At 41.1% G+C, this 60948-nt stretch overlaps 1 protein-coding gene across 6 annotated transcripts; it reads right to left on the bottom strand.

Moving 5' to 3' along the window:
* Positions 1-529: 529 nt before the first annotated feature.
* ABHD2 (abhydrolase domain containing 2, acylglycerol lipase) lies at positions 530-38056 on the bottom strand. Of its 6 annotated transcripts, none has more exons than XM_070953415.1 (12): positions 38004-38056; positions 30268-30347; positions 28835-28997; positions 26995-27196; positions 15323-15498; positions 11552-11719; positions 10153-10336; positions 8804-8896; positions 6251-6361; positions 5148-5217; positions 2709-2793; positions 530-739 (listed from the first exon to the last, which is right to left on the bottom strand). In XM_070953415.1, the coding sequence occupies exons 3-12, from the start codon at positions 28920-28922 to the stop codon at positions 546-548; spliced, it is 1371 nt and encodes a 456-aa protein (XP_070809516.1). In that variant the 5' UTR covers positions 28923-28997; positions 30268-30347; positions 38004-38056; the 3' UTR covers positions 530-545. The 6 variants fall into 6 exon arrangements, with proteins under 6 accessions (XP_070809516.1, XP_070809515.1, XP_070809517.1 ...); XM_070953414.1 differs by lacking the exon at positions 38004-38056 and adding an exon at positions 37614-37720; XM_070953416.1 differs by lacking the exon at positions 38004-38056 and adding an exon at positions 37614-37720 and having other exon boundaries at positions 11552-11716.
* Between the last annotated feature and the right edge of the window lie 22892 nt (positions 38057-60948).

Below are 60948 nucleotides of genomic sequence, written 5' to 3'. Positions count from 1 at the left end.
GGAAATTCAAATTCCCCATCGTTCTCCCCTGCTTTGCAAACGGCTGCACCGATGGAGAGCCGGCCGAGATGATTCTATCGGTGCTCTTCTGCAGGTATATAAAGTTTCCCTTTTCTTAGGTGGCAACGAGGTGAAACATAACCACAGAGAAAAGTACATTTCTATCTCGCTAGGCAAAGTTTTTTTTTTTTTTGCAAAAAAAACAACCAGACGAGGTTACTCGTGTTTTCTTGGAAAAGTGTAAGCGTTGGGACATCTTGAGTCTTTCCAAGATGTTCGGATGTTGCAACTGGTTTTAAAACCCTTATAGTAAGCTACAGGCAGCAACCCCTCAGGAGACCGGACGAGTCCCTGCATTGCCTGCCAGCCTGCTCCCAAATCTGTTCCAAACAGCAACATCTTGTGTTTTAGCTCTATTTTGGCATGAAACACTGCGGTCAAATGCCTACATTGAAGATGACCAGGCTTGGCCTAGAAAAAAGCAGGAAGGAAGGAAGGAAGATGAGAACTAAGTCGGAAACAACCTGAAAAGTCTTTGGGATTGTTTATTCTTGGCCGGACGATTGTTCCGTATCTGAGCAATGAGATTTATTCTTCTCCCACTGACAGATGGCGTCTGCGTATTGCACCACAAGCTTATCCATCCAAGTGAGGGGCTCAGGAAAAAGGACGGAGCCCTCAAAGAATCCCAGGTGGCCTCCGTGCAAGGGTAAAACAAACATGACGTTCTCCTGTTTTTCTGGAAAGAGTAAAAAGAAATGAAGTTTAGAAAGCAATCTCGCTCGCTTTGGACTTTGCCGAAGTCTGTTTTCCAAGGTTTTGTTGTTTTCTTCGCTGGGTTGATGGGCAGCCACAAATGATATACCGTGTTTCCCCGAAAATAAGACCGTCTTATATTTTCTTTGAACCCCAAAATAAACACTTGGCCTTATTTTCAGGGAGGTCTTATTATTTTGGGGTGCATGGAGCAAGACGGAGCTCCTCTTGCCATCTTACCTGGTCTCCAGCTCTGTCTCCCTAACCCTAACCAGAGGAAATGGCGGGGACCAGCTGCGCATGCGTTTAAATATTTTTGGGGAGGGCTTATTTTCAGGGGAGGGCTTATTTTAGCCCGTGTGTTCACAAGTCCAATTGGGCTTATTATCCGGGGAGGTCTTATTTTCGGGGGAACAGGGTACCAACAGCAGGCATTATATCCTGATTAAAAAACCTGTTTCAGTCAAAATGAAAGCCAGGAAATTATAGAAATCAAATCCACTTTTGGTATCTCCAACTGATGTTTCTATTTCCCCAACTGACTATCACTAAGTGTTGTATCTTTTTATTCTTGATGAATGTATTTTATTCTCATGTACACTGAGAGCATATACACCAAAGACAAATTCCTTGTGCATCCAATCATACTTGGCCAATAAAGAATGCTATGCTATGCTATGCTATGCTATGCTATGCTATGCTATGCTATGCTATGCTATGCTATGCTATGCTATGCTATGCTATGCAGCGCTGCTCTGCTCTATTCTATTCACTCTTTTCTACACTGCAAAATGAATTTATTTATTGATTGATTAGCCCTTGGGCCATATCAAAGTGCAGAGTTCCAGAAACAAATCATTACAAAAGTTTGGTAAAACAATTTAAACGAAATTGGAATAACGCACGATTAAAAATGCAATTAGAATAAAATACGATCTAAAATGAAATCGGAATAAAATACAATCATTTGAGATACAATTTAAATATGATTAAAATTATATTATAATGTCACCCCTGCATCTACCCAATCAGTCTTAAAACTACTTAAAACTGCAAAGTGGGGTGGCATCCTACAAAGCAAACCGTCATGTGTGAAAAACTCGTGACATTTATTTGTCCCGTGTCATCTCCTGTTGGCCAAAGCTGTGAAAAGAAGACTCAGCCTGCTTCCATGTGACCCCAAGACCTACAGGAAGTCCTTGACTTACAACAATTGGTTTAGCGACCATTTTAAGTTGCAAACGGCACTGGGGGAAAAAAGTGACTTATGACACTTGTGACTGTTGCAGCATCCTGTGGCCACGTGGTCAAAATTCAGACGCTTGGTGCCTTGGTGTGTATTGATGATGGCTGCAGTGTCCTGTGGTCATGTGATCCCCTTTTGCGACCTTCGCAAAGGGTCCATGGGGAAGCCAGGTTCACTGTACAACATGTTACTAACTTAACAACTGCACTTAACAACAGTGGCAAGAAAGGCCGTAAAATGGGGTAAAGCTCCCTGAACAACTGTCTCGCTTAACAACAGAAATTCTAGGGCTCGATTGTGGTTGTAAATCAAGGACTGCCTTTATTCTGTAGGGCATTACTGTAAATCAAATGAGTGGTGCCGTGGCCTAGTGGTGGAGCTCTCGCCTCACAATCAGGAGGCTGTGAGTTCGATCCTAGGTAGAGGCAGGTATTTCTCTCTCTGGGCACGAGAGTTATATTCTGCTGAATATAACTCTGCATTGGAGACAGGAAGGGCATCCGGCCAGCAAAACACTTTGCTAGCTTCATTCAGTTGCCCAAAATCCACCTCGCAAGGGATTATGGAGTCATTCAAAGACGGTGATGATTACTGTAAATCGAATGCAAAGAGAAGTGAGAACACTGAGCTCACCTTGACACGTTGGGGTATATTCTACACTGTAGTAGGGTTGGAAAGAAAAGTTCAAGCAAAGGTTGGGCCTTACCTGAGAGGGCTCTTGGGATTGTTAAGAGGCTATCATGCACCAAAGGGTCATCGGCAGCATTAACCAGCAAGAGGGGAACAAAGATCTGAAGACAAAAAAGAGCAAGACGTGGGTTTTGACTCATTTATTTCATTTAAAAAAAAAAAAAACATGCATCCTGCTCATAATGTCCTAATGGAGGGCCACCGCTTAGGGCAGAGGTCTTCAAACTTGTGGACTTCAACTATGCTGGCTGGAGAATTCTGGGACCACTGGCTTAGGGAGACCTGAACATGCAGAAACTCACATCCTGTGAACAATGTTAACAGAGATATTTTGTTGAAAACTAAGTCATGGATGAAGAATACAATTCAGCCTGTATTTGTCCCAATGTTTTAGTTACTGCTTCAGTAAGAACGCTTAAATTAATTATTATTTATTTATTATTTATTAATTCAATTTGTATGCCGTCCCTCTCCGAAGACTCAATTGTTATACTACTGCTACTAATTATTATTAGTATAACAATGATCTAATTCTTTAGATAATCTTTAGAGAATCATCGTAAGGTGATTTCTACTGGATGTGCGACTGGTAGAATTTTCTGAAGAGGAAAGCATACAATTCTTCTTCGGGTCACTTCTGCGGTTCCTTTAAATGGCATTTATTTAGCATTGAATTTATTCGCTGCCCATCTCGTTTCAAACAGCTCTGGGTGGCTTACAGCATAATAAGCATTTTTAAAAAATATTAAAAACATTCCCTGAGCATTCCCTAGGAACAGACCCTAACGGTATTCAACCAAGGTGAGGGAAAGGGAGACTTATATCCAAAATTATATCTAAACTAATTCACAGATACTCCCTCATGGCGTTCATCTTCTTCCATGAGTTTCCCCCCCCCCTTGAGAAGGGATGGGGGAAGAACACATGAAAAAGCCAATTTATAGTCGTACTCAATGGTGGGTTGCCCCCGGTTCGGACCGGTTCTATAAAACCAGTAGTAAAACCGGAGGGGGCTCTGCCCACTGACCCTGACGTCATCAGAACACTTCTGAGCATGTTTTTTTTTTTTTTAATTTGATTTATATGCCACCCTTTTCCGGAGACTCAGGGCGGCTTACAATGCACTAAGCAATAGCCTTCATCCTTTTGTATATTTATACAAAGTCAGCTTATTGCCCCCACAAACTGGGTCCTCAATTTACCTACCTTAGAAAGGATGGAAGGCTAAGTCAATCTTGAGCCTTGGCGAGATTCGAACTTGCAGTAATTGCAGGCAGCTGGTCTTAATAACCAGCTTAATAACAGGGTGCCTTAGACCACTGTACTACCAAGGCTCCTGTACTATGTGTGGCCCCGCTGCGAACTGGTAGTAAAGGTAAGTAGAACCCACCCCTGGTCGTACTTGATGTGAATAAACTGCAACATTACTAATTATTACAGAGTTAAGGAGAAACTTCCCAAGAGTGTGGACAATTAACCGGTGGAACAGCTTGCCTTCAGAAATCATGGCTGCTCTTATCACTGGATGTTTTTAAGAGGAGAGTGGACGGTCACTTCTCTGAGGTGGTGTAGGTTCTCCTGCTTGAGCAGGGGGCTGGACTAGAAGACCTCCAAGGTCCCTTCCAGCTCATTTGCGAAGATTGACTTGAATGTTTTCCAGGGGCAAGTACTTCCTAATATACCAGCGTGAGGGTCACGGAAAATAGGCAGGAATTTATGCTGAGCAATTTCATATGAATTATTCAGAAGTTTGAATCAGGATATGAAAAGAATAAATCCAATCAAATTTATTTCCAGTTCCAAAATTTCCTTGTTGCTTTCTATTTTCATTACTTTAAAAAGGTAAAGGTTCCCCTCGCACATATGCGCTAGTCGTTCCTGACTCTAGGGGGCGGTGCTCATCTCCGTTTCAAAGCCAAAGAGCCAGTGCTGTCGTCTCCATGGTCATGTGGCCAGCATGACTCAACGCCAAAGGGGCACAGAACGCTGTTACCTTCCCACCAAAGGTGGTCCCTATTTTTCTACTTGCATTTTTTACGTGCTTTCGAATTGCTAGGTTGGCAGAAACTGGGACAAGTAACGGGAGCTCACTCTGTTATGCAACACTAGGGATTTGAACCGCCGAACTGCCAACCTTTTGATCTACAAGCTCAGTGTCTTAGCCACTGAGCCACCACACCCCCTTATTCATTACCTTACTCTACCATAAAATATGTCACTATATAATTCCCACGAAACATATAACTTTTTAAGGTGATCCTATAAAATCCTCCCTAGAATTATTCTAGCATAGGTGGATATTTGGCCTGCATCGTTTCTTACATGCACTGAAGCTGCACTCCATCTTCTACCCCAAGTCTAAATGACCTCTCCCCACTCCCTATTTTTTTTTTCCTTCATTTTAAACCGTGGAACCAAAACAATAAATATTCAATACATGTCATGGTACACTTACACTGTGCAAGTAATGCAGACAACTCTCTTGTTCATAATATTCTCTCAGGGAGCCGTAACCATGAAATTTTCTAAGACCAGGAAAAAAAAACAAACAGAAGCACGGGAAAGAGTTAGTGAATTATAATTGAATCATTGATGATGGGGGGGGGAGGGAGAGAGGGAGGGAGGGAGAGATTTAAAGCACTGGGAAATCATGAATTCTTAGGCAGAAATAGCTCAAGGAATATGAGCCATCACTCTCTAGAAAGTGCTCAGCAAGTTCTGGCAAGCCACTTCTGAAAACGTTGCCAAGAAAACTTGTCAGGACTTGTTCCAGGTAGTCTCCAGTAGTCAAGAACTGATACGAAGGGATGGATGGATAATTTTAGATAATGTCTCCTAATACATTAAATATTTTTTTCTGTTGAATCCGCTCTGCCTAGATAAATTAATCCTGATTAGAATGCCAGTTCCTACTAAGATGCTATATATGTTTCTGCCTCGTTGCTGAATAAATCTGATTCAGTGTTATAAAAGATAAGGCTCAAGTGAACCATCTTCTAACTGAAAAGGAAGAATTCCTAAAAGTCGGATCCTGAATTAACACATAGCGCTAGCACTTAAGACTTAGATACCGCTTCGCAGTGCTTTACAGCCCTTTCTAAGCGGTTTACAGAGTCAGCTTCTTGTCCCCAACAATCTGGGGCCTCATTTTACCCACCTGGGAAGGATGGAAGGCTGAGTCAACCTTGAGCCTGGTGAGATTTTAACTGCCAAACTGCAGGCAGCCGGTGATCAGCAGAAGTAGCCTGCAGTACTGCACTCTAACCACTGCGTCACCGTGGCTCACTGCAAACTTTTCTAGCAAAATCCTGAATTTACAGAAATTGCAGAAGAATCTTAACTTTACAGCGACTTCAGTTACACACAATATACTGCTATTTATAGCATACTGAGAGCTATAGTTAAAAAAAATCATCCTGCAGCAATTAACCCCAATAAAGGGGGGCTGAAATTAAGGCACAGTCATATGAACCAGAAGCTTCATTTCCAGAAATCATGATAATGCTAAAACATTTATGTAAAAAAAAAAAAAATCAACAATACTACTTTCTTGCGTACCTCATAATGCTGTCATCAATTTGCATGAGAGATGTTGCTGTGTGAAGTCTGCTTAGATCTGTTTCCACTAAACTATGTAGCTTTCTCGAAGTTTCAGGAAACAAAGCTTGTCTAAAATACAAAGGAAAAAAAAGTTGTTGTGATGCCCATCACAGGATAATGGTATTTGCTAACTCTCGATGTCATGATTATCTGAAAAATGGCCTTCTAGATAGCAACAGCACTTAGACTTATATATCAGTCCAGTCTCTGGGCTGGGTTTACAAGGTCAGCATATTGCCCCCAAAAATCTGGGTTCTCATTTTACCGACTTCAGAAGGATGGAAGTCTGAATCAATCTTGAGCCACTCGGGATCGAACTCCTGGCTGTGGGAAGAGTTAGCCTGCAATACTGCATTCTAACCACTGCGCCCCTAGCACTCCGAAATAGATACAAATCGTCACATTATTGTAGTGTGGAATGTCCATTTTATGTCAAATTCAAAACCTTTTCAATTTGTTCTTTGGAAAACGAACATGAAATTCGATATCAGTATGTTTGTGAATCTCACAAACAGAAGGATGTTATTCAACCAAAGCTAGAAGAATGGATCAGAAATCTAGACTTTATAAACCCAATCTTAGAAAAATGTCCGATAGACTCTAGCTGAAACTGCCATTCAACTGTTAAAAAGATTTCTGGCCAGACATTTTAAGATGGGTTGCTTCGCAGTATTCCTCTAAAGATAAAAACCCCCATATGTATCCCTTAACTTTATTGAGTAGCAGCAAGAATAAAAATGCAATTTCAAAACTGTAATAAAAAAAGAAAGAAAGAAAGAAACATAGTCACTGAGTTTTACATGCATTCAACAAAATCAAATCTATAAACGAAACCAACTGAACTTTGTCTGATAAGTTTTGGAATAGGGAAAAATGAATGTGGTTGAGGATGCCTTTTTTTAAAAAAAGGTAAGTTTCATTTTACTATGCAAAGCTTTATTGAAAACGTATTAATTTTTTTCAAAGGCAACAACGGGTTGTAGACATTTTATAGAGGACATCTTGTGATACAAATAATAAGGCATCAGATTGGACTTATAGATAGCCTCAGTGTGTTTCCCCGCGATCAATTACTACACAGTGACAGAGATATGACAGTGCTGATCAATCAAATAATTCACTTGGAATAGTTACTTCAACTTATGTTGTTCGCCAGAGAAATCTGGCATGATACATTAGAGCATAGAGACCATTAGCGATCCTGACTGTGAAGGAAATAAAGAGCTGAGAACAAAAGGAGGACTGTGGGCCATATGTGTGAGCTTTGTTCTCTGTACTTGTAGAGCACAAAACATTTGGGGAAATTTGGCTTCGGGGGTTGCACGACAGCACAAAAGATCTATTATGGAGACAAAATGTTTTTGGCAGATTAACAAGATATCCTTCAGATTGGCGAAGGATTGCTTGTGCTTAAGACTGGGAACTCTTTTAAAAAAGGGAAGATTAAAATATCTCGCAGTTGTCAAAATGTTTGGATATCTGGGACAAATTAAGTAGATTCAATACTCTGTAAACCATAAGAGACTCTTAATGCCCTAAAGATTTTCCTTCCCCTCGCCCCGCCACCCCCGCTCCCCGTTCCTTGCCATGAAAGCCTTTGAGGAAGAATCACTGCAGCAATTACAATTATTAGTATTCCATACAGGTTGCTGATCTAAAAATATGCCAAAAGTATTTTTTTTTTTAAAAAAAATATATTTTCCAGTCTCCGGTCATAACAGACCATTTCTTAAGCTAAATGCCCTAGTTTTCATCCAGATGAAGCTAGTGAATAATCTATCCAACCTGATTACTGTACTTTTTGGAGTATAAGACGCATTTTCCTCCCCCTAAAAGAGGGTGGAAATCAGTGATGGGTTGCTACCAGCTCGCCCCGGATCGAGTGAACAGGTAGCGGCGGCAACGGGAGGCTCCGCCCATACACCCGGACGTTTCTGCACATGCACAGAAGTGTTGCGCCCGTGGGGAAACTGGTAGCGACGGGTTTTGAAACCCACCCCTGGTGGAAATGTTGGTATGTCTTATACACCGAATACTGCCATTTTTGGCCTCCCGAAACTCTGCCTCGCGCGTCCCGTTTTTGCCCAAAACAGGCCTGGTTTTTTTTGCAAAAACAGGGCCTGCAGAGTGCTCCTGGGGGCTGGGGAGGACAAAACTATGATGTGTGGGGGGTTTGGGAGGCCAAAAACGGGCCTGTTTTCCCCGAAAACATTTTTGCCCTCCCCAGCCCCCAGGAGCAGTCTGCAGGCCTCCCAAACCTTCTGCAGGCCCTGTTTTTACGAAAATAGGGACGCACAGAGGGTTTGGGAGGCCTGCAGAGTGTTCCTGGGGGCTGGGGAGGGCAAAACCCTTTTTTTTCCTTGTTTACCTCTTCAAAATCTTGGTGCGTCTTATACTCCGATGCGTCTTATAGTCCGAAAAATCCGGTAACTTAGTTTGGGGCAGTAAAAACTGTAATCCACCCAACATGAGTATGTGGTACATTGAGACTCGTTGAGAGCAAAACTGTACCTGTGAGACAGGATGATTTTCTTCAGGTTGTCTGCCATGAGGAAATTGTAAAATCTCCGGCACTGATCCCACTGCATGAAGGTTTCCTGTGCCCTAACAAGGATAGAGGGGGAAATAAGTAAATAAAAGCAATTAATAAAAGTTATTGTCAGGTTATGGTGACAAGAGGCTAACTTGCAACATTGCTCTTTAATTTTTTTTTTCCTGGGGGCCACCAATACAAGTAGTCCTTGTCTTATGACTGGTCGCTTAGCGACCATTTGAAGTTATGATTTACCTGAAAAAGGGGAGGTACGACCTGATTCTGAAGTTATGACTGTCACCCTCCCCCCACGATCATGTGACTGCACCTCCGACACTCAGCAACATGCCTGCACTGATGGCCATTTGTAGCATCCTGCAATCACATGACCATGTTTCGGCACAGTTCTGCTGAAAATTGGCCCTTCTGGTTTGGGGCAAAACCAGGCCCTAGTGAACAATGCGGTGATCCTTTAACAACTAGGGAAGTGTTTCTCAACCTTGGCAACTTTAAGGTGAGTGGACTTCAACTCCCAGAATTCCTTGCTGGCTGGGAAATTCTGAGAGTTGAAATCCACCCATTGTAAAGATGCTAAGTTTGAGAAACACTGAACTAGAGCATTTGTTTTATGAATGTGTTCGCTTAACGATAGCTGCAAAAAAAAAAAAAAAGGTTTATGACTGAAACGACATGCAACCGTAATGGGCAATCTCCATTAGAGTCGTATGTTGAGGATTAACGGTAGCTCCAACAATTTAGGCAATGGCACACAGAAGTGCTATTAAAAAGTCAACCATTAGAGGGAACAAAACCCTCAAAAACAGGAATAGGAAGCTGCCAACAATTTGCAAAAGAAAAATTCACGAAAAGAGTGAATGGTCCTATATTGTCTCAATGGGGTCATTTCTAAAATCGATTGAATGATCAGACATTGCAAAAGCTGGCAATGTACATATAGATAAACCCAGAATTCTCACTAAATGCTAAAAATTCTGAAAGCTTTGGAAAGCCACTATTTTAAGAAGAAGAATAGCAAGCAGAGGTATAATATTTCAAATATTTTTCGCACTGCTTTTTTTCTTTCATAAACTTCTAACTGCAGGACCACCAGGGTTTCAGATCTGTCTATGTGAAGAACAAAGAGCTGAAATGTTGCCTTCTATTGTCATAATTTCCGAAAAAACAGTATCTTGAAAAAGGACCAGAAAGAGGTAGTAGGTTGAGTATAAGCTATGTAGAAATAGTTTACTTCCCCTACACTCAGCAAAAGCACAGCAACCATACTCACTTCTTGCTCTACCACAACAAAGTTCATAAGTCAACTTACCTCAATGCGCTATACCCCTGACACACACTGACACAACAGAGCACCCGATCCTGGTTAGTATGAGATTCCCCAAGGTATTTGCACACTATATTTCCACCCAGGCTAAAGCCAACAACAACAAGGTTGGACTGAGGATATGTCTTCTTGATGTAGGTCACCATAGCGGAAAATTCCCAGGTGCAACCTATGAAGACAAAGACATGATGGTTGAGGAATTCTGGGAATTGAAATCCATAAGTCTTAAAGTTGCCAAGTCCCAAACGGAACTATAATTTCCCATGTTTCCTCAAGACTTCTAAACATTAAAACAATAATCTAATCATAGTTAAGAAATGATGAACATTTTAAGAACCTTAAAACAAGAAACGGAGGATAATAACATGTAGTGAAAACCAGATACTATGAATAATGATAGTATTCTATTCTTAAGGACTTGTCATTGCAGTACAGAGTTTTCAAGCGTCAAATCTGAGTATAGTTAAATAAAGCATAGGAGAAATACAAGATAGAGCATTACAGTAACATTTTGATTGCTCAATAACACTCCAGAATAATCTCCTGAGGCTACAGACTATAATAATAATTATTTTTTAAAAGTGATGCCAAAGGCTTACACTAGAGATTTGAAATTCTCATCATAAACAACAGGAATACAAGGAATGGCAGGAGCCAACAGGATTTCAAGGAGGGTTTTAAGGAGTATCAGCCGGTGCTACTCTCCAAAAGTACTGTAGTTGAAAAAAACTGTCTTATTCCCTTTTCTGGCACTAAAATCTAAGTCAAGCTAAAGAAACGGATACTACAGCATTGCATGTATATTCCTAGGAGAAAACAGTGCTCTCTGTCTTTTCTCTTCATGCAGATAGAAATATGCACATCAGTGGTGGTATTTACCGGTTCTATCCGGTTCGGGCAAACCGGTAGCAGCAGCTGCGGGAGGCTCCGCCCACCTGCCTGGACATCATCACGTCTCGTTTTTTTACCCTCTGCACATGCATTGAAGGCCCAGTGCATGCACGGAGGTGGCGTGTGCGAGCAAAGTGAGCGCATGTGCATGCATGCACACATTTGCGAACCGGTAGCGAAGGTGAGTACCACCCCTGATGCACATGTTGAAAAAGGTCTTTTTTTCACTGAATTACCCATCTGTCATATTTTCTTCCCTTAGAATGATTTAACAACATGCTTATGTTTTCTAACAGACCACAATCCTGGTTTGGGTTCACATGATCAGGCATAACCAAGCAAAGCTCCTTAGGGCTTACTGTAAAAGTGTGAGCTGAGCCATTTGAAAGTTTACTGATCAAATCAGACCCACCCATGCCTTTGGCACTAGGAACACAGGCACGCTAGGAACTAACGCTAACAGGAGAAGATGGAAGAGTGAGCCAATATTTACCATAAGTGAACATGCGTGGCGAAGTCAGTTCAATACTTGGGAGGGCCCCAAGGTGATTTAACACAGCACATCGGTAGCCCTTCTTTTGAGCATAGTCGACAAAGGTTCTGATGTACTGCTTCTCACTGTGGTTAGCTATTCCAGGGCAGATGACCATTGTGATATCTTCTGGAGAATAAAAACATCAGAGAAGTTGGATAGGGAAGATGCAAAATGACATTTCGTTCGCTAATTTTTAGTCTATGGAGACTAATTTTGGAACAAAGCAATTTTTACATTCTCTCTCTCTCTCTCTCACACACACACACACACACACACTTTTGCTAAGAATGTGGTAATTTATTATGTTACAGAGAGGGGAAACATGACATCCATTATGCAACTTCAGTTTGTTTACCCACGCTCTTTATAAAATGACCGAGAATTTATTTGGACAAGTTACGATAAGCATCGCTGAAAAACAACTTCTCCAATTCGCAGTCACGGACTAAGACAACTTCTCTAAATGGGACTAGCTGTTAAAAAAAAAATAATAATTAAAAAAAAAAATTTCCGCAAGCAGCAGCAACCATGCGCACACGCTCCTATAAAGTTTGTCGTCCTCTTTTCTTCAGAAAGGCTTTCAAAACCAGTTTTCCTAACTGGATGCCTGTCAAATGTGAACTATAACTTTAAGCTGTCAGGCACTGGCTCTGTTAGCACAGAATTCTCCCATTATACCTGAGAAGCTTCAAATTTGAAGTGGTGGTCTTAAAACAGCTCAGGATAAGCTGCAGAGATAAGCTTCTTCCATCTGGACCTCTTATGAGCAATGGCGGTATTACTTACACCTCATGGCATTTCCCCCCTTCTCAAGACAATTCTTGAGGAGAAGGAAAAGGAAGATTGGATGAGAAGGGATTTGTTTTTTTGGTCTGTATTTTTCACTCCTGTGTGACAAATGGAAAGTGAGGTATCCTTTGGGGGAAGATCAAATAAATACTTTCTAAGCAATAATTAAGCTACGGTTAGGAGCGCAGTGCTACCTATTTAAAGCATCTTGCTGTTCCAAGGTTTTGCTGCAGTGGGGAAACAATAACTAGCCACGTGTTATTCTGGCAAAAGGAATACACCGGGGAGGAGAATATCTTTGACATTTGGTAGAAGTTTCCAATACACCTGGATGCTTCAAACCCAGTGGAGCGCTTTCCCTTCAAATGGACAACTTCTAGTATATGATTAGGGTGGATTCTCTCAAGCAAACAAAACAGGTTTCAAATTTAATTAAGCTCCTTAACACTGCATTCACTTTTGGTCGCCACGATGTAAAAAAGATGTGGAGACTCTAGAAAGAGTGCAGGGAAGAGCAATAAAGATGATTAGGGGACTGGAGGCTAAAACATATGAAGAACGGTTGCAGGAACAGGGCATGTCTAGTTTAATGAAAAGAAGGGCTAGGGGAGACATGATAGCAGTGTTCCAATATCTCAGGGGCTGCCACAAAGAAGAACGGATCAATCTATTCTCCAAAGCACCTGAGGGCAGGACAAGAAGCAATGGGTGGAAACTAATCAAGGAGAGAAGCAACTTAGAACTAAGGAGAAATTTCCTGACAGTGAGAACAATTTATCAGTGGAACAACTTGCCTCCAGAAGTTGTGAATGCTCCAACACTGGAAATTTTTAAGATATTGTCTGAAGTAGTGTAGGGTTTCCTGCCTAAGCAGGGGGTTGGACTAGAAGACCTCCAAGGTCCCTTCCAACTCTGTTATTCTATTCTATTCCTCTCACCCAGGGAGGGGAAAATCCCAGCCTTTACAGTTTATGTAACAGACCTTAATCTCAAGCATTATTGATTGATTGACTGATTGTGATTGATTGATACCGTGTTTTCCCAAAAATAAGATCCTGTCTTATATTTTTTTGAACCCTGAAATAAATGCTTGGCCTTATTTTCGGGGGAGGTCTTATTATTTTGGGCCCCATGGAGCAAGATGGGGCTCCTCTTGCCATCTTACCTGATTTCCACCTCTGTCTCCCTAACCCTAACCCGAGGAAATGGTGGGGATCAGCTGCGCATGCGCTTAAATATTTTCGGGGAGGGCTTATTTTCGGGGAGGGCTTATTTTAATGAATGTGCTCAAAAGCCCGATTGGGCTTATTATCCAGGGAGGTCTTATTTTTGGGGAAACAGGGTAGGTAGTCCTCAAGTTACAACCACCATTGAGCCCAAATTTTCTTTTGCTAAGCGAGACATTTGTTAAGTGAGTTTTGCCCTCATTTTATGACCTTTCTTGCCACATCTATTAAGGGAATCCCTGCAGCTGATAAGTTAGTAACCAGGTTGTTCAGTAAATCTGGCTTCCCCACTGACTACGCTTGTCAAAAAGTTGCAAAAGGTAATTTACATGACCCCGGGATACAGCAACGGTTGTAAATATGAACCAGTTGCCGAGCGTCTGGATTTTGATTACTTATACAAAGGTTATAAGTGTGAAAAACGGTCGTATGTCACTTATTCCAGTGCCGCTGTCACTTTGAATGGTCACTAAATGAACCATCCTAAGCCTAGTCCAGGGGTCTGCAACCTTAAACACTCAAAGACCTGTTTCCCACAGAAAGAAAACACTGGGAGCCACAAAACCCTTCCTGTGCCTGACTATTTCTTGAGCGGCCACAAAACTAGCATATGTAGTTGAATTAAACGTTCTGTTTTCTTCTGAAAATTTCTTTTCTTGGATTTATCCATGGTTGGCCTACCAGGGGTTGAAAAGCTCAATAAATTATGTGCTGGCAGGTGTCGCACATTGGCGGTTGTGATGCATATTTTGAGTGATAGGGACTCCAACTGGCGCAGAGTGCAGCCGCGCGGGTGGTAATGGGAGCGACATGGCGTTCCCATGTAACACCTCTCCTGTGCAAGCTGCACTGGCTCCCAGTGGTCTTCCAGGTGCACTTCAAGGTTTTGGTCACCACCTTTAGAGCGCTCCATGGCTTAGGACCTGGTTATCTATGGGACCGCCTACTACCACCAACAGCCTCCCACTGGCCGGTACGCTCTCATAGAGAGGGGCTCCTCCGGGTGCCGTCGGCCAAACAATGTCGACTGGCGGTCCCTAGGGGGAGAGCCTTCTCTGTGGGGGCACCTACTATCTGGAACGAGCTCCCCCCGGAGATAGGGAGGATCCCGGATTTACGCACCTTCCGCCGCGCTCTTAAGACCTTTTTATTCCACCAGGCAGGCCTGGCCTAATCTTTTCCCTCTTTTTAATTATGCAAATTTTAATCGGTTTTTAAATGATTGGGATGTTTTAATCTGTCTTGGCCAAATTGTTTAATTCGATTTTATTTTATTTTTAAATTTTGTATCTATGTATTTTTACTGTTTGGCTGTTCACCGCCCTGAGACCTTCGGGAGTAGGGTGGTATATAAATCAAATCAAATCAAGTAAGTAAGTAAGTAAGTAAGTAAGTAAGTAAGTAAGTAAGTAAGTAAGTTTGACATTCTACCCCTAAAGTAGAAAATTAAAGCCATGAAGCAATGCCTCTTATCTGACGGCTATAAAAATAATCTCTCTGTGTATACACCACATAGGCAGGTCTCTGGTCAGAGGTTCAAAAGTCAGCCCCTGCCCCTTCCCCCCCAAACTGAAAGCTGAAACTCAGACCAGAATTATGGCCCCAATAAATCTCCAGCCTCTCTATTGGGAGTAAATGTTGCCTAGCCAGATATTTTCTGCAAATATTTACTCAAACTTCCGGGTCAAGTAAGAATAGATAGAGGCAGGCTAACCTTTGCTGCTGTTTTCAGTTAGAGGCTCGAAGAGGTCAAAAGTTGCTGTGGCACCGTCTGCCATGGTGAGGTACTTGCGAAGCCCGTAAGGATGCGGTGAACTTACTCTCCCCATCTTCCCGTAAAGGGCAGTCTGGATGTGCCCGCTCTTTCCCCAGATCAAGGGTGGAATGTACCTAAAGAGAAAATGGAAATGCATGCATTGAAATACATGCAAACATGTGCTTTTGCTTTCAGACACATCTTTAATTTATAGTGCAAATACTTCAGTGGTGGGTTTTACTACCGGTTCTGTGGGTGTGGCTTGGTGGGCGTGGCAGGGGAAGGATACTGTAAAATCTCAATTCCCACCCCACTCCAGGGGAAGGATACTATAAAATCTCCATTCCCTCCCCACTCCAGGGGAAGGTTACTGCAAAATCCTCATTTCCTCTCAATCAGCTGGGACTCGAGAGACAGAGAATAGATGGGGGCGGGGCCAGCCAGAATTTTTACTACCGGTTCTCCAAACTACTCAAAATTTCCGCTCCCGGTTCTCCAAAACTGGTCAGAACCTGCTGAAACCCACCTCTGAAATACTTATATTAAAAAAAAAAAAAGGGGGGGGGAACCCCATACATAAAAAATGCTTAGAAAGTGAAAAAAAAAATATGAGGAAAAACCAAAGTACAATATATCATTGTAATAATAAAGGGTTACAATTCCATATAGGTTATCCATAAAAGCAATGTAAATCAATAAATAAATATAGATCTTTAATTTATTAGCAGGCTGTCTTGGACACAAATGTTTACCTTTACAAAAACAACATAAACAAATAAAGATAGATCTTTTATTAGCAGGCCAGCTTGGACACAAATGTTTACCTAAGTTAATGTACAATCTAGATAAGTCTAAATAAATAGCAGAGGTCACCGTTAAGAGCCAAAGGGACAACAGATGGCAAGTCTGATATATCGGGTATAATTTAGTGACCTCTGAAAAAACACTTCCCGAAGCAGCACCCTTTTAAGAGAGCAAACAACATATATATTAGACTCATCACGAAAGTGCCATAAAGGGTGCTAAAGCAGATGACCTTTTATCTTAATTTTATGGTTTTAGATATACTAAAGGGGAAACAGTAAGGAAGAGGAAATGAAGAGGTTAAAAGTGGACGGACATTGCTTTCAACACCACCATCATCTTGCCAGAAAACACCTGGCTAGTATTTCCAAACTATCGAACAGGACAAGCACATTCTTTTAAGAGGCTGATCATCCAGAAATATATATATAAGAATGGCCCTGCTGATCAAGCCAGGAGCCATTTGAGTCCAACATTTTGTGGTCGTAAGTCGAGGACTACCAGTAATGTTCTGTCAAATATTTAAACAGAGAAACAATTAGTCCAGCATTGCTCAGGAACCTGAGTACAGCTTGTAAAGTAATTATCATCCTCATTATGGGGAGTAAAAGCTGAAATACCTGTTACAGAAATGGCTTGAAACATTGTTATAGAAATAGGAAGCAAAGGGCTGAGGTTGTAACTTTTTGTTGTTGTTGTCGTCTATTGCCGGAAATCCCTTTTCTTCTTCCTTTCTTTCGGTACTGCACGAGTCAAAAAGAGGGCTGTGAAAATATTTACAGACCTCTCACATCCTGGACATAAACTGTTTCAACTCCTACCCTCAAAACGATGCTATAGAGCACTGCACACCAGAACAACTAGACACAAGGACAGTTTTTTCCCAAATGCCATCACTCTGCTAAACAAATAATTTCCTCAACACTGTCAAACGATTCACTAAGTCTGTATGGCTATTTTTATTAATCTTCTCATCGTTCCTATCACCCATCTCCTCCCACTTATGACTGTATGACTGTAACTTTGCTGCTAGTATCCTTACAATTTATATCCCTGGTATGATTTGATTGCTTATTTGTACCCTATGACTATCATTTAAGTATTGTACCTTATGATCCTGGATGAATGTATCTTCTCTTTTTATGTACACTGAGAGCATATGCACCAAAGACAAATTCCTTGTGTGTCCAATCACACTTGGCCAATAAAGAATTCTATTCTATTCTATTCTTCCTAGCAAATAGATGGGGAAGAAATGGAGGTAGTGACAGATTTTATTTTCCTGGGCTCCAAGAGCACCGCAGATGGGGACTACAGCCAAGAAATTAAAAGACGCTTGCTCCTGGGGAGGAAAGCTATGGCAAATCTAGACAGCATACTAAAAAGCAGAGACATCACCCTGCCAACAAAAGTGCGTATAGTCAAGGCTACGGTTTTCCCAGTTGCAATGGATGGCTGTGAAAGTTGGACCATACGAAAGGCTAAGCGCCAAAGAATTGTGGCCTTTGAACAAGGTGCTGGAGAAGACTCCTGCGAGTCCCTTGGACTGCAAGGCAATCAAACTGGTCAGTCCTAGAGGAGATCAACCCTGACTGCTCTTTAGAAGGCCAGATCCTAAGGATGAAACTCAAATACTTTGGCCACCTAATGAGAGGGAAGGACTCATTGGAGAAGAGCCTAATGCTGGGAACGATTGAGGGCAAAAGAGGATGAGAGAGAATGAGGATGGTAGAGGACAGGAAGGCCTGGAGGAACGTTGTCCATTGGGCCACGATGAGTCGGACATGACTTCGCAACTAACAACAACAACAATCTATTCTATCTTCTATCTTTCTTTTGTTTCTATTTGTGTTTTATATCACAATAAACTTTAGCAAGTTTAGCAAAACAGATGAAAGGGGAATAAAAGTGGAAACGGTTGGAATGGAGAAATGCTCAGATCTGAGGAGCGGGGATAACAGAGTGGCATATATACAAAAAGGAGTGAAAAGAGCCTGCAGAGGACACCCATGAACGAAAAGGAGGAAAAAAGGCAGACACTTATCCAAGGAATTTGTGATGTCATGGAATCTCTGACTGTAATAAAGTTAAGGCAGTGGGACCTCTAGGATTGTAATCCTATCCGGTTTGTTGGTAGAGACATTCACACATCTTTTACGTTCCATGCAGTGTTTTACTCTGACTAGCAGTACATGCATGAGGGGTTATCCACAGAGTTATTAAATGCTCGAACTGGAAATTAAAGGGTGGGGGTTTTTTTTTTTTAGCAGTTTGGCCGCCTCCCTTTCACCTCCCTAAGTTCTTTCAGAAATGAGATGTATTAAAAAGTGACAAACAGAACACGCTTGAAATCTTTGTGATTAATAACTCAGGAATGTGTGCGTTTAAAACGCTGATGAAAATATTCCAAAAGTCTTGTCTTATTTGTCAACGAAATACAAACCCATCAAGCTTCAGCGACACAATTCTTTTCCTCTCACCACAATCCACTGGAACATTTCTTTTGGACCCCCTATAGCTTTTGATATAAAAAGCAATAACTACTGGTATATAATATTACTGTTGACTTGGGTATTGTAAATGGTGGCATTGTTTTACATTAATTCTATTTTTAGAGGAGTGATGTTACTAGTAGTTCATCGCTCTGTTCCTCTGGACTCCGTTTTATCCATCAGTTTATTTAACACACACACACACACACACACACACACACACACACACACACAGAGTAGTGGCCAAAATTGTGGAAACATTTTGGGAAAAGTGTATTTTCTAAAACTAGCTAATAACACCACTTTATTTTTGGAGTAGTACCCTAAAATTATATATCAATGGAAAGATCATTTAATCAAGAATGTAATGCAATAACTTTTATGAAGGATTTGCTATTAGAATAGCAGGTACAGTATAAAGAAGAAAAGTGAAACACGTAGAAAAAACAAGATACACAAAAATGATCACCATAGAAAAAAAAAGAGATACAAAAATTCTCACCATGTCAGTTAATACTTGGGTAACCTTTAGCATGAATTACTGTCTTCCTTACAATGTCTTCCCATGGAGTGAACCAAGTCTTTTAGTTCTGCAGCTGTTATAATGTGAAGCCAAGATTGGATTATTGCTTCTATTAACTGGGTTTTATTGCTAGTCGCTTCTGACGAACAAGTTTCTTTAGTCGGCTCCCTAGATTTTCAATTGGGTTAAGGTCTGGGCTATTCCCAGGCCATTCCAGCAGTGGAATAGGATTATCTTGAAACTCCCCCCCCCAAAAAAAGTGGTGTTATTAGCCATCAAACCTCAAAAATACACTTTCCCCAAAAGATTTCCACAATTTTGGCCACTATTGTATATATAACAGCTGAGAACAGGACAAGAGTTGTCCCTAAAATGCAAATTACACTCAGCTCAAAGGTTTTCCTTTTCATCTAACCCAAATGAGCCAACAGGCATTTGGAATAAGTCCTCCAGCACAGAATAAGAGTGAATGAGAATTAATTCACTGAAGGATGTTCCTGCCATTTGGCTTGCATGGCCAGATAGGTGCCCAGCTTGTGGTGAAGAACAGGCTGCACACTAGAAAATCAGGTGCGAAAGTGAATGGTGCCCTTGAATCTGCTACTGCTGCTAGATATGTAAGTGTCCTCTATGACAAAGTACTTTTTTTATCAGTTGATATGCCAATAGCGACCCCCACCTAAAAAAGGAAGAGCTGGGTTACAGCTATCATGCGGTGTAAACTTTCAGTTGGATTACTGCAATGTGTTGGAGGTAAAAAATACTTTTGGAGACTGGGAAGCATTTGGAGTTACTTCAAACCAAAGCCATCAAGCGCTGCTATTTTTGCCAGTTGCACTGGCTTTCAGCCCGTTTCCAATTCAAAGTGCTATGTTGAATTTAAATGAAATTCCCGCCGTATATATTTGCTGATCAAGTTGTTTCTCTGCTATGTGCCACGATTATGGAATATTCTTCCAAGGAGACATACGGTAGTAAGAGAGGCTTTTTACGCCAAAGCACCTGAGGGCAGGAAAAGAAGCAATGGATGGAGAATAATCAAGGAGAGAAGCAACCTAGAACTAAAGAGAAAATTCCTGAGAACAATTAATCCATGGAACAACTTGCCTCCAGAAGCTGTGAATGCTCCAACACTGGAAGTTTTTAAGAAGATAGCCATTTGTCTGAAATGGTGAAGGGTTTCCTGCCTAAAAGGGAGGTTGGACTAGAAGACCTCCAAGGTCCCTTCCAACTCTGCTATTCTATTCTACTGAACAAGCTGTAATTTGTTAGTTTATCACACTAAGCTTTATAACATGGTTTACCAATCGCAATGAGTGGGTCCATATAGTACTGCTAAGCCAAAACTAAATAATTTGCATTATGGCTTAGTTCAATATATAAGCTGGTTCCTATGTTAAACTGTCATATAAAAAAAGTATGGGTGCTTCATCAGTGGAGGCTTTTAAGAAGAAATTGGAGAGCCATTTGTCCAGTATGGTATAGAGTCCATTCCTTGTGCAAGGGGTTGGACTAGAAGACCTCCAAGGTCCCTACCAACTATGTTCTGTTTCTGTCCAGGCTAGTGTGTAACATGTATTCTTGTCTAAATCACTAAAGGCTGGAAAAACCTATTTGTTAAATATAAACTCCGCCTTGTTGCATTTAATCTCTGCAAAGTATCCATTCAATATGGATATCTAAAACCTACCATTTTTAATAGAATACCATACGCCACTTTTGCTACGGAGATTTAACTGAATTTATTCAGTTTAGGCACTGTCCAACTTCAGAGGGTGATGCACAGTCAAGCTAAGGGAACAGAAAATACTGTACAATAATGATGAAAAGAATTTTTTTAAAAAAACCAAGAACAATGGCAACTCTGAAAAGCCACAAGTAACCTTACCAGAGTCCCAACCACTCTAACCAAAGGCCTGGGAGAACAGCCAAGTCTTTCAGGATTTCTGAAATATCATCAAGGTACATTGATATCTTGAGTGCCACATGGATATCAAAAACCTCAATCCAGAAGTCTGAATTATCATATCTAAAAATATGATAAAAAGACTACATATTTGATCTTGCATATACTAACCGTAACTAGAAGTGAATTTGCGCAACAATGGAAAAAAACGATAAGATCCCAGCAAAGGGGAATGTAATTAAGAAAATGCTAGAATGCACAGAAATGGATAGACTAATGCTTATTATTAAGGATAAAGAAGAAACTGAATATTATTTGACATGGGACATATTCTATCAGTGGCTAGATAACAGAAACAGAAGTTAGAAAGGAGGAGATATAAAAAGAGGAAAGTGAAGTGGAGAGTTGCTAAAGAAGATGATGTTAAGTATTATTGTTATTATATTATTATGTTATTATATTATCAATATCATGGTGACGAATACCACAACAAACTTTTGTATTATGACTACGTAAACATAACTGTACCTAGACCGCACACTGTTTGATGAAAATTGAATGTTATATGAATAAAACAAATAAAACATTTTAAAAAAAAAGAACCTCAATCCAGAAGTCTTCCAAAAAGTTAGTGGCCCATGCTTGGAAGCCCTTGTTTGACCCATCTCTATTATTCATGTATTCTGCTAAAGGGGGAGGGGGATGCTATCTTGCTAATCGTGCGAGGGATATTCAGGCCTTTACCACGTGCTGTTTGCAGTTCCATTACTTTACGGCCCAGCATTACCTATTGTTGAATGATTTGGAGGTAACCGAGAACAAATAGCCAGATTAATGTAATAACTTGAGTTGGTGGAAAGCGAATTAAATCCCATCAGCTCTGCCCTGAGAATGCTATTTTTCAGGGGCCTATTTGAAAAACCTGACTGCTTCACAAGCTGATTTGATTAGAACGGAAAAGTACAGTTTGACCTACATGTGTTGTTATCCATTTGTTCGGAGATCAAGCGAGAAGAAATATGCAAAATCTCTTTAAGCTTCAATAAGATTCTTGGAATTCCCACATGAAACACGGCAATTAAAATTCCACGCATCCTGCACCCAGTTTAATAGCAGCAATTTTTTCCCCCGTTCCACACTTTGTATCAGCTGTCATTATTCTGAAGCTGTCTAAGTGCAGGTATTTAAAAAACAAACAAACAAACCTCTTAGAATATTTGTTAAAGTCTTAGGTTTTTAAAGTACAAACCCATTATAATGGATCCAGCTAACTGAAAGAATTATACAACATATTGGTGGAGGGTTTTTTTTTTTTTTTGCTAGTTTGCAAGGAAAAGATTTAGCTACATGTAAACCCAGTGGAGGGGACAGAAGCTTAATTAATTACTTGTATAATGCAGATATTGTTCAGGAACTAAATTGGTTCCTTCATATATATATATATATATATATATATATATATATATATATATATATATATATATATATATATATATATATATATATATATATGAAGGAACCAATTTAATTTTTCGCGGGTGTTTGTATGTAGGTATATATATATATATATATATATATATATATATATATATATATATATATATATATATGAAGGAACCAATTTCAGGTTTTCGCGGGTGTTTGTATGTAGGTCTTTGGTTATTCGGGTCTTCTCCCACGTAAAATTGGAAGTGTCTTGGCGACGTTTTGACGAAGTCTCATTTGTCATCTTCAGGCTGGTGTTCTCGGCTTCGTGCTTCCAGGAGCAAATTGCCCAGGAAATTGCTCCTGGAAGCACGAAGCCGAGAACACCAGCCTGAAGATGACGAATGAGACTTCGTTGAAACATTGCCAAGAAACCTCCAATTTTACGCGGGAGAACCCAGGAAATTGGTGCTCAATGTTCTGGCAAAGGACAGAATATTCTTAGAGGCTGACTTTTACTCCTGATGTCATAAGAACCACTTGTTCCTGAGGATATAGAAATAGAGAACTTAAAATGTATTGGTTCATTACGGGAGAAAAGGGAACCATACCAAGAAGTATTTTAGTTCTAATGTATAATATACAGGTAGTTCTCGACTTACAACAGTTCATTTAGCGACCGCTCAAAGTTACAACGGCATTGAAAAATGTGACCTAGGACCGTTTTTTCAGAGTTACGACGAGATCAAAATTCAGACGCTTGGCAACTGTTTCATGTTTATGACCGCTGCTGTGTCCCAAGGTCATGTGATCCCCTTTTGTGACCTTCTGACAAGCAAAGTCAATGGGGAAGCCAGATTCACTTAACAACCGGGTTACTAACTTATCAACTGCAGTGATTCACTTAACAACTGTGACAAAGGTCGTAAAATGGTGCAAAACTCACTGAACAAATGTTTCACTTAATGACAGAAATGTTGGGCTCAATTGTGGCCCTAAGTCAAGGACTACCTTTACTACTAAAGGTAAACAAATTGTCACTAATTCTGCAGTTAATACAAACATAATGCAAAGAATTGAGTTAACAATAACAACAACAATAATAATAATAATAACTCAGCTATTGCAAATCCATCAAACTGTAGAAGAAGAAAAACGAAGATTGAATGATTATGTGAACCAAAGTACAGGGGAATTGCTGCAGGCTGTGAAAACGGAGAACATTATAAAAACAACAGAAACAAAGGCAGAATGTAAGGAAAAACAGCTGGATGACAGATTAAATAGATGGAAAACCAAAGCTTTGCATGGACAACACTTGAAAAACATTGAAGGAAAATGTGATGACAACTTTACATGGGCATGGCTTAAGATGGGAACCATCAAGAAAGAAACGGAAGGTTTAATACTCGCTGCTCAAGAACAAGCACTACAAACTAATGCCATGAAAGCAAAAATATAAAAATCCACTGACAATCCAAACTGCCGACTTTGCAATAACAAAGTTGAAACTGTTTCACATTTAATATGTGAATGCAGGAAAATCGCACAAACTGATTACAAAGCTAGACACGACCGAGTTGCTAAATTAATCCACTGGTCATTATGTGAAAAATACGACTTACCTGTATCCAAAACAGTCATGGGAACATAGTGGAAAAAGTTATCCAAAATGAGAAGGTGAAGATCTTGTGGGACTTTCGAATACAGACGGATCGTCATTTGGAACCCAACACACCAGATATCACAGTTGTCGAAAACCGAAACATACAATTTATTGACATCGCGGAACCAGGAGACGCCAGAGTCGAAGAAAAAGAACTGGAATAAATCACGAAATATCGCAACCTGGCCATCGAAACTACGTGATTATGGATGAAACATGTAACAGTGATACCCATTGTCATCGGGCACTTGGTACCATGTCCAAGAATTTTACAAAATACATCAAGAAATTGCAGCTTCCTGCAATAATGCCAACAGAACTGCACAAAACTGCGCTACTTGGAAGATCGTACATCTTAGTTGATACCTAGGACGCTGGCAGTAACCCGTATCAACCATTAGCACCAGTCAATGGTATTTGTGATGCATTTGGATCATCTTAGGTAGATTCAGATTTTTGAATGTTCAGTTGACTGAGTTTCATGTTTAATGAATAAAGTATAATAATAATAATACCCTGTTTTCCCCAAAATAAGACATCCCCTGATAATAAGCCCAATCGGGCTTTTGAGCGCATGGCAATAAGGCCAAGCGCTTATTTCAGGGTTCAAAAAAATATAAGACAGGGTCTTATTTTTGGGGAAACACGGTAATAATCAAAACTGCGGGTATTTATTTTTCTATGTGTAAAATTTATCTGTTCCCCCCTCAAAAATGTTGAAGCTGATGAGGTACGGTGTTCTTTGGGATGCCTGTACGCATGCACACAAAAAAGGGATAAGAAAGCACCCAATAGCTAGGAAAGAAACAGCCATTCAATCAAAATTTAGAAAAGATAATGTAACAAAGTGGAATGGTCAGGAAAGGGAAGAGGTAAGGCAAGTTCTGATATAGCACAAAAACCTGTAGAAGTATAATATAACATCAGAGCTAAACAGCCTCCCTGAACTACTGTGGTTTGGTGTTCCTTGAATTCAGATACAGTAGCCAATAACAAGTTAGTATAAAATCCCAGTTTGCAAATCAGCATCAGCCCACAGAGCCAACATTCAGCCGTTTAACTTGCTTTCCTTTTACTTCTGTACTCAGATGGGAAAGGGGAATGGGGTTATTTTCATATCTGCATACAGTTCTACATCAAGCTCCGAAGCTTGGAGGGAACGTTTCTTCCCAAAGCACTCAGATTACCATGGGCAAAGGCGGGTAATCAGACTGTATTCTGCTGGCACACAATACAAATGAAAATCTTTTTTTGATATGACTAGTAAAACTGGATAATCCAATTATTAAACTTTCTCAAGAGGAAAGAAAGCACTAGGCAGGCAGGCATTCATTGTCTGGCAATAAGAAAGAGCGGACGGTTTTACAAGCTGGCTATGTATTCACGGGGCTTTTGTTACTTGGAGCTAAAATGTACAGCCTCCATTCTCTTGCCAGGCAAAATTAAGTGGGGTGAGTTTTAAAATGTCTGAAGAGGGCTACATCTGTTCGCCGAGGCTTAAATCTAAAACTGTGATAAATGGGAGATTGTCAGATGGAAAAAAGCACCAACGGTTTTCCGCCCCCCCCAAAAGGACACAAGGGAATTACTGTTCAGGATATGAAAACATAAAAAAGATAAAGCAAAAGATAATTACACAAAACGTTAACGGCTGCATCTGAAAAGTCCCGGGACAGTTTTAAATAATTGGTGAGTTTTTGTTTTTAATTAATTACCTTTTTTTCTTAAAACTGCCATAGCGGCATTCATAACATAAGCATCTTTGAGTAACTTTCCTAAGTAAAGCACTGCAAAATACTCCAAATATGCACTATGAGTGAACATTATCGTAAGGTGAAGACTAAAATGAGCCCGTGGAAGATGTTACAGAATCCATTATAAAAACCACTATTGAACAATAATAAGAATAATAATTTGCAGCCATAACCTATATCACACCTATCCCCTTCCCCAAATAGTTCATGGGCAAAATTGGAAATTGACAGGTATTATTGACAGTATTTTTATAGCCATTCATTCCTATCAGTTCCTGGGAGGCTTGACCAAGCAGATGCTGGGCTGAAACGAGGTTTGTGCATTCCTCCCCCCCACGAATGGCAGCTCCATGCCGACAACACACTGGAGCTGACACACAGGAGGGTTGAATGCAAAAGAAAAGTGAGGCTTGGAAACCAACTACATCGGGAGTTTGAGATTGCACAAGATTTCCTGAGGCAAATGGATACCGCTCCTTCAACTATCCAAAACAAAACAATTTAGTCTATAATTAGACTAGCCAATTTAGTCTCTACCTGAATTTCAACTTCAGGTATAATCACTCTCTCAGAAGTGCTTTCCCCCCCCTCCCCAAGAAGTGGTTTCACAGCTTCTCCGATTCAACCACACCTTGATCCTGTCTGAATTGATGGTTATGGATGTACCGAGGTAGACTTGCTCTCCCTCCAGGATATAGAGATGTTTGTAAAGTGGGCACTTTTAATTAAGCCAAGCAAATTTCGTTTACTGTAGGAAGAGGGTCACAAGGCAAGGCTTTTATGATGTAAAGAAAGCATCTAATCGAGTGGTAGGTTGCCCCTGGTTTGGACTAGTTCGCAAGAACTGGTAGTAAAACTGGTGGGAGGCTCCGCCCACTGACCCGGACGTCATCAGGAAGCTTCTGCCCGGCCCCGTTGCGAACCGGTAGTAAAGGTAAGTAGAACCCACCCCTGGTCTAACCTGTTGAAGTTGCTTCCAATTTTGTACACAGCTTCCTCTTACCTTGTTAACATTCAATCAAAATAGCCAAATCATCCCGTATATTGGTGGACTACTCACTCTTTGGTTAGGAGAGGGCACGATTTTATTAGGAAGCGGGCTAAAGGTGTGTCTTGGTATATGAGCTCAGGAGGAGCAGTTGGGCTCTTCAGATTCAGGCAACGGACAATAATGTAAAGAACAGCGGCGACAGCAGCCAATTTAACCCCATCAAATACTGCCGGCAGCTCAGGGGTTTCTATTAAGGAACTCATCTTGCTATCTGAAAAAGAAAGAAAGAAAAAACCGTTTGGAAAACAGATAGTCCTTCATTAACCTGAAAAAAAGTAAGGTTCTACATTTAGGCAAGAAAAGCAAAATGCACAGGTACAGTATAGATGGTATCTCACTCAATAGTCCTAACTGTGAGAGCGATCTTGGAGTCCTAGTGGACAACCATTTAAATATGAGCCAGCCGTGTGCCAAAAAAGCCAACACAGTTCTAGGCTGCATTAACAGAAGGATAGAATCAAGATCACATGAAATGTTAATACCACTTTATAAGCCTTGGTAAGGCCACACTGCATCCAGTTTTGGTCACCACGATGTAAAAAAGATGTGGGGACTCTAGAAAGAGTGCAGAGAAGAGCAACAAAGATGATTAGGGGACTGGAGGCTAAAACATATGAAGAACGGTTGCAGGAACTGGGTATGTCTAGTTTAATGAAAAGAAGGATTAGGGGAGACATGATAGCAGTCTTCCAATATCTCAGGGGCTGCCACAAAGAAGAGGGAGTCAAGCTATTTTCCAAAACACTTGAGGATAGGACAAGAAGCAATGGGTGGGAACTAATCAAGGAGAGAAGCAACTTAGAACTAAGGAGAAATTTCCTGAAAGTTAGAACAATTAATCAGTGGAACAATTTGCCTCCAGAAGTTGTGAATGCTCCCACACTGGAAGTTTTTAAGAAGAGATTGGATAACCATTTGTCTGAAGGGGTGTAGGGTTTCCTGCCTAAGCGGGGGGTTGGACTAGAAGACCTCAAAAATCCCTTCCAACTCTAACCTATCAAGTTAAAAAAAAAAGCTTTCAAATCTAAGACAACAGAACTCAAGGAAGTTTCATACAGAAGAGATGATTCCGTTCAGCATCAAAAGCCTGACTACATAACTAAAAAAAAAAATATCTCTGCATCTGATATCAAAACAGAGGTATTTTGAAGACAAGAAACTAGGGGACCATGAGTTCTAGTTCCACCTTAGGTGTGAAAGCTGGCTGGGTGACTTTGAGTCAACCACCAGGAGACAGTGAGTTCTAGTTCTACCTTAAGCATGAAAGCTGGCTGGGAGACTTTAGGCCTGTCACTTTCTCTCTCAGCCCAGCCCCACTCCACAAGGCTTTTATTATGAGGAAAATAATAAGAAGGAGTATCAGTCATGTTCTCCACCTTGAGTTATTTATAAAATAAAAATAAAAATAAAGTGTGGGATAAAAATAAATGAATACATTTGACTGCCACATTTTCAAAGGACAAAGACCGTGCTACTCAAAATCCCACATTTCATTCTAGAGTAAGTGTGTGCAAGGTTCTCATTCCAAGAAAAATACTTGCTCTGCTTGAAAAATCATTATACGCTTCCTTAATGTATTTCAGTCACTTATCTATGTACCAAGAAAAGAAACCTAATCTCAAAGACAAATCAATTAGTTGTTGTAAGATAAGGCCGGTTGAGAAGTTTAATGGGACCTGTTAGATGACCTTGAAGGAGCATGGGAAAAGAGATGCTGCCTAGGAAACAATCAGACAAGAGAGGGTGGAGCCGCCAGTGGCTTAAGGATCAGACCAACGGAGGAAGGACCCGCCCTAAACCGATCAAGCAGTTGAAAGAGCTGGCAGGAAATCAGTGGCGTCAGACTCACAAAGCTCCATTGATGTAGTCTTACAATGAAACAGAAATAGTTCATCCAGTTTGTACTTCCTCTCTGGTTTAGCTCGGAGGGTTGACATCAATTTTGCAAGTACAAACTATCAGTCATGGAAGCCATCTTTTACTTTGGATCTTCAGGGCTGCCACATTTAGTCCTGTGGGAAATTGGGAGGGGGGATTGTATGGAGAGATATCTAGCCATAACAACATTCTTTTCTTTGAGAGTCAAGGACATCCTGCCCTGCACCAAGAGTGGGGTGACTGGAAGGCATCTCCAGTTGGGAACGGTGCATTGATTGGACCATGTGATGGACATGTGGGTGCTGGAGCAGGGATTTGCCATTTCTTTTGGGTGGGGGAAAACCTGGAAGCTTTCAGATTCGGGTTTTCCCAGATAAATTGGAACTTTGAGGAACTTCTAGCCTCAGAGTCTTCTTTCGTTGAGAGTGAACCCTGACACAAACTTCCCACCACAATTTTTAACAGCTGGATCAGAGGTGCTATTCAGCAGGTTCTGGAGAACCGTAGTGGAAATTTTGAATAGTTCGGAAAACTGGCAAATACCACCCCTGGCTGGCCCCAGAGTGGGGTGGGAATGGAGATTTTGCAGTATCCTTCCCCTGCCATGCCCAACAAGCCATGCCCACAGAACCGGTAGTAAAAAAATTTGAATTCCACCACTGAGCTGGATCCATTAGGGCAGGTCCTCCCTGTTTCTTTCTCTGACCCTTGAGCCATCGGGGGCTCCTGCCTCTCTTACCTGTTTTCTAGGCAGTATCTCTTCACCTCATTCCCCAAAGTCATCTACACATTCCATTACAAAAAAGATGCTAAATAAAATACAGGTGATCACATACAAAAGGTAGGCCCTTCAGAAATGGATCTATTCTGAGCAAATGTATTGAATCGTCTTCCTTTGCTGTATTGGAGGTATTAATCACGTAGGCAATGACTATGCATTGTAGAGTAGCAATCCACATTTTTATCAATGTTCTTCAGGGTTTTTTTTAATACAATGTCTACACCTGTTTGATAGCACTGTAGATTATCTGTTTTACTTTATGACTAATAAAGTAAACTATATCTCATTTCAAACCTTAATAGCTTTTTTTCCCCCAAAACTTACAGCAAAGGATGATCCAATAGCAGGGAAAAATGGAAGAAAGGATGTTTCACAAGGATATAAAGTCTATCTTTAAATGTGCAATCTGAATTACATTCTCCAATTTTGTAATCCTACTTGATATAGTATTCCTGCCCAGTTTTAACCAGAAGATTATAAGCAAGTATATAAAAGAAGCACATAGAGAACATTCCATTACTTCCTGATTTGCCTGGATTGGTCCCTTTAGCAGGAAGGAACAATAGCTAGTTAATATATTACAATACTGTAGAAACAATGCATTCCAAGCATACAAAACCCACCTGTGTAGTATGACACTTATTCTTAAAAACAGGAAACTCCAGGCCGTCTAAGCAAATATGAAGTCCAATTCAAAGACAGCCTATAAAACAAAATCAGATTGTATATCACTCTCTTGGCAGCAGTTAACACACACAAGAAACAAGTCACAACAAAGCATAGGCATCCTACTTCAAACGTAAGTCAACTGCTACACTATTTTTTGGCCCATTCCGTACAAATCTTTTAGATAGAAGCCACTTCAACCGCATCTTCATCATTACTTATCCAGGGGGAAAACAAATGTGCATAAAATTTGCTTTCATATTACTACAAATCAATTTTATGATCATTTGCACAAAAATGAAACAAATGTACATTCTCTGAGATAGACGTCAATCAACATAGTTTCATCTATCTCCAAACCAGCTAAAGGGGACACCAGGCTGGAGACAGTTAGCTAGGTAGCTAGCTAGATCAACAGGTGTGTGTGTTGTATGAAGAACCTAGCAATAATCAACAATACTGTTTCCATAATGATCCTGTAAACATATTTATACTAATGGGATAAGCTCATAAATTGCTATTACTGATAACAAGCAAGGCCATCATATATAAAATGCTTATATCAATGAACTAGGAAGCCATACAAAGTGAATTCTTTCTGTAATATAAGTACTTCTGTTATTTCATACTCATTATGGTTTTTTTTAAATCTGAGATGATGGGGAGAACAAAAACAAGCACTGTTTACAATTATTCAGGTAATTTGCCCAACAGCTATTCTTTAAAGTTTACAGTTTACGTATTGAGCAATGACCTTTTCTGAGTGTTGCCAATGACCCTAACAAAATATACAGGAAGGAAACTCTAAAAGGCAACTTTAAAACAGAAATCCCTTCAGTAAATTTTAGGATTCTCTATAGTAGTATTTCTATTGTCTTCTCCAAAGTGCTGTTTTAACAGTGCAACCGTTACAGTAGTGTCCATAGCATAAAATGTGTGAATCTTGCCTTCTCCTTTACCCCTTATGTTGATGAGAACGTATTTTTCTGTTATTAGTAAATGTAATAAACAAAAATAAAAAGCAATAGTGATACAATAAAATGTAACGGCAATAAAATAAACAATTTTTTTTTAAACAAAGGAAGAAAAAGAGCCATATAGTATTAATATACAAGTGTCTCGTTTTTCAGACTTCGGGCTAACATCAACTATATTACTTAAAGCAGCAATATAGGTGCATTCATGACCAAAGCATATTTTATACCGTGTTTCCCTGAAAATAAGACCCTGTCTTATATTTTTTTGAACCCTGAAATAAGCGCTTGGCCTTATTGCCATGCGCTCAAAAGCCCGATTGGGGCTTATTATCAGGGGATGTCTTAATTTGGGGGAAACAGGGTAGCAGCAGCCACCACAACAAGCTGCAACATCAAATGATAATATGTCATTTGTGCCGTGATGCCATACTGTACATCAGTATATAATGATGCTCGACAGAGATATGCAACTCGCACATGATTTCCATGATAACATCAACATGAACATATCGCCATCTGCACATGTCCACCCTGAACGCTCATACAGGTAGTTCTCCACTTACAACAGTTCATTTAGTGACCGTTTGAAGTTGCAACGGAACTGAGAAAAGTGACTTATGGCCGTTTTTCGCACTCAGGTGAGCAAAACTCAGATGCTTGGCAACTGCTTCACATTTATGACGGTTGCAGTGTCCCAGGGTGACCATCACATTTTGTCACCTTCGGACAAGCAAAGTCAGCCAGGAAGCCAGATTCACTTAACAACCGTGTTACTCACTTAACAACTGCAGGGCTTCGCTTAGCAATTGTGGCAGGAAAGCGACAGACATGTGGGGGCTCAGTTGTGGTCGTAAGTCGAGGACTACCTGCGTTCAGTGGGATTTTGTCCAAATAAAGCTTTAACAGGACTTGCCAAATCGTTCTGTATCTATATTACAAGCTGTGTTTAAATTCTCTACTTTAAAAGCATTTTACATTTTAACATGGGGAATTTGGACTCATATCCAAAGCCACCTCAATTATGAAATCAAATTTGCGCTTCCTTTAATGCAATGCTATGCAACCATTTGCAATTATTTCCAGGGAGCAGAGGAAGTCCTGCCAATTATTAATCAACATATTTAAATAGATGTGCCTTAGCATTTTGAAAGGTGGAGCCATTTGTTCATTTGCAGCAGCTTCCATATACAATGAAATTGAGACATTAAATGCTAAATGATGCTTTAGAGCAGGAGTGCCAAACTCAAGGCCCGGAGGCCAGATCTGGCCCGGGGTGTGTGTGTGTGTGTGTGTGTGTGTGTGTGTGTGTGTGTGTGCGTGTGCTTAGATCTGGCCCATGGGGCCGACCTGGAAACAGTGAAGGACCGGCCCACGGTGCCTTGAGTGCACGGCCCTCCCGTGTTTTCACTGGCAGATGGTTATACAGGAAGGCATTGCAGCTGAAAACGGAGCTTGGGAACCTGTTTTTGCTGGCAGAATGCTCGGGCTGCCACAGGTGCCCCTGACACGACTGATGTTGAGCTGGCCATGCCCACCCTTGCAATGCCCCCCCCCCCCCCAGGTCAAACACAACTCTGATGCGGCCCTCAATGAAATCGAGTTTGACACTCCTGCTTTAGAGACAGGCTCAAGTCCATTTTTACAACACTATTTTCAGGCTTATAGAACAGTTCTGAAAGGAAGTGAATTCATTTATAAAATATTCATTCCTAACATTGTAATATAGCAATGATAGCAATGAGTTCTTCGTTTTTGTTATACTTTACATCACAGGAAGTTCAAATGCATTGTGTGCATGTTTTACTTCTCTCTCTCTCTCTCTCTCTCTCTCTCTCTCTCTCTTCTCTCTCTCTCTCTGTCTGTCTCTCTGTGTATATACAGTTAATATACAGCATATGTACTGTAATTGTACAACTTTAAAACAGTAAATTAGTCATAAAGTAAAACAGAAAATCTATAAAGCTATCAAACAGATAGGGTTTCCTGCTTGAGCAGGGAGTTGGACTAGAAGTCTCTAAGATTTCCCTTCCAACCTATTATTCTATGTTTTAATAATATGATTTCAAGTTCTCCTTTATATTACTCATTGATTCTTGGCACAAGTCTATTTGCAGCCACTCTCAGACATCCCAATGGCTTAAATTTGAATGAGGCAACTTTTATTTTTATTACAATTAAAAGAATTCTGGTAATCTGCCTTACTCATCCCATAACCTTTAGGACGGTCATTCCTTTATTTCTTCTGAAAACTGCTAGCAACATCTGAGACGATTTACTTTCCCTTTCACATGCCAATTTCTTCCCTCGAAAGAAAGTATTCACATGCAATCTGTACTTTTTAAAGTACAATTTTAAAAAATCATATTTCTCGACCTAGCTTTCTTAGTGCAAAGGGAAGACTTTGTTCTATTAATCACCATGACAAAAGCCAACCAAACCTTTTACAAATCTGTTGTCTCAATAAAAAAGCTGTGGATGTGTTAAAATTTATACCATATTGTTAAACTGCCTGAAGAGCAATAAAAGAGAACGTTTTCAGTTATTTCAGACCTGGCCCAAATTCCCCTATCTCATATAAACATAACAAACTTCTAATAAAATCTGAGAAATGTTTTTAAAACAGCATTTTTAGATTTGTTATATGACCAAAGCAAGAAAGAGAGATTTGAACCCATGCTTTTTCAACAAAACTGGGTATCCTATACAAGTAATTTATCGAAATCTATATTGTTTTAAGCACAAGAAAAGAATAGATTAATTGAAATTGGAGATGGATCACCAGCAAGTGTCAAAAAACAATGCCTACAGCTGAAATACAGAGTAGACAATATCAAGAAATTTGGGGGGGGGGGGAGAGAGAAGGAAGGGAGGGAGTATCTATAAAAAGATATTGCAATAGTTTGTGTTAAAAGCGATTTGGAAGGTTAGTTACTCTGAAAAGTAAAATACTTGGCGGTCGAATTATTTCCTGACTTTTCCATAGCTCCTATCTTGGCATCTTAATGTTTATTAAATGCAAGGTACTAAATAGATCATCTGTGAGAATGTTATGATTATTGTTAGGTTTAACAAAAAAACATTGCCATGCTATTAGTTTTAAAAGCCAGGAATCGTGGAAGAATAAATGCAACACTGTGTCGATTGAATAGGTAAAAACATGCCCTTGAACTGTAGTTCATTTCTCTATTCTGACAGCGATTCCAAGACATCATGATTCCAGGAATCATTATCAGGAAGAAATCAGCATTTACATCAGGACATAAAACCAAGCTGTACAGTAGCAGTGATAGTCAGCGCAAAGATGCCACAGGAATTCGCTTACCCAATCCAACAGAACTATTAAATTGCTAACACAATTAACTGTGGAGGAGAACCCAAGGGTTTTTTTTGTACCTGCAGGAAAGATGTATCTAGTCTAGGCCTCCTTGCACATTAATTGGACTAACACATTTTATAAGCGATTTTGTAATCCCCCCCCTTAACTTGACATTAAATAAGCCAAATAAATAGCAAAGACCCATAAAAAGCCATTAAAGAATAGACTGCAACACAGCTCAGCTACATGAGATGGGAGAAGTACATGTGACGTAAGAATCAAAAGATAAATAACTACCCATTAAGGCAGAGGTCTTCAAACTTGGCAGCTTTAAGACTTGTGGACTTCAACTCCCAGAATTCTCCAGCCAGCTAAGCTAAGCTAAACTAAGCTAAACTGGCTGGAGAATTCTGGGAGTTGAAGTCCACAAGTCTTAAAGCTGCCAAGTTTGAAGACCTCTGCATTAAGGTGTCGAGTACGGTTGAAAAGGGAATATCTGTCAAAGAATTCTCGAAGCAAAAAACTTGGGTGAAACCAACTTTTCACTTTGGGACGATGGCCAAAACAACAGGGCGTAGACACGTTATTCTCTCCCCCGTCTTAACTCAAGAAATAATAGGAAACATGCAGTGCAGGAAACCATTAACAAGCACAGAGTTGGAAGTCTTTCAAAGGACATCAAACTCCATCTTTGCTGATGCAGATAACTTTACTACTGGCAGATCATTTGAAGTTGCAACATTATTGTATTTTTTTCCTATCTATTCCATCTATCTAGGCAATGTACATACTTAATAGCACTTCCTGGTGCCTCTTATTTTCCCTACAACAACAACAACAACGCTATGAGGTGGGTTAGGCTGAGAGAGTGTGTCTGGCTCCGAAGTCACCCAGCCAGCTTTCATCCCTAAGGCGGGACTAGCAAGATTCAGACTCTTGATTTCTAGGCCAGCAGCTTAATCACTATGCCAAACTGGCTCTCACATCTTTACAAGGCACGCTTCCAGCTTCCATTTAAAAAAAAAAAAAACATTGGATCAAAAAAAAAAAAACCAACAATTCAATCCCTACCATCTTTACAAACTACATAATTTGCCTACCTAGCATCTAATTAAAGTTGCCTTTTTAATTTTAATGCAACTGGTTTGTGAAGTACCATCTAGAACTGAGAACACCCTTCTTCTAGCTACTCTATAAAAAGAGGCATCTAATTTAAAACTTTCTACAGTAAAGTCTTGTATTTCCCTTTTACTGTCTCTTCTCTATATGGTGGAAAGACCAGAAGAAGGGAGGAAAAGAGAAAGGATGAGTGTAATGCCATCTACAAAACCGTGCCAGGAGAAAAGTGAGCCACGGCACATGAACTTCTCAAAGCAAGCCACTTTATAAAGTGACAAACAAGAGGATAAAGTAGGGGGAAAGAGTACAATCAGAAAACACTCCCCTGGGAGAGGAAAAAAGTGGGAGGGTGAAAATAAATATGGCTTTTCATAGTGGATATTGGAGGCCCTGGAGATTGTTCATGTATGGGACTAAAGTGATAATCCAAAAATCAACTAAACCTCAAAGAAACTTGGCACTCCCGTAAGAAAGGACATTCAGGAAGAGAGAAACGAGGAGGTAGAGTGGAAGGTACCCTTGAAATCCAATCACTGTACAATAACTTGTATTAGATGAAAGAGGAAACTGGAAGAGGAAATTCTCTTTTGCCAACCCTGAATTCCTGGGTTGTTAAAAAAAAAAAAAAGCAAGCTAAGAAGGAGCAATTTCTTTTCCACTTTGGTGCAGCACACAACAAAGCTAATACTTTTAAAGAATGCTTCCATTATATAGACATATTTCTATATTTCCCCACCCTCCCTTATCTTTCTTTGTCTCTTTCTGCAGGAAATTCAATTACACATATCTTCAAGATGCCTCTTATTCTCTCCATACCTCTCAATTAAGGTAGGAGAAACAATGAAGGGGGGGGGGGGGTGCATCGCCTTCATATCCTGCTCAGGAATTTTGTCAAGGAAGCAGACGATGGTTGCAAACTAGATCCCAGATTAGAAGGATCTTCAGTGGGTCCAGGAGAGCTCTTGGCACGCCTTCCCTAAACCTCCTGAGAAAGCCTGAAATTTCATCTCCTTCTGCTAAGTCTGAAGCAACCCATTTTTATTTATTTTTTTTGGTCCCTGTAAAGATTTTGTGATTATTGATCCTTCGAGCACGTTGACCCTCAAGTGCATCCAGACTCTCAACACAAGAATTACTTTTGTATACTATTCAATTGTATTATTTTGTCCACAGGGTCGCGTTGGGGTTGGACACGACTTCGCAACGAACAACATGGTATATTATTAAATGGGAATAATTTCTGATTACCAGCAACCCTGTAATAGACCAGTGGCTCCCAACCTTTTTTTTTTTGTGGCCATGCCCCACCTAAGCATCTCTAAAATCCTGATTGGCACCCCACCCCACCCCCACCCCAGGACATATAATTCTTACTTTACTCAAAAAGTGACCTCTACTCAGAGGAAGCCTGAAAGGCCATTCATTAACTTGGTTTAAACAAGGTTCAAATCGCACCTCTCCCATTAAAAATCAAATTGCCCACCCACCCCCTTGTGGGGTGTGGATACACCCCCCCCAGTGGGAACCACTGCTGTAGACTTTCTTCCCCCCACCCCATAATTATATCAATGATAACATTCAAAATGTTGGAACACACATTATGTGACACATTTAGAAAGGAAAAAAAAAAAACCCTAATGAAAATGCCCTTGAAATAAAACAGGGGGGATGGGGGAGTTGGGGGGGTGTGTGAGGCAGGTTAGGAGAGGGAGGGGAGGAAGCCAGAAGGTCTCTTCCCATTCTCCCCCCTCCCCTAATAAAGTGAGTGAAGGGACCAAGCCCCCCCCCTCCCTTCCCCCAATTCCACTTCCCAAGTGCCCTTCACGGGTCAGTTACATTCTCCCTCTTTCTCTCTCTCTCTCCCCCACCCCCCCACCCTCACCCAACCTACCTCACAGGGTTGTCGTGAAGGTATAAAATCAGCCCCTCCCTCCTTCCCATGGAGGTGCCTCGAGCTCTCCGCGACGTCCTCCCCAACCCAACGCCAAGGATGCAAATGGAAGAGAGAGAGAGAGAAAACTACAAGCAGGGGGATGTCAAGGCAAGGCGTCCCAACGGGGCTGGCTGAGGCATGATGGGACTTGTAGTCCAGCCTTGTCTGTGAGGACGCCAGAGGAAAGAGGGGGGGGGGGGAAAAAGAAAGGATAATGCAGCCGCATCCATTAGGGTCGAAAAGAAAGGGGGGGTCCAGGCGGCCTGGGGATATTGGGGCGCCTCCGGATTTCGAGCCGAGGGACAGATAAGCACCTACTTTACCTCGCGGGTCCGATTTTGGCCTCACCTGTGCAGTGACGACGCCGACGCTCCCGGCGAATCCCGGCCAGATAACGACTCCCATCGAGACGCCCCCCCCCCTCGCCCCCGCCTCCTCAGCCACGACCTTTCACACACTTTACGCCGCCGCCGCAGACTCCTCCCACTCGCCGGCCGCCGCCTTGGTCACTCCATTGGCGGCGGCGCCTGCCACTCGCCGCCTCCAAGCGACACTGGGATTGGCTCCCGGATGCCGGGTGCGACGAATGTTTTAAAAAAAAAAAAATTGGATGGAGGAGGAGGAGGAGGCGGGGAAAGAAGGCGGGTTTTTCAAGCCGCGAGGGAGGTACTGCTCGCCACACCGCCCCGCCCAGCCGGGGGAGAAGAGGCGGCGAGCTATTGGGTCCTTGTGACGCAATTGGTGGACGGCCGGGAGGGAAAGAAGGAGGCGGAGTCCGAGGAGGAGAACGGGGCGGGGCTACTTCACGTGTAGCGCAGACGGTGCCTCAGGTCGCCGCTTCGGGCTGCCATTTTGAGTCACCCTCTGTGGGTGAAGCAACAATGAAATTAACCCCCCCACACACACAGACAAATGCTTAGATTAAAATCCACTTTATTCCAAAAAAAAAGTTGGATTATTTGGGCAGGGAGCAGTCTTAATCTGATTTATTTGCTCCATTTGCTGCCATTCCCAATAGATGCACCCTTGTATGAAATGACTTGGGTAGAAAAGCATTTAGGCAGGGCAAAAAAATAAAGGGAGAAGGACAGGTTGTTAGGCGAAACCTGGCACAAAAACAGCAACTGTGACAGGGATCTTGGAGTCTTAGTAGACCATCATTGAATTATGAGCCAGCCGTGTGCGGCAGTAGCCAAAAAAAATATATTATACAATCCTAGATTGTATAAACAAGAGGTCGTAGAATCAAAATCATGCAAAGTATTAGGACGGCTTTTATAAAAGCCTTAGTAAGGCTACACATGGAATACTGCATCCAGCTTTGATCACCATGTTAACAAAAATGAGGTTGAGACTGGCTAGGTGGCTCAGTGGCTAAGATGCTGAGCTTGTCAATCAGAAAGGTTGGCAGTTTGACGGTTCGAATCACTAGTATTGGTCTCCTGCGTGAGCAGGGGGTTGGACTAGATGACCTCCAAGGTCCCTTCCAACTCTGTTACTGTTATTATGAGCCAGCCGTGTGCGGCAGTAGCCCCCAAAAATCTCACACAATCCTGGGTTGTATAAACCAAAGGGCATAGAATCAAAATCAGGCGAAGTATTAGTACCGCTTTTATAAAAGCCTTAGTAAGGCTACACATGGAATACTGCATCCAGCTTTGATCACCATGTTAACAAAAATGAGGTTGAGACTGGCTAGGTGGCTCAATGCCTAAGACGCTGAGCTCAATCCGAAAGGTTGGCAGTTCGACGGTTCGAATCCCTAGTATTGGTCTCCTGCGTGAGCAGGGAGCTGGACTAGATGACCTCCAAGGTCCCTTCCAACTCTGGTTACTGTTATTATTATTACTACTTTAGGAAAAAGTGCAAAGAAGAGAAACTAGGATGATTAAAAGCCTGGAGGCTAAAACATACGAAGAACGGTTGCAAGATTTGGGTGTGGCTGGTCTAAAGAAAAGAACGGGGTGACACGATAGCAGTATTCCAGTATTTGAGGGGCTGCCACAAAGAAGAGGAGGGTCAAATTATTTTTCAAAGCATCAGAAGGCAGGACAGGAAATGATGGAAACTAATCAAGGAGAGAAGCAACCTGAAATTAAGGAAAAACTTCCTAACGGAACAATCACCCAGTGGAAAAGCTTGCTACCAGAAGTTGTGGGTGCTCCATCATTGGAGGCTCCAGTTGTCTGGATTGGTATAGGGTCTCCTGCTTGAGCAGAGGGTTGGACTAGAAGACCTCCAAGGTCCCTTCTACCTCTATTCTGATTGATTGAAGACTTTAGGCAGTTTGCCAAGTTTGAATGGCTGGGTCTCTGCAGATGCTAAGATGCCCACTGGGTTTGGATGTAGCCTATGTGTGTCCTGGTGGTTTTCAAATTTGGCCTCTTTTAAGAGGGATGGGCTTCAACTCCCAGTTGAAGTTACTGGGATTCAGTTACTTGGATGCAGTTGGTATGGCAAGAGTTGGCACATTCCATTGACTCTCTGACTCTGCCTAATTTTTTTACATTTTGACTGATGAAGTGACTTGGATGAGTAACGAAAAATCTCAGATTAACAAACTTTGGTCCAGTTGCCATGATTTGAACCTTTTTTTAAAAAATACCTCCAATCTCAGCTTTGCTGATTGGGGAATTCTGGGAGTTGAAGTCCATTCCTCTTAAAGTGGCCAGGGTTAAAAAAACCCTGTAGAGCAGTGGTGAAATCCAACTTTTTTTACTACCAGTTCTGTGGTTGTGGCTTGGTGGGCATGGTGTAGCTTGGTGGGCGTGGCAGGGGAAGGATACTGCAAAATCTCCTATCCCACCCCACTCTGGGGCCAGCCAGAAGTGGTATTTGCCGGTTCTCTGAACTGCGCAAAATTTCTGCTTCCGGTTTTCCAGAACCTGTCAGAACCTCTTGGATTTCACCCCTGCTGTAGAGGTAGTTTTCAACTATTCATTTAGTGAAGTTACAGGAAGACTGAAAAAGTGATTTAGAATTGTTTTTCAGACTTACATTGCATCATCTCCATGGTCACATGATCAAAATTCAAATGCTTGGCAACTGACTCATAGTTATGACAGCTGCAGTGTTTTGGGGTCAGGTGATCCCCTTTGGCAACCGTCTGACAAGCAAAGTCAATGGGGGAGCCAGATTCACTTAACAATCATGTTACTAACTTAACAGCTGAAATGATTCACTTAACTGTGTCAAGCAAGGTCGTAAAATGGGGCAAAAGTCACTTAGCTGTCTTACTTAGCAACAGAAATTGTGGGCTCAATTGTCGTAAGTCGAGGACTACCTGAACTTTTCCAATGGCTTGTCTAAAGTATCTGGAGGAAGTTCCACCAATTCTTCAGTAACGCCGTATGATTCACCAAGCTTGTCTCTTTAAGGATGCTACTACACCTGCTTCATCCCTTGCACAGGACATGCTTTTATGTATGTGTTGATGACTGACTGGCGTTTTTCTTTGCATACAAAGCTATTCTGAATGTTAAGAATGGATCTTACAGGAATGTGCCGCACCTTTGAAATTACCCATCACAGGGTGAAGATCTTTGCCACATGCAGAAACTGGAAGAATAGAATGTGAATCAAGTTGGAAAGTGCCTTTTGCCAGTTGAGTCTGCATAGAAATACTAGTGAATTTAATCATATTCTGGATTTGCATATTTTAAAAAAACAAAACAAAACAAAACACTTGCCTGTGTTAAATATTGCATGGTTGCTAGTTGCCTAGCTGACCTGGTTAAGTGTGGGGTGTGAATATGCTGCTATGGTATAAGCCCCAAGATCAAAAGATATCATGAGGAACAGCATATTCTCTGAAATTAAATAATTCCCCACAAAATGTTTTTTTTTAGAGAGAGAGAGACTTGGGTGTAGAATGATGACAGTTCCTTGTACATTAGGCTTATCTATATATATATAAAAGCAAAAACCACTCACGTATTAATCACGAAATCTCCAGAACCATAAAGCCTACAAACTTGAAATTTGCCACGTATATTCCTCTTGGCTTCTAGGTGCTCACTAAGAAAGGATTTTTCGAAATGACCATCAGAGCATTAGTATTTCCTATATTATTATTAACACGCTCTGATGCTAAGAAGTTGTACTCCCCACCTCAAAAGAAATCTGTTCCAAATGCAGAACACAAGCAGAGGAGAGGAGTTTCATTCTCAGTTTTACTTTCACAGCAGCAAGCAGCTTTACTAGAACAGTTGAGCTAAGCCATGCCCAGCCTCCTTCCTGTCTCCTTCTTGCTCACACAGCAAATACTGTTTGAGTTTCCAAACACCCTCAACTCTCTCACACACTGGCAGGACGCTAACCAGATGAATACCGATGGATGCTGCGGGCTGGGACATTCTACTCTCCCTCCCCCTCTGTTCCAACTGCCAGTTGCCTTATATTAACACATTCTGATGCTACTGAGTTACACATTCTACATTAAGTTTCAGGCTGCAAGTGTCAATTTATCAAGCCCAAGCTCATAGTTTCGTAGTGAAGCATGGGCGTGCAGCTAGTGAATTGTATAAATTCATAACCCTTTGTGTTCATAATATTTTTTCACTGTAAGAGGAGTAGGCAAACCATTTGGATCCTGCTGGATTGCCATGGCATATAACACTTAGTAAAGTAAGTAAATAAATAAAATGCAGTTTCAGAAAAAAGAAAAACGGGCCTCAGATTTATCTGCTTCATATTCATATATTTTCCCTAATTTCTAAATAAATGTCTCTAACCCTTACGTTAACTTGAAATATCCCACTACTGTAATCCTTTCTGCCTTTTGAAATTATCTTCTCAATTACGTGGTATATGATAACATGATGGCTTACCATTAACAAATAGGGGTGGGGGTGGGGAATCACCATATTTAGAAGATGTTTTCAGAAAGCAAAACAAATAGAAATCATTCTTTGCCATTTTGTGTCTAAATGTTACATATATGTTTTAAATAAAGAAAAAACTGTCTCCTTGCTTATTCTAAAATATGAAATATACAGATGGTTTCAGAATACATTTAACCAGGTGGCTGAATTAAGGTTTAGGTTTTATTTGATTTATCTACCGCCCTACTCCCGAAGGACTCAGGGCAGTGAACAGCCACAAGATAAAAACACATAAATACAAAATTTAAAAGCAGAATAAAACCGAATTAAACAATTTGGCCGAAGACAGATTTAAAACACCCCAATAATTAAGAACAGATTAAAATTTGCATTTTTAAAAGGGAAAAAGGGAAAATTAACTCTAGAAAATTAACCTTTTCAAGGTTCCCACGCTAAACTGAACCATAAACTAAGCAAGCAGTCTGGGTCTGCACAACAAGGCATAAAAAAAAAAACACGACCAAGATTGGCAAATGAATGCTAGTTAAAGCGAGCCAGGTAAATACAATCATAGGATTGCTGGGTCATAGTACTGCATGATGCATGCAGCTCCTAGTGAATCCAGTGATAAGTTTGTGCTACGCACGTTGCAGTCTTAATCTACAATATATGTTGGTGAAAGGGAATTTGACGGTTTGAGTCACACTTTTAACTTTAGATTTTTTTTTTCCCATCAGCTATTTTTGGAAAAAGACCTCTTCTTTGCCTCAGAAGAAAAAATCCACGGCATGCATCAAGAATTTTTGTGCTAAATATCAGGCCAGACATTTAAATTGTTTTATTCTCAGATTACCCGAATGGATAGTACCAACTGTCAGGCAAAGACTCAAGTATTTTTTTTTTCCCGGCAGCAATAGGAACTATTATTAACAACAGGGAAAGGTTTTTGCCATAAGTAGGAACTAACAAATGATCTGAATGTTTTCCATTGTTGCAAAGGTGCAGGAAAACTGGGAAGAATTTGAAAGAGACATTCAGAATAACAGAGTTGGAAGGGACCTTGGAGGTCTTGTAGTCCAACCCCCTGCTTAAGCAGGAGACCCTAGACTTTTGCAGCTCAGATAGAATATCCTTAACTTTAAAGGCTTGAGAGAAAGAATTTCTGAGCTGAAAGCGAATGCAGAAACAAACAACATTTATTTTTCATCTATTTAGTAACAATATATATCTGAAATTCCTTCTTTAGAGTACCGTAGAAGATGAGGAAATGCAATTTTTAATGAAATGTTTGGCATTTTTATTGTGTTTTTATTTACATTAGGAATATTGTTTTCATGTTCAATATATGTTCTTCGGGAAAACACTAAATATTTAAAAAATTATTCCTGCTTGCCTAGACTTGAAATGCCTAAAAGAAAAGGCTACACTGCATTTTTCTGTCTTCTATTCTATCCATGCTCAAGGGCGGCGCTCATTGACTCAACAATTCAGCCTGTGTGTGTATCTTGGACTCACATTTCCTTGCAGAGCGGAGTTGAGTCATATGTTCCAACTCGTCGTCTCCTGATTAAAACTATAATAAGGCTACACGCCTCCCACTTGCTTGAGGTTAGTCCTGTTGGTTTTAGGGGAAGTGGCTCAAAACAACTAGAAGGCTAACAGCAAATGTTTATTCAGCTTGATACATCAGTCCAAGCTGCAGCTGGCCCTTGTAGCTAAAAGCCACCAACAAAAAACCCACAAAACACGAAACCGATCCTGCTTTTAGCTCGCCAAATAGGCTGGAATAAAAAGGCACGAGAACTTATAAATCAAATCAAAATGAGAATGTCCAACTTTGTAGTCCGCAGACTGTGGTTACCTTTGATCAAATTTCTTACTCGGTAGTCAATATTATACAGCCACGATGGCGAACCTATGGCATGCATGCCACAGGTGGCACGCAGAGCCATATTGGTGGGCATGCGAGCATTGCCCTAGTTCAGTTCCGATGCTCATGCCGGCCAGCTGATTTTTGGGCCTTCTGGCCCCACTGGAAGTCGGGAAACAGGCTGTTTCCGGCCTCCGGGGGGGCCTCTGGTGGGTGGGAAAGGCCATTTTAGCCCTCCCCAGGCTCCTAGAAAGGCTCTGGAGCCTGGGGAGAACGAAAAACAGGTCTACCGGGCCCACCGTGCCATCGTGTGCCAAAAGCGGGGGTAGTGCGGGGGAGGTCACCACGCATGCGTGGGGGGGCAGGGCACATTGAATTATGAGTATGGGCGCGCACGTGACCCCACTGTGCTCCCCCTGCTTTTGGCACTTGACGGCAAAAAGGTTCACCATCACTGTTATACGGCATGCTTGCCAGGGTGATTCTGCCACATTGAGTGCGTGCCTAGCTTTGTATATATCTCAAGTCTATGTAAGAAGTGTATTGTTTGAAGAGCGGTAACGTTGCCATGGAAACACATTTCTTGTATTATATTTGGACAAATGATTTCCTTTCCCGAGTTAACCCTTTTCATCACTTTGCAGAAAAACTGACTGCATGGCATGACATCGCTTGGTAGGCATTGGCATCACCTACTGCCTATCTCTCTAGCTGCCTACATTTTAATTCTCCAGAACGGTTTTGGAAAACTTTTTAAGCACTTAATTGCTTTTTTTTTTTTTAAAGCAAATAGCAATCCAGTACTCCAACCAACATTCAGTTAATATTTAAAAAGGACTTTATTTTCAAGGAAGGCAGGGGTTTTTTTTAAACAAAAAGTACAAGACAGAATAACAAATCCTCTCTTCATCTTGACTTTTTTTTTAGCATTGTCCATTCTCCCCCACCCCAATCCCCCAAGACATCCCTGTTTTGGTGTATTGCAAAACTCACTTTTTAAATTAATGGGAGCTGTCACATAAGGGCTAAATTAAGCCTTAACCCAGGCAAGTGTTTTTAAGAAAAAATAACCATGTTGCATTAGCCTCTAAACTTTTCCTCTGTGTCTTTATTAATCCACTTGGCTATAATAGTTCACTGAATCTTTCACAACATTTTTTTAAAAAAATATTGTTATTTTTATCTCTCTGTAGAATATGATTGTTTAAAAAGCGTTTTGTAGGAATATTGTACAGTCACACTTTCCAAAGAGTAATATATTTAAGAAAGTGACGAAGTCCCAAAATTCTGAGTCACCATGGACACTGAAAATAAACAGCTAAGTTGAAAACATGCAAGATTCCCTTGGGAATAGTCTTGGAGAAACCAATGAATTTAGCCACTCCTTAATCTACATAGACCTTACATCTTAATAATAGCTCCCATCTCTGACTCATACTCTGAACAGTTTATTCTGTTTTAACGGGAGTCATGCAAATTCTTTGACAGTGCCTCAAAAGTCTTGCCTCATTGATCGGTTGAGCCTTCCTAACGGACCAAACCAGGGGTGAAATTCAGCAGGTTCTGACAGGTTCTGGAGAACCGGTAGCAGAAATTTTGAGTAGTTCGGACCTTTTTTTTTTTACTACCGGTTCTGTGGGCGTGGCTTAGGTGTGGTGTGGTTTGGTGGGCATGGCTTGGTGGGCATGGCAGGGGAAGGATACTGCAAAATCTCCATTCCCTCCCCACTCTGGGGCCAGCCAGAGGTGGTATTTGCCGGTTCTCCGAACTACTCAAAATTTCCGCTACCGGTTCTCCAGAACCTGTCAGAACCTGCTGGATTTCACCCCTGATTTGGAGCTATAAAAGTGTGGTGCCTGAATAGTGCCATGCTGTAACAAAAGAAGCATTCGCAAGGAGTTCTCTGCTTTGAAACTCAAGTAGGACTTCCTTATTAATCACCTTACTGTTGCTTGTTTGCCTACTTTATTTACAGTATAAGGTTCAGAAGGGTTGAATTTATTTTCAGCCCTACCTTGAGGCAAATCGTGCCTTGCCTACAAATCCAATCAACCCAAAGAGCAGGAGCCAAAGCTCAAGTCCATCAGCCAAAATTCAAGTCCATCGTCTTGGCCTCTTTGTTAAAGGGATGACACAGCCAATGGATATCCACCTTAGATCCCATGCCCTCAAGAAAATAACAGAGTTGGAAGGGACCTTGGAGGTCTTCTAGTCCAACCCCCTGCTCAAGCAAGAAACCGTATAATATTTCAGATTTATTTATTATTTATTTATTGGTTCGATTTATATGCCGCCCTTCTCCGGAGACTCAGGGCGGCTTACAATGCGTTAAGCAATACCCTTCATACTGATGAATGATACTTCAACCTTGTTCTTGAAAATCTTCAGTGATGGAGCATCCACAACTTCTGGAAGCAAGTCGTTCCACTGATTAATTGATCTGAGATTAGAGAATAATAGAATGCATGACATAGTCCTGATCTGATGGCAACTATCTTCACCTTTGCTGTGATGTAACCATTAATTTTGGTCTCATTGCTAGCTCATGAGTGAAAAAGTCTTTTAATTAGGAGAGTGGGACTGGGCTTTTGTTGCCCATTTGTTACTTTCCCTGTCAGTCACTTGGCTGCCCTCAGTCCTTGAAGAAAGAATGTAACTGACCAGGAGGTTTTAAAGGAGAGATTGGACAACTCATTTGTCTAGAATGGTAGTGTCTCCTGCTTGAGCAGAGGGTTGGACTAAAAGACCTCCAAGTTTCTTTCCAACTCTGTTATACCCTTGCTCCAGGGGTGAAATGCTACCAGTTCGGGGCAGTTTCATTTCATTTTCATTTTATTTAATTTGTGTACCGCCCTACTCCCGAAGGACTCAGGGTGGTGAACAGGCACAGAAGAAAACACGTAAAATACAAAACTTAAGAACAGAGGTAAAAGCGAATTAAATCAATTTAGCCCAAGACAAATTTAAAACCCCAGGTTCTCCCAAACCGGTAATAAAAACAATGCTTTAAAAAGTAAAAAAAAATGTTCCGACGATCGCGCGGCAAAGCTGATCGTCTGAACTTTTTTTTTTTTTTACTTTTTTTAAGCATATTTTTTTACTACCGGTTCGGGCAATAGCTAGTAAAAAAAATGCTTTTAAAAAGTAAAAAAAAAAAGGTTCCGACGATCAGGTGTGACAATCAACTGTGCGGCGCGATCATCGGAACCTTTTTTTTTTTTAATGTGATTTGTATGCCGCCCTATCTCCGTAGACTCAGGGTGGCTCACAACAATAAAAACAAACCCAATAAAACCTAAAATACATACAAAATACATAAATGTATAAATATAAATTTAAAACATATATTAAAACCCATTAAAATGATCAAACCCCCTCAGTCCAGGTTGGGCAATATAAACAGCCATGTTTTTAATTCGCGGCGGAAGGTGCGAAGGTCAGGAGCCAACCGAAGCCCCAGAGGGAGTAGATTCCAAAGAGTGGGCACACCCACAGAGAAAGCTCCGCCCCTGGGGGTCGCCAGCCGGCATTGTCTAGCCGACGGCACCCGAAGAAGGCCCTCCCTGTGAGAACGGACCAGGCGATGGGAAGCTGTTGCTGGCTGCAGATTTTTTACTTTTTTAAAGCATCTTTTTATTACCGGTTCAGGCAAACAGGTAGTAAAAATGCTTTAAAAAGTTTTTTTTAAAAAAAGTGGCAACGCCCACCCAATCACATGACACCCCCCCCCCCCCCCGAAGCCATGCCCATAGAACTGGTAGGGAAAAAAATTGCATTTCACCACTGCCTTGCTCCTCAAAAGTTCTTTCCCCCCAATCTTGGCAACTTTAAAAGTGTAGATTTCAAAAACCAGGTTTCTCCTTCCAAAATGTCTCTGGTTGGTTGGGGAATTTTGAGAAGCGAAGGGTTGGGAAACGCTGCTCTATAATAGTCACAATGGGACAATCATGTCGGGGGGGCTGGCTACCTTCTCTCCGGGGCTATTTCAGCCCCATGTACTCTCATAAATTTTCTTATTCCATAGATGAATAGAATAGAATAGAATAGAATAGAATAGAATAGAATAGAATAGAATAGAATAGAATAGAATAGAATAGAATAGAATAGAATAGAATTCTTTATTGGCCAAGTGTGATTGGACACACAAGGAATTTGTCTTTGGTGCATATGCTCTCAGTGTACATAAAAAGATGAGATAAATTCATCAAGAATCATAAGGTACAACACTTAATGATAGTCATAGGGTACAAATAATCAAATCATACTAGGAAACAATCAATATAAGTCGTAAGGATACAAGCAACAAGGTTACAGTCATAAGTGGGAGGAGATGGGTGATAGGAACGATGAGAAGATTAATAGTAATGCAGATTTAGTGAACACTTTGACAGTGTTGAGGGAATTATTTGTTTAGCAGGTTGATGGGGTTTGGGAAAAACCTGTTCTTGTGTCTAGTTGTTCTGGTGTGCAGTGCTCTATAGCATCGTTTTGAGGGTAGGAGTTGAAACAATTTATGTCCAGGATGCGAGGAGTCTGTAGATATTTTCACAGCCCTCTTTTTGACTCGTGCAGTATACAGGTCCTCAATGGAAGGCAGGTTGGGAGCCATTGTTTTTTCTGCAGTTCTAATTATCCGTTGAAGTCTGTGTCTGTCTTGTTGAGTTGCAGAACCAAACCAGAGAGTTATAGAGTTATATGAGGATATAAGGCACGCCTTGTTGTTCTCCGAGCATGGTTATTTGCTTGCACATGTCATTACCAGACTCAATAACATCAACATTGCAAGTGAATGTGGAGTCTGCTTCCAATTTATATTCAATAGCTTGCCTTGCCAGTGTTGGTGAGGGTGTGGTTTTTCTCTTGGTACTTCCTTCATTAGGGTATTATACTCTACGTGACTGTTTGCTTGGTGTTCATCCCTGTTTGTTTTTGTTTTGTTTTGTTTTGTTTGTTTGTTTTAAATTTGATTTATATGCCGCCCTTCTCCGGAGACTCAGGGCGGCTTACAATGCGTTAAGCAATAGCCTTCATCCTTTTGTATATTTATACAAAGTCAGCTTATTGCCCCCACAACTGGGTCCTCAATTTACCTACCTTAGAAAGGATGAAAGGCTGAGTCAACCTTGAGCCTGGCGAGATTCGAACCTGCAGTAATTGCAGGCAGCTGGTCTTAATAACAGGGTGCTTTAGACCACTGTACTACCAAGGCTCTGTTAACTTGGGTGTTGTCATTTTGTTTGCTTCTTAGCTTTTCTACAGTCTCTTTTGAGTGGGTTGTAAATGTGAATTATCTGTGTGTGTCTATTAATGACTGATGATGTTACCTAAGCAGGTAATGAAATGTTTACAAGCAAACCACCAGGCTCAGAGAGCACCAAGGATGCCACAGTTCAACCCTGAAGTACAGATATTCTCTTCTATTTTTTTTTTGCCTTTATTTATTTTAATTTATTTATTTATTTATTTCATCAAGTATGTATTTTATGACAGATACAAGTGTAAACATAATTGTAAATACATGAAAAGGATACGAATAAAAGAAAACATTAGGACAGGGACAGTAGGCACGCTGGTGCACTTATGCACGCCCCTTACAGACCTCTTAGGAATGGGGTGAGCTCGACAGTAAATAGTCTAAGGTTAAAATTTTGGGGATTTGGGGAAGAAACCACAGAGTCAGGTAGTGCATTCCAGGCATTGACCACTCTGTTGCTGAAGTTGTATTTTCTGCAGTCTAGTTTGGATGGGTTTACCATGAGTTTGTATCTATTGTGTGCTCTTTTATTGTTTTGGTTGAAGCTGAAATAGTCATTGGCTGGTAGGACTTTTTTTTTTTTTAATTTGATTTATATGCCGCCCTTCTCCGGACACTCAGGGCGGCTTACAGTGCGTTAAGCAATAGCCTTCATACTTTTGTATATTTATACAAAGTCAGCTTATTGCCCCCACAAACTGGGTCCTCATTTAACCTACCTTAGAAAGGATGGAAGGCTGAGTCAACCTTGAGCCTGGTAAGATTTGAAACTGCAGTAATTGCAGGCAGCTGTGTTAATAACAGGGTGCTTTAAACCACTGTACTACCAAGGCTCAAGACTTTGCTTGTCTGAAGGTCGCAAAAGGGGATCACGTGAACTCGAGGACACTCCGACCGGTCATAAATATGAACCAGTTGCCAAGCATCTAGAATTTTGATCATGTGACCATGGGGATGCTGCCATGATCACAAGGTGAAAAATGGTCATACGGTAAGTCACATTTTTTGTTTAGTGCCATTGTAACTTCAAACCATCACTCAATGAATGGTTGTAAGCTTAGGACAGCCTGTATGCAATTAGAAAGGGAGGGATTTGCAAAGGAGGAGGGAACAATGTTTATGCCTATATTCAGTGGTGGGATTCAAATAATTTAACAACCCATTCTCTGCTCCAATGATCAGCTGGATAGGCATAGTTCAGTGGTCATGTGACCGTGTGGGCATGGCCAACTCAACATCACTCACGTGGATGGGCGCTTCGACTTAGGTGTTACAATGTAATAAGAGTTAACCCAAGAGGCAGTTTCTGTAAGCAGGGCAATAAAGATTAGGGCTAGAAACAACACCAGAATGTTTCCTTCTTGCCTTTCTTACAGGATTAGCCCTGTAAAGTGGGAAAAAAACAAAATAAGATTTCTTCCAACAAACAGTTCTCCGAACTGCTTAGAAAGTTAACAACCGGTTCTCCCGAATAGGTGCGAACTGGCTGAATCCCACCACTGCCTATATTGTTTTATACTAAACAAGGATGGCTGATTGGTCTGTAGTACAGTAGTAAGGAAAATCAGCAGCATTCTAATCTATGCTGTAAAAAGAGGCGCAACATTAAATATTCAGAAGCCATTGATATTAACATACTGGATATGAATGTAAATCAGTGGTGGGATTCAGCCAGTTCGCACTACTTCGGGAGAACCGGTTGTTAACTTTCTGAGCAGTTTGGTGAACTTGTTGTTGGAAGAAATCATTAGGGCAGAGAACCGGTTGTTAAATTATTTGAATCCGACCACTGATGTAAATAATGACCCTGCTAACAAAACAGTTAATTATGAATATTTAAAAATAAAAAGAAGAAGCGGGAGGATAAAAGCTAAGAGTAAAGACAAAAGTTGATGCAGAAAGTTGTAAAATTGTAATCTGTAGTTAGTATTGTATTTTAACGTCTGATGTGTCTGTGTTTTTTTGTTTTTTTGCTATTGTGGGTTTTGTTTTAAAATGTAAAACACTCAATAAAAATTATTTTTTTTAAAAAAAAATAAATATTCGGAAGCCAGTAAAGGAAAACCCATCTTTTTGACCTGCACGCAAGGCTGAATCCACCTCAGTTTGGCGAAGATTTGAGGTTAAGAAGGACCTCTACTGGAGACCTGTAGAGCTGCTGCTAGTTACTAGAAGGACTCATCCATTATTAAAATTCTGATGTGGTTTGGAAACTGTGGTTTATGGATTAGCATGTGGCCTGAATGCATCAAAGAAGTAACCTAGTCTACAAATGATGATGAATAAATCCATAGTTTAGGATTTTATATGGACTGCTAATGTTGCCTTGGCCATCTGCCCTTAATCATTATTTGAACTCCCCAAGTTCAGATCACCAGCTAGTTACTAGTTGTTTAAACAAGCAGAACCTCATTTTGTTAATCATAACTCTATTTGAGAGGAGGTTTTTATCTTTTTGGACTGTTGCCTTATGGCAGAAGATACAGAACAATTAAAACTCGGACCACATGTTTTCTGAATAGTTTTTATCCCAGAGCTATAATTGCACTCAACAATGAACTCAAGGGCCACCACCATCAATGAGCTGTTGGACAGCATTACTTGGTCTGTTGTGTGGATGTTTGGTTGGTTTAGGGGTGGGGAATTGTGGTAGGTGGGAGTGTTTTGGGGATTATTATGTGTGTTGGACCTGGTCTTTGGGTGTTAAGTGAATTTCGTTGTATGGGTATACTGTGTTTACTCGTACAATGACAATAAAGTTATTATTATTATTTATTTTTTCATAGCTTAAAATCAGTAGCCTCCAGTTACATATGCTAAACATGGTGGAAGGATAGGATAGGATAGGATAGGATAGGATAGGATAGGATAGGATAGGATAGGACAGGACAGGACAGGACAGGACAGGACAGAACAGAACAGAACAGAACAGAACAGAACAGAATAGAATAGCAAAGTTGGAAGGGACCTTGGAGGTCTTCTAGTCCAACCCCCTGCCTAGGCAGGAAACCCTACACTACTTCAGACAAATGGTTATCCAACATCTTCTTAAAAACTTCCAGTGTTAGAGCATTCACAAGTTCTGGAGGCAAGTTGTTCCACTGATTAATTGTTCTAACTGTCAGGAAATATCTACTAGCCAATCTTTCATTTGCAAGACTGTCCAATCTTTATCACAACTGGCCTGAAAACTAAGAAATGGAGATATCCATTTTTCTTTTTTCAGTAACATATTTCCTTCAAGATAAAGCTGACATCAATAAAAACCTGAAAGGAATACCCCAGTTTCTCTTAGCTTGTGTATTTTATTTCTAGTTATACATTTAAAGAGCACACTTCTACTAGAACATATTTTCCCAGTTAAGAGTATATCAGTTCAAACAGTCAGGTTTCTGTGTTCAGTTCTTGGTGAAAATGATCAAATAAGGAACTGCATCTTAGATCACTTACAGCTTAGTGTATTTTGGTGTTTCCCCCCATTTGACCTTACTCTTTACTGGCTTGTTTGTACAACAAACAATTACGGGGTTAAATGAAGCATTCTTGTTAGAAGTAATACAGTTGCTTGAATTAATTGAATACTCCAAGGATGTGCTGGTGAAAAATAGTCAAGATGTCGACATCCTCTGAATGCTCCTGAACTACACAGAAAACTATTATTTGAGTTTGTACAAAACAGGAAGCTATAAACTATATTTGTTCTGTTGAATGATCCAGCCACTGTGGTAGCTTTCAAGTGCATTAAAAATAAAAAAAAAATATATCTGGAAATTCTGAAAGGGAAAGTTGTTGGGTAAAATAACAGTTTTCATTCTATAGTGTATCTCTTTGTGGATTCACAGATATTGGTGTGGATGTGCTCATCCACAAACACATACACCATACTGAATAACACTTTGTATAACTTTCATGCCATCACTGCTCAACAACTAATCCTCACAATACTGTTTTATGTCTAGGTATATTCAGTCATGTTGTACGACTATAGTATTATTATTATTAATAATAATTATATTATTATTATCCTTCTCATCTCCTCTACTGTCCTCTATAATTGATATAATTATTATGATTATTATTACTCTGTTGCTTTGCATGTACACTGAGAATTTCTGCACCAGAGATAAATTCCTTGTGTGTCTAATCACACTTGATCAATAATCTATTCTATTCTGTTCTGTTCCGTTCTGTTCCGTTCTGTTCCGTTCAATTCTAATTCTAATTCTAATTCTAATTCTAATTCTAATTCTAATTCTAATTCTAATTCTAATTCTATTCTCTCTTCTCTCTTCTCTCTTCTCTCTTCTCTCCTCTCCTCTCCTCTCCTCTTCTTTTCTTTTCTCCTCTTCCTGAATCTTTGGAATCCTGTGGCCAGTGATGAGTTGCTACTGGTTTGTTCCAGTTCGGGCAAATCAGTAGCAGCAGCAGCGGACATCATCAAATACACTCTGCGCATGCGCAGAAGTAGCGCACACGTGAGCGAGCGAACCTGTAGCAAACGTAAGTGAAACCCATCCCCGTTGTACACTGCACACTCTAAAGCCCTTTATAAAAATGTTGCACTGCCATTTTTTAGCCTTTAAAGTATCCCAGTATTCTTAGCTGATTTTGTTAAGAACCGATTCATTAGGATTTCCCTCTGGAACTGATTTTTACCATAGCTTTCATTCTTGATGTCCTAGAACACAACCTACCACCGAGTGCCAGGGGGTAAATATTTGTTCAGGCAAATAGAAAGTCGGGCAAGAATAACAAATGCTAAAATAAATCTACATGAAACAAAGGAGAACCTGTCGTTAAAAATGGGAAAACCCAGTTAACAATGTGTAAACATCTTGTAATGTTGCTAGGGGGCACTATATTAAAGGTAAAACAAAGGAACCAGAAAATCAGTGTTTGTTTTTAATCTATGTCCTTATTGGTTTTTTGACATCTGTACTGTCAATATTCTATTTACACCTTTGTCCTTTCTCACAAAGGCTTAGTGTGATGTTAAGAAACACTATCTTTCTGTGCTCTCATCACATGGAAATACTGAAATAAAAAACCCTCCGCTTGTATATTTTTGAAGGAAGATAAACTATAGTCTAGGGGATTTCTGTTGGCATCATTTTAAAACAATAACAGAGTTGAGAGCTGGGAAACCAGTGTTATAAATTAACAGGATTAAGGCGTTGCACAAAGCATGCAATTTCTGTACTGTGCCAATGAGGTAGTCTGATGATGTAACTGAAGGCAGGACAAGAAGCAATGAATGGAAACTAATCAAGGGGAGAAGCAACCTAGGACTAAGGAGAAATTTCTCCTTAAGAGAAATTAATCAATGGAACAACTTGCCTGCAGAAGTTGTGAATGCTCCAACACTGGAGATTTTTAAGAAGAGGTTGGATAACCATTTGTCTGAAGTGGTGTAGGGTTTCCTGCCTAGGCAGGGGGTTGGACTAGCAGATCTCCAAGATCCTCCAAGCTCTGTTATACTGTTAAAACAGAAAACGTTACCGCAGTCATACAATAACAACATGGGTGTATTTGAGGTTCTTTAAAAGGTAACACTGGAGGCTTTGAGGCCTGATTAACTAATATACATTTTTTTCTGCAGTTAAAAAATCATTCAAGCTAATTCAGTTCAAGTTTGACTTTTGGCAACCATAAACCCATCCATGTGAATATTGCCTTGGCTGCAATATAGAGAAGATTATTTGTTCCTTCTTCTAGGATGTTGTTTGACTTTCCAGAACCCACCTCGGGGATTATTTTCCTGAACCACAGTGGAAAATCACACCAACCGATGAATTATGGCTGGGTAGTTGTGGAAGGTTGAGCCATAGTTTGCCATGTTAGAAAAGTGGGTGGCAATTATAGTTGGATCTGCTTTTCCCGCAGCAAAACAGAACAAAACACAGCTATGGGGATGTTTCAGTTCAGTTCAGATCAGATCAGAGGTGGTATTTAGCAGGTTCTGACCAGTTCTGGAGAACCGGTAGCAGAAATTTTGAGTAGTTCGGAGAACTGGTAAATACCACCTCTGACTGGCCCCGCCCCCATCTATTCTCTGCCTCCTAAATCCCAGATGATCGGGAGGAAATGGGGATTTTGCAGTAACCTTCTCCTGGAGTGGGGAGGAAATGGAGATTTTACAAGAGCCTGGTGGCGCAGCAGACTAATAGCCTGTTATTAACATTCAGCTGCCTGCAATTACTGCAAGTTCGAATCTCCCCAGGCTCAAGGTTGACTCAGCCTTCCATCCTTTCTAAGGTAGGTAAATTGAGGACCCAGTTTGTGGGGGCAATAAGCTGACTTTGTATAAATATACAAAAGTATGAAGGCTATTGCTTAACACATTGTAAGCCGCCCTGAGTCTCCGGAGAAGGGCGGCATATAAATCAAATTAAAAAAATAAAATAAAAACAGTATCCTTCCCCTGCAACCCCCACCAAGCCATGCCATGCCATGCCCACCAAGCCACACCCACAGAACTGGTAGTAAAAATGCTGACTGGCCCCGCCCCCATCTATTCTCTGCCTCCCAAGTTCCAGCTGATCGGGAGGGAATGGGGATTTTGCAGTATCCTTCCCCTGGAGCAGGGAGGGAATGGAGATTTTACAGTATCCTTCCCCTGCCACCCCCACCAAGCCATGCCATGCCAAGCCATGCCATGCCATGCCATGCCATGCCATGCCACGCCCACCAAGCCACGCCCACAGAACCGGTAGTAAAAAAATGTGAATCCCACCACTGGATCAGATCTCAGTGCTGGGATAAAGGATGCAAACCTCTTTCTAGGAATTCCTTAATTTTGGACCACTGCTGTCCCGTCCCAGGTGGGAGCCGCAGAAAGTAGGCTAAAGGTGATGCTTCGAACGTGTCTTCTTATTTCATCAATCAGAAATGTATCAGTGGCTCATCGGTTTTCAGGAAGAGGAGGAGCTCCTTGAGGGCCTGGGAAGGAGCAACTGGAGATGAAGGTTGGAGCCAGGAAGCAGGAAAATGAGAAGCTAAAGAAACAAAGGAGAGGAAAGAAAAGCAAATAGTAAAAGAAATAGGAGGAGAGGAAGAATAACAACCATCCAGCAAATCTGGGAGTTGAAAGCATAGGAGAGCTGCTTAGAAAAACAGGGCCAACGTAACGATGGAAGCAATGTGAGATCACATATCTGTAACATGGGGTTCTTTAATTCCTTTAACCACAAGGCTTTCATCTCCTCTCCTCATCCTCTCTCACCCCAGGTTGAAATGGGCAGCAACCATCTGTCTGTTCTGGTGGCGATCCTGGTGTTGAATGCCACTTGTTGTTGTGGCCCGTCAGCAGCCTGTGCAACTTGTAGCTGATTCCGACAACGAGGAGGCTTGTGGGGTGATTCGCCAGCAGCCTGTGCAGCTGGCACTTGAGTCAGACAGTGAGGAGGCTGGAGAAGATGTGGTGCCAGAGGCAGGGATTCAGCCAGGGCCTTCAGAACCTCCAGAAGCTCCCTTAAGTGAAGAGGATGAAGAGGAGGAGCCTCTTCTCAATGCACGGGTGCGCAGAGCTGCCAAAAGGCAGGAGTGGCTCCTCAGGAGGAGGTCTTCTCAAGCGTAAGGCTTGGGGCTAATTGGCCACTCCCTTAGCCTATTTAAGGAGGAACACCAACTGAAGCAATTTGCAGGGAACAACTTCGTTCACATACCTTCGTGTCTTGTCTTGCTTATCTTATCAGCTTTCTGCAAATTGCTTCTAGGCATTCTGCCAACCACAGTAAGCTTTCAGTATTATTCTTTGAATTCTTGGCGGCTGTTAATGCAATTAATTAACAGCCGTTGTTGTAAAAGACTGATTTATTTAGTAAACTAAGGTTTGAACGGACTTTGTATGTGCTGCGTTCTTTGGGATAGCTGGGGCAGAACGCTTGTGTAATAGACACCATCTTAGTGTAGCATACAATCCAGCCGCTTCATGTAAATAGGACTACGTCAAACTTTGATCTTAAAGAGACAGATTATGATGACAAGGATTCCAGGTCCAACTTTCCTTCAACCCTGTCTTCATGACTGATAGCAGGACGAATACAATGAACAATACCAACGATACACCTCCGTTCCATGGCTGGCATGTTTTTGGCATCTGAAACAAAGAGCATCTTGAGAAATTAGTTCCTACTTCCTGATTTTTCATAATACAATTAGACACTTAGCTTTTGGTCCACGTTTGGCCCGTTTAAGAATGCCCTTTTCCTGGATGTCATAACCTATCCAAGTTTCTATACCAGGTGCACATCCATCTTTTGAACTACAGAAAGCAAGGAAGGAAAATGAAGATAGGCTTTCTTTAATGGGCATTAATACCAAGAATTGGGGTTTAGAACACCGAATCTTCAGATCTGAGATAAGAATAGAATAGAATAGAATAACAGAGTTGGAAGGGAACTTGGAGGTCTGCTCGTCCAACCCCCTGCTCAGGCAGGAAACCCTACACCACTTCAGACAAATGGTTATCCAATCTCTTCTTAAAAACTTCCAGTGTTGGAGGATTCACAACCTCTGGAGGCAAGTTGTTCCACTGATTAATTGTTCTCACTGTCAGGAAATTTCTCCTTAGTTCTAGGTTGCTTCTCTCCTTGATTAGTTTCCACCCATTGCTTCTTGTCCTGCCCTCAGGTGCTTTGGAGAATAGCTTGACTCCCTCTTCTTTGTGGCAGCCCCTGAGATATTGGAACACTACTATCATGTCTCCCTTAGTCCTTCTTTTCATTAAAATGTATTTTCATTAAACTTTATTTTTCTCCTTTTGCTGAAGAGCTTTGCAGAGAAAAACAACAAGCTTAGGAAGCACGCAGTACATGGGCTCTGCTGGAAAATATCTGCCAGTTCAAGCACATGGATTTTATTTAGCCCAGATGGATGATTCAGAACTTTTGCCCGTTTGGGAAAGTCTTTCTCCACCCCACCAGGAAAAGAATAGTCATATCGAGGAAAGAAGACGGAGCCGTGGGCAAAAGTCTCCTCCGAATGTGGAATTTCATTTTGCATGAGGTTTCCAGCCTTTTTCAAATATGTGATTTTTTTTTGTTTTAAATAAAGCTGCGGGCAGGAATTTCCAAAACAAAAACTCAACCCAAGTAGGGAAATGAGTATTTCAGAGTTTTCGACTGTTGTCTTATTTCTTTTGGGTTAAGTTTTGAGATGGTGGCTTTGACCAGTTTTAAGGAAGAGAGAAAGGTTGGAAGAGGTCTTAAAATAAGATACCTGGGCTGGAGGTTGGTGCCTTTTGGGATATTACTCAGAGTTTCAAGATACAGAAAATACAATCCTGGTTACAGGGGATAAGGGAGTCTTTCAAACACTTAAAATACAGGTACTCCTCGACTTAACAACTCAGTGGTCACTCAGTGACCATTCGAAGGTACAGAGGAACTGGAAAAAAAGTGTCTTAGGACCGGATGTTCTGAAAATAACAGTAACAGAGTTGGAAGGTACCTTGGAGGTCATCTAGTCCAACCCCCTGCTCACACAGGAGACCTGTACTAGGGATTCGAACAGCCAAACTGCCGACCTTTCTGATCGACAAGCTCAGTGTCTTAGCCACTGAACCATCTAGTCAGGCAAACAGGCCTGACCGGGAGCCACAAAACCTTGGTGGGTGTGGCCAACTCGACATCACTCACTTTCACCAGTCACATGACACCCCCCTCCCAGCCACGCGTACCCAGCTGGTCATTAGGGCAGAGAACCGGTTGTTAAAAAACAACGGGAACCACAAAACCCTTTTGACATCTCTCTCTCTCTCTCCCTCCCTCCCCGCTCCCTCTCTCTCCCCCACTCTCTGTATCTCTCTGTCTCTGCCCCCACCACTTCTCCATCTCCTGCCATTGCCCTTACCTTACCTTCTCAGGCCAGGTGAGGAGTGACTGGGAGGGGAGGGCGAGGGGTGGGATCATCCAACAGGGAGCTACAGCAGAGGGCCCAAAGAGCCACATGTGGCTCCAGAGCCGCAGGTTGCAGACACCTGGCTTAGGCCATGCATTCTGAAACGAGCCCAGATCCAAGCTGGCAACCTTTAATTATGAACTTCAGCAATGTTTTCTATCTGAATTTCGCATCTAGCACCCTGCACTGAGTTTGTCATTTATTTTATTATGTCCTGTGCCAGTTATCTTGGTTTTAATGTTCTTTTGTTTTGTCGTTCCATCCATACCGGTGTTCCAACCTTGGCAACTTTAAGGAAACTTGTATTTTCCAAGAACATATGAGGTCATCTAGTCCAAACTCTTGCGAAATGCAAAAAATCACTAAATGTCCCTCACTGGGTAGGCACCTTGTCCCCATTTGGAAACGAGGAGGGACTTGTGGCCCAGCTAGCAAACTTGGCAACTTTAAGACTTGTGGACTTCAGCTTCCAGAATTCCCCCGCTAGCAAATGTGGCAACTTTAAGATTTGTGGACTTCAGCTTCCAGAATTCCCCCGCTAGCAATTGTGGCAACTTTAAGACTTGTGGACTTCAGCTTCCAGAATTCCCCAGCTAGCAAACGTGGCAACTTTAAGATCTGTGGACATCAACTTCCAGAATTCCCCAGCTAGCAAACGTGGCAACTTTAAGACTTGTGGACATCAACTTCCAGAATTCCCCAGCTAGCAAACGTGGCAACTTTAAGATCTGTGGACATCAACTTCCAGAATTCCCCAGCTAGCAAACTTGGCAACTTTAACACTTGTGGCCCTCAACTCCCATGGGGAATTCGCTGACTGGCTAATTCTGGGACTTGAAATTCACCTTTCCTAAAATTGCAAGGTTGAAAAACACTTTATAAGTGTTTATAAGGATAAGGATAATTTTATTTCTATACCGCCCCTCTCCCGAAGGACTCGGGGCGGTGTACAGCCAGGTAAAAACACAATACAAATATCACAATTTAAATTTAAAAAATTATTAAAAGTATTACATTTAAGGCCAATTAACTAAAAAACCCAAAAATTTAAGAATTCCAAATTTAAAACTCAATTTATGAAGCTAGCCCTGCCTGTCGGAAGATGAGAGGTTATGCAGTTCAACAGATCAAATGCTTTAAAGGGCTGCTGAAAGTTACCCTAGTGCACATCTAACAGTAATCTCAAAAAAGTAAAAAAACCTGGAGATTTGGGGGGGGGGGGAAACCCAGTTGCTATGTAACTTTAGCACAAGAAGGAGACTGAAGGGGGAATTTTTTTTTTCAAAAAAAATCCCAGTTCAAGGACAACCTGGGACCTTTCTCTTGCCACTCCTCCCTATGCAGAAAAGCAAAATACTCCCTTCCATAAGACATAAAAAAAGAGATGTGGAATACAAAGGAGAGCTCACATTAATAAGGAACTAGCTTTCTTTAGACAGTTATGGA

The sequence above is a fragment of the Pituophis catenifer genome, unplaced genomic scaffold, assembly GCF_029215685.1.
Source record: "Pituophis catenifer annectens isolate HBS135680 unplaced genomic scaffold, rPitCat1.0.hap2 SCAF_14, whole genome shotgun sequence".
Taxonomy (NCBI): domain Eukaryota; kingdom Metazoa; phylum Chordata; class Lepidosauria; order Squamata; family Colubridae; genus Pituophis; species Pituophis catenifer.
This window is presented reverse-complemented; position numbering and strand designations above follow the sequence as displayed.

Excerpts from the sequence above, each read along its gene's own strand:
- ABHD2 (XM_070953415.1), bottom strand. The coding sequence starts at position 28,922 with ATGTCAACCCTCCGAGCTAAACCAGAGAGGAAGTACAAACTGGATGAA. Across the intron at positions 6,362-8,803 it reads AAAATCATCCTGTCTCACAG|ACAAGCTTTGTTTCCTGAAA; the intron begins GTACAGTTTTGC and ends TTTGTATTTTAG. Across the intron at positions 2,794-5,147 it reads GTCTGCATTACTTGCACAGT|ATCTTTGTTCCCCTCTTGCT; the intron begins GTAAGTGTACCA and ends TTTTGTCTTCAG.